This window comes from Rhea pennata, chromosome 12 (assembly GCF_028389875.1).
Source record: "Rhea pennata isolate bPtePen1 chromosome 12, bPtePen1.pri, whole genome shotgun sequence".
In the NCBI taxonomy this organism is placed as follows: Eukaryota; Metazoa; Chordata; class Aves; order Rheiformes; family Rheidae; genus Rhea; species Rhea pennata.
In genome coordinates this window covers 11,428,585-11,500,673 of record NC_084674.1, presented here as the reverse complement: position 1 = coordinate 11,500,673, position 72,089 = coordinate 11,428,585, and positions in this window count along the sequence as shown.

Below are 72,089 nucleotides of genomic sequence, written 5' to 3'. Positions count from 1 at the left end.
ATTCTGAAAGGAGTTTTTGCACTCAGAATGCTGCAGGAACCCAATCCCTCAGCAAGGGGGACTTCAGATACCCACACAACGTCAGGCTTTAGTCTCAAGTCAGGTTCCCAGAGGCAATGGCTGAACCAATCCAGATGACTACTTTCCCTTGAAACTGGGAGAGATGATGCAAGTCTGTCTCCTCCCATCAACTAAATCCAGAATTCACTTAAAAACCCCAAACTTCATAGTTCTGCATAGCCTGGAAGTGCCAAAAAACAACTATCAAAATGTTAGCAGGAGGCAGTATCCCACCGCGACTTTCCACCATCTTCTAGGCAGTATCATGAAAGATACTCTCAAAATGTACCAGCACTAATAGCCTGCTGAGCACCTGCTAGGAAGATGTGTCCATTAGCAATGCCACCTCTTCTAATTTAAATACAAAAAGGACCTGTGATCTGCATTTATGCCACTTGCACGATTTGGAATAGACACTGCATGGAAACCCCAACGGCATGTATCATTAATAGCGCCACTCAAGTCATTGTTCAGCTGCTAATTAAGAATCAACTGATGTTTTCAAGCCTCACATCAATATTAATATGAAACCTTTATTAATGCCAGCAACATCTTTGTAGCCAGAGGCCCACAAGAATAGTAGGGGTGCAGAGCTGACCTTTCAAAGTGACTGGAAAAGGGAACTGTCTTTTATGCATATTTTTAAATATACACATACACACATGTACACCCACATACATATACACACACACCTATATATAAACACAAACATGTTGCTCCTTCTCCCCACCAATGATATTCTGGCTGCAGGCCAGTCAGAGAGAGCCACATTTCTATTAACAACCCAGTGGCTGCCATGGCTGCTGTTGGTGCAAGGGTAAGGCCTGCTTGGCAGGTCCATGGGATGGAGAAGCTCAGGAGCCCTGAGCCAACTCTGCCCTCTTGTGATTACAGTCTGGCTTCAAAAAGTTTCCATCAGACCAGTTGCTTCCCAGCGAGCTGGGAGGTGCCCCAAATGCCAGGGCTAGGGAGCCTCTCAGCCCCAACCTGCTGGGAGCCCTCGGGCGGATGAAAGATCTTCTCCCTCAAAGCCGCATGACCGTCAGTTTTATCCACCCTGCACGAGAGCTGCCTGGCAGCCTGCTGAACAGCTGGGAGGAATAAACCAGCTAATCCTAGCACTTTAGGAGGCAAAAGCAGCCCATCATACGTTTCTACAAACCCAAGATGTCCGGCTGCTAAGAAGGCCAGTGACAGGCCATGCTCTGGCCTTCAGCTGACTAAGCCAGGTCTCATACGTCCTCCAGCCCAAATGCAGGACTCGCCTCCCCCACAATGAGTCACAAGGGAACAGGGCTTTTCTCCAAAAAAGCTGCCTACTTTTGGCAGGTCTCATTGTGGCTGCTAAGGGTAAGGATCACTGCCCGGGGTGGCACCTCCCAGAACAGGTTCACCAAGCCCTTCAGAATCACAAGATGCTGGACAACAACAGCAAGATTTAGCAGACTCTGCAGCCGGGAATCCAGTGCAGGGAGCATTTGAGAGAACTCCCGCTCCTCTTCAAAAACAGCCCAGGCCTCAGGTTTCCTCCATCTCCTGCACCAGAAATTTAGCCCTTCCTGAAGGATAGGCAGGTGCCCTGCTCTTGCCTTAGTGCTGCAGATGCAGGCTACCTGCAGGGAGTGTGGGCAGCAGCCTCTTACGCCCAGGAACACTGGCTGCCTGAACCCCACAACATCGGCTTCTCCAGGCCAATTCATCTCTGGAGAAAGGATGGAGAAACCTCTGCCTCATGCTACGTCCTCATCCTTCCTTACTCATCCACCCTCAAAAGCTAAGCCAGCTCTACAAGTTATTCCCATGTATTACATCCCAAGGCAAGGCAGGAGCTGGCAGAAAAAAACAAAGAGGGGAAAATCCCTCATGTCATCACCTGCAAAATTCCATTTTCCCCTCCATGAAGGGGGCAGCACTTATTTCAGAGGCTGCTCAACCAAGTCCCGTACACACGGCAGTTTGCCCAAGGATGCGAAGCCAGCCAGCACTGCATTCCTCCCCCAAGCCGTGCTTTGCTTGCAGCGCATGATGTTCCACAAGAGAGCAGCATGTACTTTCAGTTGAGAGCTTTAGACTCCACGACTCCTTTTAAAAATGGCTAACGCAGGGCTGGAGGAGGAGGAGAACAGCGACAGAAAGGGAGGCAGTTTAATGCATTTACTCTCATGCACACACAAGTTCACAACATCACCTTGGAACGAGCAGGGCGCTACTGCAACACACAGCAGACTATTTCTTTGCTCTGCTGCCTGTATGGGCTCCCCTACCAGTTCGGATAGCTGCTGGACAATTACACAAAAAAGAGACATAGAAAAAACTCAGATGTCAGGGAGAATCAGGCTTCAGAGCTGATTTCAGCCCAGTTGCTCAGGCTCTTCAGAAGCCACAAGGCAGGCATTGAATCCATGAGCACCTGACTTGATCATCCCGATCAAGTCCAATAAAAACACTGGATACCCCTTGTCTCCTATTTTTTTGACAAGAACCAGGATTAGCCTTTAAAATGTGTTTTTGCAGCCTCACTCATGCAAATTCCGCAAGTCACAGAATTCACATGCTAATTTTAGTCCTAAAAAAAAAAAAAAAAAAAAAAAAAAAAAAAAAGAAAAAAAACACTAAAATTAGTATCCATCAGCCTCTAAAGTCAGGCCTTTATGAAAATACAGAGCAGTCAGGTAAAAAGGGATGGTGAAGGGGGGTGGTTAGGACAGTTTGCACAAGAGTTTCCTGAATCACATTATTGATTATGTTAGCATTGAGATTACACAGCATTACTTCCAACTGAGCCTCACAGCCAGGCCTGCCAGCCCAAATCCCTGCTAGATCACTCTACATTAGCTTTCTGATGGTGGAAATACAAAATGCCCTCAATGCAGTGGCAGCTGCAAAGCTTTTTAGCTGGTGGGGATCTCAACAGAAAATTCTGTAGCAGGCTTGTATACATGGACGCATGCAAACACATAATGCAGCAAGGGGTTAGGAGACCAAGACCGTACACAACAAGAGCACAGGCTATTCATTGTCAAGATAATACTAACAGGACCATTTAGTTGTTATATGATGGAAAATGAAAAATGACCATTGCCTTGTAAAGGACCTTGTAACTCCAGCTAAGCACAGAAAGAAGAATATAGAAGAAAGTTGTGAAGTGCCTCTCGTTGCAAGTTTGGGGAAAGCCCATGAAATCCCCACCACGGGCTACCGAACAGGCATATGAACGCATGAGAAAATGGTAACATCTTTAAGTGTTCGTAAAATATATATATACAGGCAAACACATTTATATATATAAAAATATATACACACACACACACGTATACACACAGATGTATGTATCTTGCTAAGAAGCTTGTTACATACCATCTCCATTGCCTTATGCTACCCAGTGCAGGTTGCTATTCAGACAAAAGTGAAAAAAGTTTTAGCAAGGTTTATCAAGTTTTTCTGGAGAGGGACAATGCGGAATGCCCTCGCCAATGTTGTGAGCACAGAGAAGTAGCAATATAAGGACAGGACAGGACAGGACAGGAAAGGAGCATGCTATCACCTACGGCATGGATTATTCTTCAAGGCATACAGTGATTTCTGGCAGGGCTCTTTTGTGGAAGGACCACTCCAAGGGCTGCACAGTCCCATGTTGCTCAGGGCTTGCCTACAGCCCCGTCAAAGCCATGGGAGTTTGCCACCAAGCTCAGGCAGCGTCAGGCCAGCAGTGACCTGGAGAGGGACTTCAGGCAAGCTCTCCCTTCCCAATTTCGATTTCTACTGTGGTTAAAGTCATTTAGTTATCAGTCAAACACCTTTCCTCTGCTCCACTCTTCTGATACCTAATGCATAGACATTTCCTAGGATGTGGCTAATCTTGTAGAGTTTTGTAAGCTCCCCTTTTCCCCCCTATATATTTGGGGGGAGGGGGGGAGATAGAGCAAGAACTCGAACTGACAGATTATTATTTGCTAACTGCCCTAGCCCTTCAAGGTGCATGCACATGCACACACACACATACATACACTGAGCAGCTTCTTAAATTAAATGGACTCTCAGATCTGTCAAATTCAATGAGCAGTGATTGATGTAGCCTTCTAATTAATAGATTTTGTCAGAAAAAAGGAGGAAAATGATAACGCTGCCCAAACTACCGCAGCAGCTGACACAGCCTGGAGAGCGAGCTTCCTCCTTCCTCCCCTTCCCCAAGCCCGCCTCATCCAAAGCCTCTCTGCTGTTTTGCGGTTTCAAATACTTAACTAAAAACAGAGTAAAACCAGTTGCACTATCCCACTCCATCAAAACCTCTCTTCCGCAGCAATCAGTTGAAAGGCTGGCTGACGCTTACAGGAGAGTCTTGCATATCAAAGCACAGGAAGGCTATTTAGACGTACCTACTTTCCAAAAGACTTGTCTGTATACCTCTCGATTATCTCCTTGCCCAACCCAGATCAATAGCAGATGAAAGCCTGGCATTTAGCAAACAGGCCAAATTTAGCAAACAGACCACAAGACTTCACTTCCAAGCATCCTAAATGGCCCTATACCTATAGCTGCCTTGCCTTGAGTCTTTTACTCTCATCCCAAGAGCTGGAGTGCCAAGTGGTCGAGGTGTCAATGGTGCCAGCATTGTGGTCAGTGCCTCTGGTGGGGACTCTCCCACAGAGACACCCTATAGAGGCTATTACTGAAGCAGCTCTTTGGCATCCATAGGGCACACGCTGGTCACCTTCAGTTGCCAAACACATACAGTGGTGCCAGCACCAATGCTGAGCTCCAAGCAGACAACTTGCTCCTGGTGGCCATGTGGCCTCATCACCAACCTGCTATGGGCACACAAATGAATGCCATGACTGCGCAATAGCTCAGTCCCACTCTGTTCCCTGCCAGCATTCACCTATGCCAATGGAGATATTTTGAGCGCAGTATTTTACGGCCTTTTCAATTTTTCCCTACTAACAGCTTCTGTAGGCAAAACTGTTTAATGGGAAAATCCAATTCTAGCTAGAGTTCTCTTCTACCCACGTACACTGCCTCTGATCTCAAAGCAGAAGCAGGGGAGGAGTAACTCCACCAAAAAAATCTTTTTGCGATTTGCAAAGGACACTGCCCATAGAGATTTTCAAAGTAAGTTCTGCTGGATCCTCACAATCAGAGATTTCAGTGAGGGGATGCGCTCTATTTGCTGTATGTTGTTCCTCTACTGAGGGATGTAGTTCCCTCCTGCCTTGCATCCATGCAGACATTACAAAGTTGTCTCCCAAGGGCCCTAGCTTGTCTCCAGAGAACCTTCCTCTGGGACACTGCTCTCCTTCTTGACAGCACCAACGTCCAACACTTTAACCCCTTTAAAGCAAAGATCAGATCTACAGGCCAGAGACTTCAGACCTGCACAGACAATTTGCACATGGAGTTGAGATACCAAGTGACGTAGGTAAGAAGTTCAAGCACTCATTTACAGCCCTGACACCCCATCAAGAACAAACTCCAGGCCAAGGAAGCAAGCATAGCTAGCAGCACATGGGAACCTTGCTGCATGAGCGTGCAAGGGCATTTAAGGTTCTACAGGAGAGTTATTTAAGATGTGTTTAGGAGATTTAAGGTCCATAAGAAAGTGGTAAGCAGCAGGCAGCAGTTAGCCAGATAATATCCACTTTCATACAGCATAGGAGCAAAACAGCAGATGAGGTGGTAATTGTCAGAAAATACAGAAGGAGGAAAACAAACAGAAGCAAGGCTTTGTCTACAAACCTTAGGAAGTAGCTGGATTTTAATTCCCACAGATTTCAGAGGAAGTAAAAATAAATAAATAAACTAATTAAACTTGCTGTCTTTTGAGGATCCAGATTTGATGCCTCAAACATTTGTGGCCTGCTGGGGGCTTACTGGAGGCTATTTCTATTGCACTCCCTCTCCCCAGCCTGCTCAGACACACTGACAGGCAAGCAGCTAGCAGCTTCAAGGCAGCCACAGGTTCTACCCTTCTGTAAAGGGACAGGAGCTCGCCTAAGGAAACTCATGCTATAGAAGGAACATCAACTATGCGGGGTAAACATAAGGAAAATACTGCAGAACCAGTGAGACTGTACCTGTACCACAGCCAGGCTGGCCAAAGAGCATTTGTAAATCAGACTCCTTACCTTTTTGCAGGTACCTGGTATTCTCACTAAGCATCATGCAAAAGGTTCGAAAGGCTGCAAATAAGCCTTTAGCGCCGGTACCAGCAATGCAATGTATTTTAGAAGAACAATCCAAGTATCTGGCCTCTACAAATTCAGATTTCATTGACATTCACAATAGAACATCTCCTCTGTCCCCCTCCCTGGCTCTCACCCCAGACGCTTGGGAACAACTGCTGTCCCTCAGCTAGCAGTCCCTGGTCCCCCACTTGCTGCACCTGAGCCAGTTTCTCCATCAGGAAGAGGATATGAGTGCAAAAAGCCTGTATAATTTAAGCAAGTAGTAAAACATCCAGACGAAAAGATTATTCAGTATATTAAAACATCATTATGGCAAGTCATTGCAGAGTAAGGAAGTTAAAGCACAAGGGTAATAATTTAAGATCTCTAGAAAAGAGAGCAGTCTGCCTTGGCTGTCAGCACAGCACGTGGATGCCATCCGTAAGGCAGATGGCAGGCAGACCTTATCAAAAGGACAGAGGAGCACTGGAAAGTATTTGGTGCAGGGTGGCTCTTTCCAATTATTTTGTTAACCCTACATATTTCATATCATCTTTAAGTGCAAGCCTTAGGGCTGTTTCTTCTAGTCTAACCATGGCCAGAGGGGCAGAAATCAAAGACTTAAGAGAGAAAACAGAAAAAAAAACAAAAAGAAAAAAAATGCCATAACAGACCACTGACCACACACACACAAAAAAAAAAAAAAAAAAAAAAAAAAAAAAAGCAAGGAGAAAGAAGGAAAAAAAACAGAGAGTTACTTTTCAGGCTTGGTTCAAGCCCCCCAGCAGGCTTGCGCCTCAGCAGCGGTTCAGTCACTCTGGAAGCAGCCGGCGTGGGAGCACGCTCCCTGCACGCCACCGTCCTGGTCTCCATCCCCAGACCGCCCCAGCTACGCCCAACGAGACAGCTTCCCATAGCGCTTGCGAACGAAGCGTTTTCCCACCGATCCCCAGCTTTGGCAGTACACGCAGTTTTACAGCACTGCTGCCTTCGAAACCTCTACTCGGCACCGTCTCACCAGCAAACACCCTCAGCCACTAACAAATAAAGCTTAAATCCACTGCTACTAGCAGGCAAACCCCAGATCGGTTTACAGAAATAAACCTCCACAGGAAATCAGCCTCACTGTCGAGAGCCTGCAAGTAGGAGAGGAAACAGCTAGACCACCTTCTTTTCTCCTTCCCAACTCACTTAAACAACACATCGATACCAAGGCAGTCAGGAGATCACAAAAGTTACTGTTCGGTTAATGAAACAGGAGCCCCCAGATCTGCAGAGTATCCTAGGCTCGTATCTCGGGCAAGCATCTCACAACCCATGCTTGCAGGGAGATTTTAAAAAATAAATAAATAAATAAATAAAAAGCAGAGAAGGTAAAAAGGTTAATTAAGCCACAAAACAAACAAAGACTCCAATCAACGGTACAATTACCTCGGAGTGCCCTCCACCGGAGGAAGGTCTGCAAGAAGTGCATGCTCTTTCTTCTCAGCCCCAGCGGCGGTGGCAGCATTGGCGAGACGTGGTCTGCTCCACTGCTTGCTCACTCACAGCCCGCCATCCCCGGGCTCCTTCCACCCCCGGTGCTACCTCGGTCTGGCCTCAACAAGGTGCACCTGGTCTGCTCCCCTAATCACTGATGTGGAGGCTGGGGCTCCTCTCTCTCATTCTCTCTCCTTCTCCAAATAAGCAATTAGCATGAATAATTACAGCTCTGATGATAATACCCAGCCACCTTTGAGCAAGAGGGAAAAGACTGTAATTAACTCTTTCTTAGGGATCAGAGGAGGTTGAAATAACTCAGGCTTAATTATCTTCTTCTGGGATGCCTCCTGGCTACCAAAGAGCCTTGAAGAAGGCTGGGAAAGGACAAGTAGCATCCTTTTGGAAACCTCTCCAGCTGACTCACTTTTAACCATCCTCTACCCCAGTGGACATTAGATGTACAAATTTACATGCCGGGAAGAAGACCTCTCAGTTCCTCCCTGCAGGGACGTGCCGTGGTGACGTGTGGTTTGTCCCATCTACTACGGCAGGAGGGGACCCGCGAGCCCCGTTCAGGGCTCAGGAGACCCAGTGCCACGTTGGAGAGGGTAATGATGCCCACTACACCAAAGGGCTTACAAAAACCCAGCACAAAGATGCTCCCACCCTTACAACGTTTTTCCCGTCCTGTCCCCAGGCTGCAAAGATAGGAAAAAACCAGAAATAATGCAAGGGAGTGCTCGCGGTTGAATGTGGTGCTCTGGAGGAAGCTGGAGGAGCACGTTAAACACGCTCTGCCTTCGCGCCCAACGGGCCGTGCCCGCTTCCCAAAGCCCCTCGAGGCAGGTGGAGGGGACAGACACACGTCTAGGCCCTGCTCCCCCAGCACGCAGAGAGGCTACTTGCAGCACAAAAAAAAGAGCTAAAGTGAGCTCAGAGCCTACAACAACAGAGGACAATCCTCTGCATTAATTGCCCCAAATTTTCAAAGCACTGGGGGGTTTAGATGTTTTCTATAACACGCTCTCTCTCCGTTATCAAAAAAAAGTGATTAATAGTTATTATACAGTCCTGTCATGCTTTATTGCTATTGCAGCATCAGAAGAAGTTATTGAAGAGTGCTGCAGCACAGCAGTCGGGTACGCTGCCCTCCAAACACCGGAGTCTCTTAATAAAAAAGCACAGATTTTGTTAACATCTCTTGTACTGCATTGACCTGTAATGTATAAGAGCAGAAGAATTAGGGTGCTTATGAACCCTTATCACTAGCCATAGAAAAACTGCTGAAATTTTTACAAGTCTCTAAGCATTTAAGCATTAATTTTCATGTTGCAGACTCTACATAATAATTATTTTATTTATGAAGCCAAGGTGCTCGGTGCACCAGGCAATATAATAAAGCAAATTAAAATGCAATAAAATATTTATTTAGATAATAATTTGAGAGATTTAACAATTTTGTAAGTGGGATTTTACCAACATGTTGTACATAATGTGTATTTTAAGCTTGCTTAATTCATGTACTGTTCTATTACAGAACCATATTTTTTACTAATTTCTTGAAAAATGAGCAGATAGACATATTTGTAGCCTGAATCCTACAAATTATTATGTATTTTAATTTCCTCTTACCAAGAACAGTTCCACAGGCCCGAAGTAGACTAGCAAATGGTATAAATTCAAGCCTGTGCATAGGGACCCAGCCTTTCCAATATTCAACACTGATAAATGCTATGACTGATATGGCATAGAGGTTGTGATATAGGGGTCTTAAAAAGCTGTTTTGCAGTGAAAAACAAATGTGCAGCACATATTTGCCACACTTATGCCGTAGTCCAAAATAGATTCAAGAGTGGGTCAAATTTGAAAAGAAAAAGAGTATTTTAGGCTTGAACTTTATTTCTTTACTACGATCTAATCACCAGGGCAGCAAAGTCAGCCTCTGCTCTGGATTCTTTCCAGCTTACGTATCACGCTCAGCACCTCTGCCCAAGGGAAGTAGTTTTTTAGATTTTCTACATGGATACTGGAGATGGACACACCCGCATCCGACCAGCAACGAGATGCTGTTCCTGCAAGGTTGCCCGCCTCGCCGGAGGTGGTCCTGAGGACCTCCGGGCTCCGTGTCCCCGTAGGTGTCCCAGAGCTGAAGGTTTTGCAGGGCTTTACACCAAAGCACGGCCCTGGAGGCCAACCAGAAGATCCCCCACGGACCCGGCAGGGATGAGCCATTCAAAAAATCACAACGGACAGGGAAACCACAGCACGCACGAGATTTGGAGAGAGAAACCGACCCGAGGGCAGGGGGCTAAGCTGGAGAAACAAAGACGCAGGACATGGGGAGGATTCAGGCTCCAGTAATCTGGCTCAAAGGCTTCAGGATGCCGTTCGATTAACACCTTTTGGTGACTGCTGAACTTCCTAGGCGGCGAGTTTAGGAGTGATGAGACTTTAGTATTCTGCTCTCTCTACGCAGTACCTGGTGCCCTCGGGTGTCACCTCGCTAAAACTCCCACCGCTTTCAATTAAAACGTAGCAAAACCACTAGTGACCGCGTCTTCACGACAAGCAATTGCTCTCCCTGGCTCCTTTCTTCGCCGTTGCGAGCTTCCGCACAATTTATGACCCCAGCGAGTTACGCAGAGAAAACCCAGGCTCAGACCCGATCAGCTTCCGACGCCTAAAGGGATCAGTTTTCCGACATTGGCGCTTTTCTACTCGAGGGGTGCAAAGAAGCGGGGACGTGCCCGGAGGCGGACGGGGGCTTGCAGCAGGGCGCAGGACGGACGCAGCCCCTCGGAGCCGCGGCGGACCTCCGCGCTCCGGCGCGGCACGCAGCGCCGCCAGGGAAAAGCGAGGAACCGCGAACCTCAGCAGAAACGGGGGTTGCACTACTATACCCCCGGTGCCGAGGGAGAGGATTAAATAATTAATCACAACAGCAACCGAGCGTTAACATAAATGGGTCCCTGCCCTCGCCCTTCTCGCCACCTCCCTTCCCACCAGACGCGGTGGGAATCGGTCCGGAGCGGGGTTTCGCCGAGGGGAGAAGCGGGTTCATGTGGCGAATACGCCAGCCGAGATTTCCACCGCGCCGGTTGTGCCCGGCGTTTTCCCCCTGCCCTGCCCCGCGGGGTCGGGGCCCAGCGCCGTGCCCCACACCGCGCCAGCCTTAAACGCAGCGCCCGCGGGCTCACCGCGCCACAGCCAGCCGGCCCGGCCGCCGTCTCACGCCGGCGTGTCAGGAGCTCTTAAACACCCGCGCTTGCATCACGGTCCCTGGACCTATTTTCATCAGGCTTTTTTGCAATGCTGGGTGAGAAAGGGTTGTGTCAGCTAGTGCAAGGCCATTTGGGCTCCATTGTGCCAGCAGAAACAGCAAAAAAGCCTCTAAATAATTATATCTTCTGCTTATGCAGCGCTGTGGCTTCCAAAAGGGCTTCGCAAAGTTAAACTCATAGTCCACAGGCAGAGATATCTTCAACCCATCTCCCACATGCAGCCACAGCTGGAAGTGAAATAAGGATCCTGCATAAGGGCACACAGGAATACATAAGATTCAGGGGGGGTTTTTTACACTCGCGATGGGAGACCTGCACATATACTACCCCCAGGGATCCTCTCCAGTTTGCTTTGGTTGTAGTATGCTCAGCCCTGAAAAGCTGACCGGGCCATTTCCCATGCAGCCGAGTGGGAAGCTGCGGTCACACACGACCATGAGATGGGCTTTTCAGAAAGGGCTGAGTGCCTGCGGGGCACCAGTTTCACAAAGAGACCTGTGTGCTGAAGTCAGCATGATGCTTCTGAAAATTCCCCGTACAAAACCCAAAGCTCCTATGTAGCGTATTATAGCAGGAAAAAAAAAAAAAAATCAGACTACAAATCACCTCCTCTGTCTGCATCTCTTTAAGATGGAAAGAAAAAAATACAAAATGATTTTTGCAGGCTTCCCCATCAAGGGGTGACCCACAAGACAACAGCAAGATGAAGATTTTCTTGAGACAAGAACTGTGGCAAACAGGCACATGCTGCAGGATGGACCTGCAATTGCCTAAGACAGCATCATAGGGCAGATACGGTCACCAATTCAGAATTTCCTCAGGCACTTGCTGGTTTGGAGAGGCTTTGCTGCAACACTTTAATGATATATAAGCTGAATATTTTGCATTTCTGTACATAAAACCCTATTCAGCCAGAATGAGGTTGTGTCCCTTGTGGCGCATCATTTACATTAAAAATTCCCCTGCTTCTCAGCATTACTTTCATGTCTCCCCACCATTTAGATAGCAGAGGCATATGTATATGTGAGGATAGACAGGAGGGAGAAGCATCTTTTTTAAACATTCATTGAGCTGGAAGCATGGAAGATACCAGCATAGAAAGGGTTTAACTGATGTGGAAATGCAGCTCTTTGAAAAGAAGGAACTGAACACCAAAACTGGTTTAGTGTAGCTAAATTGGTCCCCTATGGGCCAGCGGTAACAGAAACCTTCAGTCCAAATAAGAACAAGTGAAATATTTAGCAAACAGCACTTGATACTTACATGCAGGGGGAAGGAGTGGTGAAACAGTTGGAAAATGAAAATATCACATTACCCAAGCTAATGTAAAAATGCCAGATGAAGTGGTTGCTGATAAGTACTCTGGGTGCAGAGAGCTTCTGGTGACACCACCACTGATATCTCCAATGTCTCCTAAGAACACAGCCAAAATTAGTGACAGACATTGTTCTACACTATAACAACCCACAGATCAAACTGGTTATGCTGGACTTCCTCCAAGATCCATAGCTCTGAGCAACATTCCTCATAGTAGTGGTGGGGAGCTGGGGGGAAGATGCCCAGCACGCACCCAAGATTGCTCCCTACCCACCCTGACGGGGCCCGGGATAGGAACGATTAGCAGGTGATCCAGGCTCCAGCTCCGAGCTCTCATTGGGTACCTACCTAGTGTAGCCGTCACCACCCCAAGACTGCACCCAAGCCTTTTATCAGTGGCAAAACAGACATGCTGCTGGGTCAGGGACTATGTGAGGTTCAGCTGAACCCCTCAATTCCCCAAAATCAGGGTGAATCTGGCCACCAAGGCTTTAGCTACCAGTGCCTCCTCCACACTGCTTATGACCTGAAACCAGCAATGCTCCACTGAACCAAATGATATCACATTAGCTAGACAGACACATGGATAAAGCCTGAACGTACTCCATGTGCCAAAAGCTCAGATCCTGACTGCTTTCTAAGAAAAATATATCAGAACACTAGCTTCATTTTAATTTACTCTACAGGGGACAACAGAAGTGCATTTTCTTATTCAGCCTGTTTGGTCCCCTTTCTAGACTTCTTCAGTTTTTGTTCTTTCCAGAAAGGAATGTATAAATGCGTGTGCTCTAGTACCTGGATTTCTTAAGTCCCTTTAGTATCTACTATTAAGATCATTGCTTGAGGACAAAATTGTAAGCAGTAGCTGTTTCCAGGGTACAAAGAGAGTTCAGCAGAAAACATGAGAATGCATTTTCTTTCTTTGAATCTTAATTCTTTGTTCTGGAAAGAACTGCTTGCTTTACAGGAGGAACACAATATCTAACTATTTAAATTCCTAGCTTCTGAAAACATCTCATTTTTATGCACGCTCAGCTATACATCATAACAAATAGATAGGAGTTATTTCTCCCTGCTTTACTGATCTGGGATGAGTTTGTCAAAGAAAAGACCTTGCTGGTATCTCTAGGATATAAGAACCCAAGTGTTGCTACTATATAAGGACAGTAGCTGATAAGTTAGCTAACTGAACAGTATTTTATTTTCCAGCTTGGATCACAGAACAGATATTGGATAAACTCAGCCTTGGGGCCCTCGCTTACAGGCAGAGGAAGAACAACTTCATGAAGAAAGACCCACACTATTGGATCCATATCTCTATGTGCATTTCTGGTTGCACTGGCAGCAGATCTGAGTGGAGAAGTATTTCTTTGTCCTGCAAAAATTGAACCTTTGGTTTTTTGTGATGATACAGAGGCTGTTCATAGTGCAGCTAATAACCTAAAAAGATTCCAGTCCAGCTCCTGGTCTATGTTGGGCTCAACAAGATCTGAACTGGGATGTTTCCATTTCAAGTGAATGTCCCGAGCCCTCAGTTACTGCCTATTTCTCAGGGAAACCTCCCTCACTCTTAGGCTGACTTTGGTTAGAAGGCTCATCCTGGACTCAAGGAGGAGTTTCCAGTGACAGTTACACCAGAGATCTATAGATCCCATGGATCTAGGAAGACTTCCCCTTTCAACTAGAAAATTCCCAACTGCCGCCATTTATTGGACTGCTCACACAGGCTGCGGTAGACCGAGGCAGAAATTAGAAAGACTGGGAGAAGAACATTGCCATCCTCGATTCCAGACATAGCAGTTGTGTTTCTATTTTCCCCAAAACCTTTAAAGGCATGTAAACATGCTTTACACAAAACAAGATAAAAGAAAGCAGAGAAAAAAGTAGAGTCATCTGCAAACCTTTGACTGAATATTTCCTCTTGGTTACATCATGCCAGTTAGCAGAAAAAAAGATTGTAAGAAAAAGAAAAGACAAGAAAAAAAGAAAAGACAAGTATATAACACATGGAGTCTCTACTAAGTTCATGGTTAGGCTAAGGTACCACTGTGAAACATGTTCACACAAAAATATTTTGTCAAGTGTGAATTTTAATTGCATTTACGCTCTTGCAACACACTTGTCTGGGGTGCAGCAGATGTTGATCTACCAAGGGCAGCAGAGTCAGAGCAGCAGCCATAGCACAGACTAAACCACCAGAGGCCAGCCAAATGCGGGACAAATGTCCAAAGCACTCAACTCCTCCTCAGGCATGTTTTCTTGGTGGAAAAAGGAGAATGTGCATGAGAAAAAAGCATTATCTGATGACTCTCCCTGAACAGCCCAGTCCCCTCGGATGCGAAGGCACATTGGTCATGAACATACACCATTTATTTGAAAAAGCAAATCAGTTTCCTTTCAGTTTTGAGCTGCCTGAAATAGCTTGCAAAACTAGAAATTTAGACAGATGTCCTGAGGATTGGTAGGTCTGTTGCCACATGAGTTATCACTGCTCTCTCCTATCATCAGTTATCGAGTCCCACATTATACACTGCCGTTGGTTTCCATGGCCTCGTGCAAGTTACCTAGCTATAGCCTGTAAAGCAGAGAGAGGGACAGAGAGAAGGAAATTGCTCATAAAAATAAAAAATAATAATAATAATAAAAAAAATGCACTAGGTTACAATAATCCTCAGGGTCTGAGTGAAACCAAGAGGAGGAGACAAGTTCAGCTCTAGGCTGCACGCAGCCCCGCGGCCAGCGCGTTTTGCCTGCCCGGGCTGCCTCCAAGGGCCAAGCGCGGCACGTTAACACGGGCGACAACCACAAAAACCAGGGCAGACCTCGCCGGGGAAAACGGAGCGCTGCACAGGGGTGGCACCAGCCCAGCTGAGGGCTCACACAGGGTGTCTGTTAGGAGAAAAGTTTTTATAAAACCATATTCAAAGACAACAACCGTCATTGGGCTTGTTTCAGGACATCAACCTGAGGAGGAGCAAGTTGCTCCCCACATGCTGTTTCCTTTTTCGGCACGTGGTGGGACGGGACCAGCTCGCACAACAGGCCCTGTGGGTAACCAAGCTGCCTCCGGCCCCGGGGGATCCCTGACACCGGCTCTGCACGCTCTGCCAGGGCACAGAGGACTCCTCTCACCCGAGAGCGAAAAGCCAGTGCAAGGTGTCAGCAGGAAGGTGCCGAAAGCTGGAGGAGCATCTCTGGCCATCAGCTAGCTGCTGCGACAGCCGGCACCCGGGCACCAGCAGATTCCTTGGAGCTAAATGGAAAATAATCCCAATTTTAGCCCACAACAAAAGCCAATCTTCACTTTTTGTTTGTGCCTGCAACATATTTTTGGCTAAATTACAAAACGATTAAAAACAAACCCCAAAAAATCCCAGACTTTTCTGCCTTGCTAATGTGTAGCCTCATTATAATCTCAGGGCTTCACCACGCTGAAACCGCACTCCACACTATTTCTTTGTCCTGTCTCCTATGCAACACGCTGTTAAGATATTTTGTTGGTTAATAAAAGCATTTCATTTCATCCACCAGCAACTCTGTCAAAACATGAATGGAAACCTGGTTTCATCCCAGATATTTACACTGAGGCTAGCAAGCCTAAATATGCCAGCAAGAAAATAAAACATATTAGTAGTATCAGTCTACGTAAAACTAGAACTCCTGCCTTCTTAGCTCCTACCCTTGGATTTAAGGGGGGAAGACAAAAACAAAACAAAAACTTTTTCATAGGTGAACGTTGCAGAAAGAGGCAGTGGATGAAATTTCATTTTTATTGAGCTGGGGTTATAATTTTGTTTAGTTGCTGGAGCTGTCAGTCACCCCGGAGGCACAGAGGTGCAGGCACTCTAGTAGCACTCCCGACCTCAGCAAACTTCGCCAGGAGGTAGAACAGCATCATTCTGCATAGTCCTTCTCCAAAATAAAACAAGTGTGATCTGGCATATCCCCACGAGCATGCAAAGTCAGGGAAACCTTGCTAGGAGGTCAAGGTTTTTCCTCATCTATTTTATGAGGATGGCTTCCAGCCTGCTCCATATTATTTACAGACCTAGAAGAAACAGGCAAGAATCTCACATAGCGACATATTACAAATGGAGTTAGAAACAAAGTATCTCACTTACTAACCAGTGAAACTTCTTCAGAGCCCTGGTTTTACATCCAACCCCTTTTTGACAGCCTGCATACAACCGAGATGGAGAAACCTTGGATGCAGCTTGTAAGCACAAAGACGCTGATTCGGAATATCCAAGAAGGATTGTTTGTACTGACCCTGGATTCATGGCATCCTATAAACTTTGGGGTACTACATCTTATTTAAAGAATAGTTAAATAACAATACTGTCAAAACTGTATTATCACCTGAACGTGCGTTTCTTCCTGTCATTCACTCTGAGCATCAGCCAGTCGTGACCTTGCTGGCTTTCTGCAGCTTCACAGGTTCAAGGGTTGATTTTTCTGTATGCAATAAAGCATGAGGAAAATCATCTGAACCATGGAGGCTTCTTTTTTTTTTTTTTTTTTTTCTTCCCTTTCCATTCTCCAAAAATGCCTGGCTGAGCCTGTAAGCCACAGATGCAAATCAGTAGCGGCAGCACCACACTGCCTTGTGCTATTTTCTGCACGCTGTGCCTGGTTTATATTTCTAAAATCAGCAAACAAGAACCACAAGAACAAATTTATGGCCAGAGCTACTATCAGTAATATTAAAATGACTCTTCAAGTCTCCTTTTGAAGCTCTCAAGGCCACCATGCCAGGCTCAGCATTCATCCACGATGGCACATCCCTCCACAGGGAGTCTATTGACCTGGCAAGCCAGAGCATTTCCACTGGCAGGAGCAGCTCCCCCTTTCCCCATAGGGAACATCACCGACAGCGTCAGCATGGTCTCTTTGCCCTCCTAAAAAAGCATCCTCAAGTTCTGCCTTTAATTTGAAAGGCTGCCAATAGAGCATGTTACAGGATCAATAAACACATTGCATGAGGCAGGGAGGATTTGTCTGAAGGTGAGTTAGAAAGAGAGCTGAAAAGGTAACGCCGGGTCTGGAGGATAGATGAAGTAACAGCTGTTACTTGCTCCAGGAAGAGATGCTCCATAGCACTTTTGACTCCAGCACTTGAATCACAGAATCATAGAATCAGTAAGGTTGGAAGGGACCTCTGGAGATCATCTAGTCCAGCCTCCCTGCTCAGCAGGGTCACCTAGAGCATGGTAGACAGGGTTGCGTCCAGATAGGCCTTGAAGATCTCCAGAGAAGGAGACATGGCTGCGCCTTGGAACGGTACCGTGCCGCAAAATGAAACCAGTGTTCATCCAGTGTGGTTTTTCGTTCCTTGTCAAAGACAGTTCCCAAATATTTCTGCCTTTCCTGCAGGGAGCAAACACTGGTCACAGGAATGCTCCCTGCTATGAAACCCTGCCAGGGTACTTTATGGCACAGTGACACTTCATGGCAAATAAGGCAACACGTTACAAGAGCCTGTTTTTGCATAGATATTTTCTCAGTTCCTATTCTAGCACAAGAAGAGGAAGAACAAAAGCTAAAAGGAAGCACTTAGTAGTAAGCGTGATTTAGTGAAGCTTAAAAGGCCAAAAAACCCAAAGGTAAATCAAAGGAAAGCAGAATGCGTATTTTCTTTTACAAATTTTGATGCCTGACATGTTCTCAAAATGACAGGTTTTGACAAAATAACAGTGAAACAGCTTTTTTTCACTCTAGCATCATTCCCACCACACACCGGGAGGAATTAAGTGTGGACAAAAATAAACACATTTCGAGCTCAGGTATCTCGAACCAAATTTCTCCTTTTGCCCTGGGATTCGTGTCCAGGCCTCCAGGTTCGCACCATGGTGGCACAGGCACCGTAGCCCCTGGAGCAGAAGGAGCACAGCCCGCGGGCTCACCAGCTCTCGCAGGGCAGCTCAGATCAGGCGCTGCGGGTTGTGGGAAGCAGAGCCATGAGTACCCCTTTAGATTGCTCTCATTTGCTAGTTTTCAGGCCTACGCATGTATCTAGTTAATGATGTAGGATCTCAACCACTTCCATTTACTTTTTTATAAAATACAGCTGATTTGCTTCAGTAACTGGGAGCCACTAGGGAAGCCAGCCACAACCCACAACCCTTCTCAACAAATAGTCCGATTTAAGCCAGACCTGGAGCTCAGCCGCACGTCCAGCAAGGCCACAAGGAAGGGTCCCCCAGCAAGGGGACAACCTGCCATAGCATGGTTATAGAAGGAACAGCCCCTCAGACATGTTCCTTGCCTGGCAGCTGGGGCACTTGCTACTGTCATTTGGCATTTTAATTGCAACGAGAAAGCCCACTAACATCAAGGGAAGTTTAATTACTGTATCTGACAAGTGCTTGTTTGTTCCTTGGGGCTTGTTCTTCTCAAAAGAAGTGTCTGCAGGGGTCGGGGTGCTGTGGAGGACACGGGAGCCCCGACACTGTGCTGGTCAGGTTGGCTGAAAGCGCCTGTAGCGCTGAAAAAGATGCAGCACCGCCTGCTCCTTCGCCTGTAACTGCCTGGCTACAGCCAGCCGAATGCCTGCCGGATTAAGCACGAATGTCTCCCGTGCCAGGAAAAAGCTCAAGGGCTCAGCGAGAGAAGGAAAACAGGAATCCAGGAAGAGCAACAGCAAGAATGTCTCTCCAAAGGGGGAAGATTAGCTGCAGAGGAACACGCAGAGTCTGAGCAGTAGGAACACTGTGGACAGCAGGGAGCTCGGAGAAAGCTCCGGGGAGAGGAGCCAGCTGAAAAAAGGGCCCATCACGAGGCAGGAAATGGCAACTAGTGCACCAGACTTGGGGCAACCTATCAATCCTCACTTCATCACAGATGTTTTAACTTAAAATGCTTAATCTCAACACCAGACATCATTGCTAAGGTTTTAATTCATTAAATTACTATTAATTATGATCTTGCACCCCTGAGCAGGAGTAACTCCACTCAAGTTACCCACCTGCCCAGGGCAGGCAGAACACAACATGCTCTTGAGACACAGCATTACCCACCTTCCCAGGTTACAGGACAGATGGACCTCTGGGCTGGGCTATCTGCCACTTTCATCTACACATCCCTCTCTGGATCCTTTTGCTATGTCTTCCTTTCTCTTTGAAACACAGACCGACCAAATCATTGATTTAAGGTGGTTGGGTTGTTCAGGGCCAAATAACAAATGCTTTTCCCAGGCTTGGCCATCCCCTGGGTTGCAACAGACAGCTAGGAAGTTAGCTTTTGAGCATTTACAGATGGGAAATGCAGCAAAGTTCATTTCAGGCTGGCATAATTCACACCAGTTCCTGTCCTTGGTTGCTCCCCAGTCATGATGGGTTCATTCCAGTAGGAACAATGCCAAGGCATCATTTATTTTTGCTCAGTCTTTTGAGGATGTACTTTAAACATCAGCTGTCCCAAAATACAGAAGACAAGTAACAGCATCTCTCTCTGGCTGTTCATTTCAAAGCTCTAGTCCCAAAAGCCAGTTTCAGCTTAGTTTAATTCTTGATCAAAGCAGTACAATTTAGCATTGGATTAGTGATTCTCATGTTTAAATCTGTCACTAAGAAATGCAGGTGATCTAAGCCAACTCTAAATATTTCAACCAAAGCCACTGAAACTTTATGAGGTAGTGCAGGAGTAACGCTCCTTACTGTCTCAGGCTATGTTTTCAGTGTTTTGAACCTAGGGTACCTGTGTCCTGAGTCAGACAGAACAGTCTTTCCCAACTTTCCTTGAAAGCTGCATAACAAAAAAATGCTCATCTTACAACACCATTGCCAATTACTTCAGGATGCTTGAGCAAAAGAGCATGCCAAAGGAAAAGAACTGGAAAAACTAACACGGCACCAAACATTCTCCTTGTGTCTCACCGCTAAAGAGAACTTTGGGGTTGTGTTTGATCCAAAAACTTCTGGGCCTCACCATAAAGCTTGAAATCCTGCCTGTGACATCCCATCTGAGAAGATGGACCTAATTCCAATGCAGAGACACACTCACAAAGTCAGTTACCCTGCTCCAAACGAGGGAAGAGAAGAAACAAAGAAGCATCAGCATAAATTATCAAAGGCAAGCGACACTAAATAAAAATTCATACGTTAGCAACAAGCCCAGATCCAGGGCTGCCGTGGTAGGAAGGTAACCCCAGGCTGAACGTGCCCTTGTGTGCAAAAGGCAGACAACATCGTCTCACTGAAGTCCTAAGTCATTTCCTGGGTGTCCTAGCAGTGCCTGCATAGCAAATGGGGAAGGCGCAGTGCAAGGCAAGCACAACCCCATGCGCTTCCTGGCGCTCTTAGGGCCCCAGGAACCAATTTAAAACACTGCAGTTGTTGGGCTGTTGCTCTGTGCTGGGGTGAGCCTCTGAGAACTGCAACCTTTATCTGAGCAAATACTTCTTTACTAACTACAAAAGTCATGCTCCAGAATTGCACCCCGGACCAGCAGTCCGATCCGTCTCTGGACATCCGCGTTGTGTTTTACGCCCTTTCCTCTGCTACCAAAGTTTAGGACCTGCCCATGTGCTGACAGAGTTGCAGTGCGTCAATGCACACATCTCTGCGCCAGCAAGCAACTCTCTCCCCCTTTCGGCAAGCAAAACAGCTGAGTTTGTCTCTTCAGTGAAGCCTGAAATCAATAATATCCCAGTTACCCTGAGCCCTTAAAAGCCGTCATTCTTTAGAGGTGCCTGTAAAAATGCAGGTCATCCTCTTTTATACAGAAGGACTTTGATCTGCTGCGAGAGTGCCCAGGAGCCAGCTGCTGAAGAGCTCCCGGGCTCCGGTACAGCTCCCACTGGTTACGAAAGGCTCCAGGCCCCATTAATATGCAAACTTTCCCGAAATCAAAGGCAACAGCGAAGCACATCGAGTGCCAGCTTCAGAGTACTGCGCGACGAAGGCGCTTTGCAGCACGAGGAACCTCCACCGTGGAAGTTCGGAAAACCAATTTAACACTATCAAAACTAAACCACGGGCGAGGGGCACAGGCACCCGCAGCCCAGCACAAGAAACTTCTTTAATTTCCATCACGTGTGTTGTTGCAGGATTGCAAGATGAGAAACTCTGGTTTCAGATTAACTTAGTCTGAGATCTGCTTAAAATATTGCTGCTTCTCATTTCCCAAATCTTCTTGAAGTTGATTTCTCCCTGGGGGCTACTGACACATTTCTGCCCCACTTTTCTCTTACTTTTCTCCCCACACTCATCCTTCAAGCTCCTCCTTCCCCCTGTCCCTCCCCCCCCCCCCCCCCCCGAGAAGGGACGCATGGTTGGGACGGACATCAGGACTGATGGACAATATCCCTCTGTCCAGCAAACACCAACCTGCCTCTCCCTGCAAAATAACAGCTTCCCCATGGGAGGAGGGAAACCTTGTAAGACTCAGAGGCATATCTAAATCTACTTTACTGCAGTAACAACCGTGGCAGCTGGATAAAATAAAAATCCAGCAAGTCAAAGGAAAATACCTCTGAAAAATATATGACATGCATGAAAGTAAAATAATCCTACTCCCCCCCATCCGCACACCAATGGTGAAAATCAATCACAGACCACACATAATTTTTCTTCCTGTCCAGCTATGGAAAAGTAAAAACTCCAGCTGGTCCCCTCCAGGTCCCTCGTGCAGGCAGCAGCAAGCGGCTCTGCTCCTCACCGTACCTTTATTCCTGCGTCTCACCACCCCTAGCCGGCACTTGAGTGAAACGGCAAACATCTTCTCCCACCGCAGCCGCCAGCGCTTCGCTCATATGGCTCTGTGCAGCTTCTCCCTCTGCACCTCTGCCTGGCTCTGCTGCCTCTAAATTCACGTATGGTTACTGTGAAACGGAGTTGTGCTTCATGCAGTGGCACAGGGAGCGAGAGCAAAGGGGGTCGGGGGAGGAGGGCGAAGACGGAGGTAGAGGCTTGGACCCTTCCCAACAATACTTTCAGTGCTGGGCTGTTTTGTTATCTCATCCAGATGAATAAAATCACCAATTCATATTTATGAAACTGATCTCCAGCCACCCACTGCTAAGGGCTGGGAAACTGGTAGTACATTAGCATATTAATTTGCAAAGAAATGTTATTCTTTAGCATGTATGTGTGCATGTTTGCACTTCACCAGAAAATTAATCCTGCAAGGCTTACCAGGGCAAAAGAGACACAGAGCCCTCAACTTGACGGGACCAGCCCTCTAGAAACCAAGCTGTAGCTTGTGTGCAGCCTGGGCCATGTGCTGGCAAACACCCCAGCAACAGAGGTCTTGCTAAAGACACTTCTCTGCTAAAAAATACTTTTTGTGTCAGCAAAAAGCACAGATAAGGTCCCATCGACCAGGGGCCAGTACAGCTTAGCAGGCTCCCACCTTACCCCAGCTGCCCAGAAGATGCTTGGTGGGCAATGGCTAGCAGCCAAGTCCTGCTCCCAGGGTGAAGGGCAAAGAAGTGGCAGAAGAGCAATGTGCCATCACCCACCTTCCCTCTAAAGGTCCTACCCATGGGGAAAGGTCTCCAGGAGATACAGGAGACGTGGGTGCTCCTCCTTTACTCTTGGGGTGCACCCAATCCACGAAAGAAGCTGACAACATCCTGTTAAAAGGGCAGCCTGAAATCACTGCTGAGGATTCTGCCGAGGTTGAGGGATCAAAGGATATCACATCAACTCAAGAAACCTTCATCCTTTCTTCTTGGATTGAGGCCACCACCTTGGGGGGGGGGGGGGGCAAGCAGGTATCCCGTATGAATACCAGTCCACTGAACAATGTTCCTGGTGCACCCTCGGTTGGGCCAGCCACTTGCAGAAAGGAGAAGATAAATAATCTTGCAGATTTGGTGGAATATTTCTTGAGGCAGTTGAGAGCTGCACCTTCAAACTACCAAAGAGCCTCTTGTTTTTAAAGGCAGTTGCCTACAGCAGCAGTCTGCGAGCAGCCCCAGGCAAGCTCCCTGTGTTTGGCTGGTCCTCAGCAGGCGTTACTGAGTAATAGCAAATACCAGGCTTGTTTTGGGCAGAATTACCAGGGAACTTATGGGAAGGCAAAACGGATGCCTCACTCTTGGCAGGATCACTTTGTGTCCCTGAGAGAAGTCAGCCCACTAGAAAGCTTGGGCCTCACAAGGAGCTTGTACTGTGGGAGGCAGCAAGGGTCTCTTTCCAGACACATTCCTGAGAAGGTCTTTGTGGACTGGGCTGTCAGCGAGAACCAATTCAGCCAGGCAAACGAACCAGCCATGTTCAGGAGGTTCTACTTTGCAGGAGGAGGCATTTGAAAGACTCGTACATGGGCTCGAAGCCTTACGTGACAGGACAGATTTGGCACACAGAAAATACAAAGCAGCTACAAGAAAAACAGTCCCTTTGTCCATCTAGTTCTGGTGAACAACGGACGTGAAAACCGAGCCTATGGGTCACGTGGTGACAAGACACCACCCGCAGTACCCAAGTGACATCCCTGCCAGACACAAGCAACACAGCGGGGAGAAATAAACATACAACACATAAGATATATTGCAAGAAATCTATCTAGGGAGAAGTTATTTGAGAAGCAGAGACCCCCTAGCTGAGAAGCTATACTGCTACTCGTTCTTTTATTCAACTCACTATTCTTCTGATATCAGTCTCACTTTCAAACCTTCACATTTGAATGCCTGAGCAAGAACAACAGGGGAGGTTTACTCCTAAGCCCTTACAAAGCATGGTCATATTCATTCATCTTTTCAAGCCTGGGGTAAACACAGGTTCACATAACCTGACAGTGCCTCAAATCGGGAAACTGCAGATCTTCAAGGGGTACAATTTTCTTCTTGTTCAACAAAAATTAGGACCGTGGTTTGCATGGCCCTGGTTTACAGGAACCAGTCTGTCACTGTGCAGTTTCCCACCTCACACCCCCATGCCAGAGAGGTACCAGTGGTAACTGGAGGTACTCTGCCTATCCAAATTTTAGGTCTGAACTGGACGCATTGGTGTCACGTACCTGCCCACTGCGACCTTGGCTGGCCTTTTCTACTGAGCAGAGCCTAAGCCAATGCTTCTTTGCTGTTGAACAAACACCGTATTTCTTGTCGCTTGTGCAACGATGGAAGCAGTTCTGGTTTTTGCTTCTTACAGTGTTCCCAGGGAGCCCCAAGGGACAGCCCTGGAGCCCGTGGGGAAACCTTCCAAACTTTGGATTTGCAGAAGAAATCTCCATTACCAAATTAGTATCTGAGAGCTAGAAGGTGCCCACAGTACATGGTCCATTTGGGATTTGCTAATACAAAACATCTGAGCATCTTCTTCAAAGATTTCTGCTGATCCCACAGATGACTTAAGGAGGTCACAGCTTGTTTTCACAGAGCAGGTGCAGCAGGAAACAACACACTGCATTTTTTAAAGAGGCTCCTTAAAGACATGACACAGAATATTTCACCTCTGATGCCTGATCTTAGCTATGCTCTATGGCTGAGACTTTGCACTTACTTACCAGAGTCACTGTGCCATTTGGCAGGGCGGAAGGACACGTGCGCAATTTGATAAATTGAAACTCAGAGGCCAACACAACGACAGGTTTAAATTTGGAACCAAGGAAAAGCCTAACGCAGAGTGACCCAGAAAGCTTCCCGGGAAGGGAAGGGCTTCCCTTGTTTTGAAGCAGGGCAGAGTCAGCGGCTCAGCATGCACGCCATTCCCAGAGGAGTTCACACTGAACTGCAGACTCAAGAACTCCAATTACAGACCCTAAAACTCAATAAACTCTCAGTGCTTTGGAGATCAATCTGTATGTAACAGCACCAGAGATTTTCTTGGCTCAATCTTGCTCTTTAAAATATAAAGCTGAAAGCACCGGCTGCCATGTATATATATATATATGTATATATAGATACAGATATAGATATGTTTAAGATATAACGTATACATTTGAAGCCTTACACAACAGATTAAAAGCTTGCTAAAAGCCCACGCATGCTTGCAGTGAGCATGAGAAGCACTGCAGCTGGGCACTCGCACTGCGACCGTTTCTAAGTGAGGGACATGGTGGTGGGGTACCAGGCAAGAGGACAGCTTCTTCTGCCCCCACCTCTGGTGCGAGAGCCCATAGGAGCAGCTTTCTCTTCCTCCTCCTCTCCATCCTGTCCATCTTGTCTACTTGGACTAGAAGGGTTTTGCGCCAAAGACTGTTTTCTCTCCATCAGAATATGCAAAACCTGGCACAACAAGGTGGTGTATCTTAGCCACGTCCTTCGCTCAGCTCATTACAAATCAGCCTTACGCAGTGCCGCAGTCACTTCCATCAGACCAGTGGTGGTCTGGCCCTGGGGTACCTCAGAGCTGCCATACAGCCCTCAAAGCCAGCACAAGTCCGACAGTTAGCTTAAATTCCCCTTTTCTTAAGCCCATTCCTTTCCTCCTACTTATCCTCCTCCATGCAGGCTCTTATGGCTTTTCCTTTCTCCAAGTACCACTTCATAGCACTGAAGCAGTGCTTGCAAGCTGCAAAGAGCTGTGGGTAGTCCTCCTCCCCACCACAATACACACACAATTATTTCCTCTCCAGCCCTCTCAGCCTTTTATTGCCTCTTTTCCCCCTTGTTAGCATCTCTGGGGATATAAAAGCACTGCTCCAAGGACGTGCATTCCTTTCCCTCCCCAAGATAACAGACCAGTAATAAGATACATGGTGAGATTTCCTACCTCTCTCCACAGTATTTCCTGTATTTGAAGGCTGCTTCCTTCCTGCTGCCACCGAGGTCCATGCGTAGGTCCCTGCCAAGGGCTTACATCTGAATAACCCCACACAAGCTGAGCAGCTCTCAGCGCATGAAAACTCAAACATTACAGCAAGTCTCACCTGCATTTGGTCCCTATACGGCATAGAGAGGCAGTCAGTGTACACAAGGGGCAACCTCACCCCAAATTCAAGCTCAGTCACCCCAGCCAACAGGCTCCTGAGAGCTTCTCTACCAAAGCTGCCACTTCCCAGCTGAGCAGACACCAGGTGAGATGCATAATGTAGCCAAATGAGGGGTGCAATCACCACAGGTGTGGCCAACAGCTCATCACCACCATCATGGGTAACACGCACCAGACCTCCTCTCTGCTCTCTGGGTCAACTCACAGAGTTTCCTGGTCAGTGTAATAAACCACCAATTTCCCTCTTGACCTTCTCTGCAGAGTGGTTGAATTGCTTTGGCTGACTGAAAAAGAGACAGAGAGAAGGCACTTGCAATGGATATTTCAGCCATACTGTTAACATTTGGTGAGCAAATGAGACTTCAAGCCTTGCTAGGATTATTTTTGCAGGCACCTGGCCTGCATGCTGGGTGTTACCAGATAACGTGTGTCCTCACAGAGTCCCCAGCTCTGTGCCTGGTAGAGAGCTCATCCTCACCTCCCTTCCCACAGTCACTTTTAAGTCTTGCCCTTTACAGGTTGCTTTTTCTTCTCCCACTTGCACTGACCAGATGTGTCTCATTAATTTCTCTGGAGTTTTAAGTAGAGGAATTTTTACATTTTTCCTAAACAAAATACCACTTTGCATCAGGTTTTTGCCTGCTTTAATGATGCCAAAGGCTGAAGCACCATTCTCCACAAATAAGACTAGGGGAACAATGCCATTTCTTACTCCCCAGGTTCATCTCTGGGATTTAAGCACATTCAGACACAGACCCTGAATATTAATATCCTATTACCCTCCCTTCAGAGGTTCAGAAAACTTCTTTAGCTTTGGGAATTGCCTGGCTGTCCCTAGACAATTGGTTTTACCTCAGAGGAAATCCCAGCTGCAAAAAACCACAGCTGTTTCTCTTTGATACCAAAACAAGCATGTTTGCTGCTCTCCCATATATAAATCTAATCCTTATTTTGGCTAGGGGAATGACTGTGGGAACACTGGTCATCACAAGTGCACAATAGAAAGAGTGAGAAATGCAGCAATTAAACTAAGCGGATAAAATCATTTGTATAATGGGAAATCTATTACCATTTATCACGTCTGGTATTTGAAGTGGCTCTGCCAAGCCATCAAATCCATTGCACATGATGTAAGAAAACAGATACTCACTCAGTATCACAAAAATAAAGCAAAATGCAGTATGATTAATGAATATAAAATATTCAGAATATATGAATGTACTGCTGCATTTATCTACCTGGCCATGATTATACTTTTTCCATAACTGTAAAAAAATTGAAAGGAAGAAAAGAGTTCCCCTATTCATGTAAACCATTAAAAGATATACGTGAGAACAAAATTAAAGGAAGAGAGACTATTCTAAGTAGAACTGACATTAAATTAGTTCATTCTTTTCTTGAAATTGCAACACAGTTTGTTTCCTTCCTCGGGAATAACAATGTGAAATCCCATATGTTTAATATATACCTCGAAAATTATACACTGTAGCAAAAGTAATTTAAAAGGTACTATTTCTCCTACAAAAAGGTATAGTTATGGATGAATACACTGTTACAAATACTGAAAACATCTCCTTTGTGAATATGTTCATATTATTTTCATCTACTCTTCACTAGCTTAAAAGATGCTCCAACTTTACTTCATATATGCTTCAATTCTGTGTGATTGCAGATACTGTTGTTGGGTAGACCTGAAAAAAACGGGTTTTGGGGGTGAAAATGCACATTTCTAGGGAAAGTCGGTCTCTTTTTCTTTGTGTTACGCATTTGCACAGTGTCTGGAAAAAGTAAAAACAGGTATGACTAGCTACTAGGCCAACAGGCATTTTATAATCACTGTAGACCAATCTAAGTGAAACTGGTTAAACAGTATTTGTCTTGCAGTTAAAGAGACAACAAAATGAACCAAGTTCACTACAAACAGCTGCACTCAATAACCAGCACATGAGTAACTCCTAATTTGGAGAAACTTGGGATGTCACTAACAAAAGGTATGAAGCAGCCTGCTTTCTTTGAAGACAGAACTTTGTTAAGATACTGCCCTTGTTAAACAGATTTTATTGTATAACTCTGTTCATTAAAAATACGTCAAGATGACCTCCAAACCACTGAATGAAGATCTCTCTCAAGAACATTCATTCAACTGTGCGTGTTAAGATAAGCTGCTGCAATTAGCAGACAACCGTTCCCCCCCCCCCAAGAGTTTGGTAGCTCTTGGAGAGCTACAGAAGCAAGTAATATTGGCCAGAATTGGCATTAAAGCTTTTGAAGACAGCCTGCCTGAGATAAACAAGTCGGATCAATGCTGAAAGAACAAATCCGATACAGCAATGCCTTGAACCATGCTCAGGATGAGCCGATCTATAAAAATCAGGTACCGCATAGACTCGCGGAGGTGACTACACTGTACGTTAGCACTGAAGTGATCCTTCCTGAAGCATAAACTTCCTCAGAAATATTCGTATCGGGTGTTTAAAACACTGCAACGCTGGGGTAGCCCTTAGGCAACCCCCGGCAAGGGGCTGAAGAGGTCCCAGGCTCCATATTTAGTGCCCCTTCGTGCCTGTTAAATCAAGTGAGCTGATACCAAATGCAGTTAGTTGGCGGGTTCACACTGACAGCTCAGCAAAGCCAGGCTGGGCTCCGTCCCATCCTCCTTGCGTGGTGCTGTTACCAACAACAAAGATTTGGGATAAGATGCTTTGCCCATGCCTATATGGCTTAACTGATTACCCTTAATAAATGATCCCAGTGACAGTGCGAATGATGAACGGCTTCATTGAAACCATGCTCCATTAGTAGACAATTCCCACAAGGAAGGGTCTAAATTAGGCTTTGCGAGTACCTTGCCTGGTCCTAATTAGCACAGCCACAGCCTTCCCCATGCTGCACCACAGCCTCTGAGGGAGGAACAACGGGGGAAGTTGGATGCAGCACTATTAATTACCCTGACAATCTGTCACACAACTGTGTTAAGTGATGTAGCCAAAGAGGTTTTAATCATTAACCTTCACCCCTGCTATTTTGAAAGCCCTTCTTATTTTGCACATCCACAGGTGACTTTTTTCATGCTCTTGGCACCCTGTGCAACTTTTCTACAAATTCACCTGCTTCACAAAAGGTTTTGCAGTGAGAAAAGCCATGTTCAGCTTTTGGCTATATGCAATCATTTCCCTAAACAAGAACTTTTGCAGACCTTCAATCCTCTGTAGTATGAGCTGCAAGAAAGAAGCAAGAAGCTCTTTGGGAGGATGCCCAGCCCTGACCATTGCACTTGCTCAGACTATGAACACAGCTCTGCATAAGCACCAAACTCTCAGTTCCAAAAGTGGCACTCGTGGGGACTGCATCTCCAGTCCAAACTACTGAGATGCCAGCGGTTGCCATCTAGATTAGACTGGGACTAGAATTCCAGGAAGATGATTTAAAGATGAGTAAGGGCTAGGGGTGAAGGCCATGTGCTGATGAGTTGTTCTCTCTATAATTCACACCCTAGAACGGCAGGAAGGCTGAATTTGTAGGATTTTATGGGCACTATTTCACAAGTCAAGTGGGAGAATTGCATTTGGATTGGGCCTCAAAGCTACAGAAGAGGGCTCATTTAGGCATTTGCACCTGTGTGCCTTTTTGGAGCATCTAACTTGAGCCTTATCAGTATCACTTAGACCTCTCTTCCTACTATCATTTTATCAGCTGGCAAGAACATCAGGACAATTCATCTATACACTTATTCCTATATTCTTCCCTCATATTGGTTCAGGGGTGAAGCTGCAGTCTTTGCAGCACCAACAGCCCACCAAAAGCTCGGGTGCTTGGTGCTCAGCTCATCTTTTTTTTTTTCTGTTTCTGCACAATACAGAGTAAAAGAGAAGCCTGGTCCCTACCTGGAAATGCTACTGCAATCATAATAAAACCAGCTATTTAATTTCAGGAAAATATTGTGTACATTTGGAAATGGGGTTACGAGAGTTGTAATATATCAGTGAGCAGTGATTGACGTGGTTCTGCCTATCTCCCATTGTGAGAGATGTGGCCTTGCGGGTGGGATGCTGCTGCCTAGATTCAGCCTAAGACCATATTTTATTTTGCCAGGAAATGCTGAAGCCGTTCTTCTTCAATAAATAAATGGTACAGTATGCTCAATCTGCAAATCCATGGACAAGGCATCAGTCTTTCCAAGGAGACAGCTGAGTTTCCTGAAGCAAGAAATTAAAACAGTCTTATCTCTGTGCGCTGTATTGCCACTTGCTCTGACTGCCAATTTACTTAGAAGAATGAAAGCCTCTCCTGCAAACGCTGATGCTGGATACCAGCCTAAACTGAGGTCCCACTACACCTTCCCATACGTATTCCCAACAGCCTTCTCACTGTGTTCTACATTGCTGCTGTGCTAATGAAGCAATTAGTAACAGCCCAAGACAAGTTAGTATGCCAAAGGCCAAAAGTCATTTCCCTTTTAAGCAGGTTCTTGTTACCCAGAATAAGCGCCAGCTGCAGTCTTTTACCGTGAGTGCAGTTAAAAGATAATACACAAATCTGACAGTTCCTTCCACTGCATCAGTGGTCTGCCCAGCCCCAGAGAGGATTATAGGAAAGTTGTGCTCACTGCAGCACGCAGCTTACCTTCTAAATTAAACTGCATCGCTTCAGACATGCTATACGGGGAAATTCAAAATAACCATGCAGAATCAGTACTGCTTCTGTTAGGAAATACATGTATCTATTTAATTAATAAGTTTGTGCTGGTAGACTTGCTTTTATTGACATTGAGTGCATTGTAAATAACTACTTCTGCTTTTGAGCAAAAGATTGAAAGTGCCAAGCTACACTACTGTTAACCAATAGCGGTGTGGTTCAGGAGGTCATCAGGACCCACAAAATTAAAACATAATGTTTCTTTAAAACACTGAACCAATATTACAGTTGCTTACAGAGACCTCATTTGAGTGCTCATTTTGCCTGACGCACACATGGTTTGAGCAGAGAAAGCAGAGAAAGCATGGGACAAAAGTAGTACAATTCTCCCAAGTGAAGCTGTTATATACAGATTTCTTCCAAAATGTTAGCACTAAAGGTGTTTTACTTACTAAAACAAATTACTTAGGGAAGAGCACATTATCCATGTTCTGGTCTCTTTAAATCAAAACCAGATGCCTTTCTTCAGAAAACCAACTGGAAGATTTGCTTTAGTCTTGTCCAAGTTACTAGGCATACATGGGTAAAGTTTCTGGCCTGTGTTTTTACAGGACATCAAGCTAAATTATCCTTATCCACCATCAGACCTAATGGCCACATCTAACTGTCATTGCTTTCTCATCTGCAAAATAGCCACTCTAGTTTACTCTGGCAAAAAGCTTGCCCATCAAGTGGCTTGCCCAGCATTCACATTGGGAGCCAACAGCAGGCTAAGGAACTGAGCCCAGTCCTAATTAAATGCCTACATGACAGGCTCCTCCTCTCCATCTGAAATGCAAGAATTAATTTTTCCTGCTTTAAGTATTTTCCCACTCATGCAAGGCTTGATTTACTTACCCTACAGGCAGCAAGTGCAGTTCTGAGGCCCAGCTCACCAACCCTTACAGTTCTCAGACCCAGGGCTGCATCATTACAGAGGTGACCCAGGACTTGCTCTTCCAGGAATTGCGTGTGCCCATAATTAACTAGAGACTCATTCAGAAATGCCTGAATGGTAGTAATTATCATCATGACGGTGTAATTAACAATGGATGAAATCTCACTGACAGGTGGTATTTTGGAAAGCACTTACCGTTAATTCAGTACTTTCCGCTGAGGGAGATACGTTACTTTTGCTATCCACGGGAGAGTTTGAGACCTCCAGCCCCTACATCTACTGACTTGAGATCACATTTATTACTGCTATTTCAGAAGTACTTTCTCTCCCCAAATACCCTATGTCTCCTCATCCAGGAACTGCTACACTTGTTTCTGTAACTAGCAATGTTAAACTCAAGCCCAGTCCTTCACAGGGGCCAGGATTTCAGTCTGTACCATATTTTATATTGACCTCTAAACAACAATATCAGAGATGCATTTTACAGCCAGGAAGTCTGAAACTCTCACTCTGTGTTTGCCCTTCCTTACTAACAGGTCCCATCACTAGGGGAATGAGAAGGAAAACACTATGCTCCAAAGTCAACATTAAGGCATAATACAAATAGGGCTCTGTACTGATCAGAGGAAGGACAGTGCTTGGAGCTTTATAAAACTTTTTGTGCCTGGCTCTATTTACTTATTTTTATTCCTCAACTGCAAAAAGTTAAGGAGAGATGAGTTCCCTCTTGCACACCAAATGGCTATGTCACCCCAAAACATTCCACGCCAAATGGCTATGTCACCTGCCCTGAACTATCAGATGCAATGGGCTCGCGGTGCTCAGACACGAGCACACTGCATGTAAGACAGGATAGGTATTCTGAGTGCTTGTTTTAGCACTGATCTCTGTTTTCCTAGGAAATCACACTTTTGGCCTCCACATTCACCTATCCTTGTCTCCTTCATAGAGCCTAGCTCAAGACCTAAATATGCTCCAGCTGTGAAGGGGATTGAACTAACCAGGTTCTAGTACTTCTGTTGATAAGCAAGTAAGGTTGGGGCATCACTTCTAAGCCCATACACATACTATTGAAGGAAAAGGCTGACTGCCCAGTTACAGATTTTCATTATTATCTACTTCCATGGTATTTCCTACAGATGGCTCTGAAATGGAAGGACTGGATTGAATCTAATGACTCCAGTCATCTGACAGCTCATACCCATAGCTTGGATTTAACCTATCCTTAGCTTTTAGCATTATACAAAAGGTGAGAAAGAAGTACTCAGAAATTTATGGAAATTTTAACAGTAAGGAAGGATATTTATCAAGACAAAGCTACTGAGATTAAAGGAATTCATCTGCTTTTCTTTTTTCTTTTTGCAAATATTAGCTGTCAGCAAAGACATAAAAACATTTGTCTTTATTCTAAGGAGGATATTACCAGCTAATTATTTTCTAACACCAAACAGAGTCCAGATGAAGAAGGGTTTAATTGCTGGAAATGTTGAAACAGAATATTTTCATAGCAAAAATTATGTTTGGTTACAATGGATTGATTCTGTTTGATCAAAAGCTTTCTCTGTACAATTATATTTGCTGGAAGTTAGAGATCCCATAATCAGCCAAGAGCTTTTAGTCACCTTTGACTCTCCAGTGTATGCTAGTAATCCCCTTTCTGCAGCCACTGCAGGACGTGCAAGCAGGGTTCCCAGGACGAGCTATAAATAATGCAGCTCCACAACCCCGTTGGCAAAGAGGGAGACGGGAAATGCTGGGGCTTTGAAAAGGCACCCCGCTCCACGTACGAATATAGTTTTTTCCTTCTACTTGTCACCACTAGGGAAATCACTTAGAAAGGTTGAAAAAGGGCAGCTCTTTCTAGCTTAACGAACTGGTTTATATCTTGTGACTTGAGCACAACTGTTAGTAATCACTTTGCTCACAACATGCTCACTACTGTTGGGCATACACGTAGACAGGACATCAGGGTTTCCAGCACATTCTCTTTCAGGATCCTCTGCGCATAACTTTGCCTTGATAGCAACTCTGGCTTCATAAGAGCCACACATTAATTCCTGCTCTTAGGTTTTCTCCTTTCCACCAGCAACAGTACTGCTCCTATTAGCAGGATGTGCCTTGCTGCTGGGTCTTAGCTTTGCTACAGCTCCTACAGCAGGTTAAATCTCAGCTGGTGACTGCTACTTATAGGATTCCAGTACCATCTTCACCCTACCAAGGACCTCTTCCCTTTCCAGTGTGCTCACAGCAACACATTCAGCACCACCACTACACACGTACACTGCAACCTTCTGCGTAAGAGAAGTGCCTGTCCCGCGTCCCAGGACAAAAGCAGCTCTTGGAGCAGACCAATGGATGCATTATCCCCCAGCAGACCCTCATCTGCTTTGGAAGAAAATTGATGCAGGTGGGTAGGGGGAGATGCTGGGCACTCTAGTGTGTCCCCTCATCTAGAAGATCAGGAGACCCGACAGGACAGAACAGCGCACAGGCACAGCCAGCCCCATGCCAATGCACAGCCAAAAGGATCTTCTCCCCTTTCCTATCTCTGCCCCTTCCTTAATGTACAACCCTGACCAAATCGCTTAACTTCCTGAATTCCTGTATGAAAATGACATTTATCTAGAGCTTCCACAGTGAAAAGACACCATTGTAGCTACCACTGCTTTACCAAACAACATCTTTACATTTGAGGGTACCGGGAGCTCTACATCCAGCCACATTTGAGAAAGAGTGGTGTAAGAATGCACAAATTTCTTTTTCCAACATCTGAGCTTATTGTTGGAAATGAAACTATCAGCTTTGCAATGGTTTATTGCTGTACAACGAGACCCATGAGATATAAATAGAGGAGACAACCCAGCAGGACAATAAATTGCCACAAACCAAACTGTCATCACATAACACATAAAAGTTATGTTAACGCAACCCTGCTGATGGGATACAGAGGGCCTCTTGGCAGCTGCTCTTCTGCTGCCAGAAGGGGCTGATCCCTCTTCCAAAACAAGCTAGAGTGGAGACTCATGTCTCCTGGCTTCCACCGGCACTAACTGCAGCTCTTCCCATTTCCTGGGACCTACCTGGGGAGCCCTGTCTATGCAGCTATCTAGCATCAGCAGCAAATATGTTTGTCCTCTTCTGTTGATGAAGGTGGGGGAGAAGATGGAGGATCTCAAGTCTCATTTTGCCCTCACTCCACAGGAAGTATCACTGCATGCACAAAGATAGCGGTGCATTAAGACTATTTGGAAATTTCTGTCAGGTAGAGAGGTGGCAGCTTCCTTGTGGACAGTCTGTGACACCACGCTGGCTTCCAGCTAGTTTTGAGGGACTAGTTTTGATCCATAGCATCCAGAGCTCCTGCCCCAAGCTCCTGATGATAGGACACTTCTGAAAGGCCATCAGGCCTAAAGGCATGTAAAGCGGCCAAACCCTTTGGACAGCTCAGTCATGTAGCTTTGGAGTCCTTTGATGGTGCTGCCCTGCTCTAGGCAGAGCACACTTTCGAAGATGCTTGCCCTGGCCCCAGGTGAGACAAGACTGGCTCTGATAGGAGCCTGTCAGCAACTACCACAGCCCTTGATCTCCGCTGCCTGCCATGAATGTGCCTCTGTGGGTCCTCGTGCCCCACCTCAAGCCCTAACCCTCCCCAACTTCAAAGCCAAAAGAAATGCTGGAACAATTCTGGGGAGCTAAGTCAGTGGCTTTATGAGGACAGCTCAGTTTTAATTACATGCCTAGGGGATTTCTTGTGGGAAGATGAAGCAACTACGTTTGGCATCACTTTGCAATGGAAGGGTGGGGATTTAACACAGATGATCTGAAAGACTGTGCAATATCCCTTTCAATGCATTTATTTAGCATGGAGGTTGAGTAGCTCTGTATTTCTTAGACATATGATACTGAGTGGGAAAATAGAAGAAAAAAATGTATCTCAGTTTTCAGAAGTGCCAGAGCAAAATACTGATCTCCAATATAGATTTAAGCTTCCCCTAGCATCACACATTACTCTGATGTGGGTTCACATTCAGAGCCCAAGTTTAGTGCAAAGAGAGCTATGACAGATGGCACACAGGTCCAGGTTACTGGCACTTCCCCCTCCCATACCAAATTCCTCCTTCTGTTGAAGATACCACAAGATTTTCCAAGTGGCCCCTTTGCTGAATCTGCCTTTCTGCTCACCGACACCACAAAGCCAGGCAACTCAGTGATTCCTTTAAATGGGGTGGGGGAAAAAGGAAACAAAACAAAGAAATCTGCTGAAAATGTCAGTGGGGAAATCCACGGAGCTACAAGTAGATAAAACGAGAGGCAAAGAAAGGAATCCTTATGAAAATGCATGAGATGTGCAAAACTGACAGGCCAATTAAACAAGCCTAAACACTATCAAAGATTATCCCAGTGCCACTGCCATGTCTTATTGTTCTCCACCCTCCCTTTGTTTCTCCTTCTCAGTCGGTGGAGGAGCAGCTCGCCAGCATCCCCAAATCCCTCCTTCTCTTCCCTCGGACCAGAGACAACTGCACAAATTACCGGCTTATCGCTACTTGCCTTTTATCTTTGCACAAACTGTTTTCTTACCAGTCTTAAGCCAGCGGATGACATTTCTGCTTTCTGTGCACTGCTCCTAAAGAATGAGCACAAATGCCAAGAGCCTGCGGGGAGCAGGGGCTGGCTGACGGTTATGTAAACACCACGCTAATCTGTTTAAGATATTAGACTCCCATATATGTGTTTTTAATAACAAAGGCAACATTTAGACACTGCCAAAGTATCAGAGAGATAGTGGAAGATGCAGAAGAGCCACCTTGACCATATTAACAATGGAAAATGCTCTCTAATCTTTTCATATCACCAGGCCTCCAGGCTGCAAAATAAATGATTGCCTTCATTTACATTTTATTGTGGAGATATAAGCGGCTGGAATATCTGCCAGCCAAGAACCTGACTGCAGGATTGCATTATTTTTCTCCTCATTTGCCTTAACAGATGGGGTTTTTTTTCTGGCAATTCATCTCCATCATAGTTGTCTAGATGGTGAAAGGGGCATTAACCCATCACCTATTTTCCATTTACAGAAAAATGCCACCAATTCAGCCTCTTTCATGACCTCATGCTAGCCAGCCAGGACAGAAGAGTAGAGACTGTAGAGGCTCTCCCTAAGCATCTGAAGCATATCTGTGTGCTAAAGCTAAGTCTTCCTTTGATGCTCACACATTCACAGTGATGCTCATAGACCCTACAAACTGCCTATGGGATAGGAATCCGCCCACCTAAGAACCTTCATCAGTCATCTACACATCCCTTACAGTCAATAGAGGAACAGGCTTTTGGGAAATCACTCGTCCATACAGTTTGAGACATCTATCTCCAAATGAGAAGCACCAGCTTCTCTCTGCTCCCTATTAAGCAGACTAGAAACATAGAGATGCCCACACCGGATGCCTTGCTGAGACAGACCCATGCCACCTATTTAGTCTATTCCATATAGGTTAGTTATTAACTGCAAGTTCAGAAGATCAGTGTCAGGTCTTCCGTTTCTGAAAAACAAAAAAATAACCAAAGACTCATGGAAGTAAGATGTTCCAGATCAGCACTCAAAAGATAAGATGACGTTTGGAAGGATGTGAATTGAATGTAAATCTCAACCCTGATGAGACCACATTTGCAGGCAACAGAAAACTTGGGATTAGATATGAACAGCTGAAAAGTGCCTATTAAAAAATTAAAGTAAAATATGCACTATAGGTTAACAATAGTAATTACTGTCAATTTAGCACTAGCTAATGTTTTCCACTGTCTTCTTGCCCTTACCTATAGATTTTCATTTCTTAATCTACAGTCTTAGCTTATCTGTTGATCAATTTCTAACTAAAGATTATTTAAGAAATACCATGAAAAATCTGAGCAAAAACACTTGAGCTGTATTTCACTGAAGAAAAGGTGGCAGAAACAAATCTCGGTCTCTTGAGCAGCCTGAAAGCTTAGATGTGGCAGAATCTAGGCCTCAAGAAGCGAAATGAATGAAATCGAATTCAATCACCTCCTAGTCCATGTGAAGAAGACACCGTTAAGGAAAGATGTCCTGTTCTCACAAGGGTGACTAGTGAGTGACAGAATCAGGGAGACCTCAGAGCAACCAAAGGAGGAAGCTGCCAAGGAGTCCTCTGGTGGCTCAGTCCCACTGGGGGTAGGCGAAGGTGAGGAAAGACGCTCTGGGCTGGCTTTGCGCCCCAGAGAAAGAGGAGATGTGCTAGAGTACGCCTTGCAAATCGCTGTGTTAGAATTAAAAAAGGCATTGCGTTCCAAAGCCCAAAGGGACAGGCTGAGCTGTGCATGCCACCTTTACTTTGGCGTCTGCTTTCCACCTCTCATCCATTTGATCGGAATTTCCTTTACAATGCAGATTTTAGCATGAAGAGATTTGAGCAGTAGAGTCACCAGTAGTGCTTATTACGGCCCTGGCTTAGGACCAAGCTCTGCCCCAACTTGTGTAAACCCAGCCAAGTCATATAACCTTTCTGTGCCCCAGATCTCCATCTGAAGATGAATCCATCCAGCCTCCTAGGATGCAGTAAGAATAGGGCCATCAGGCACTCCAGTGCAGGATCATAAAAGCAGCTGAACAGTTAGGTGGACAAGAAAGAAAGAAAAAAAACAAGTCTATAAAATGTCCAAAAGCTACAACAATACTATTGCAAACAAACTATCAACTGTGACAGTGAAAAGAACGGTGACCTACATTATGCAGGAGCGTAGTTTCACATGGAGTGTAGTTTCAGAAGTACTCAGTATCCCTTTGACACTTGCAGCGCAGCATAAAGGAAGCTGAGCCTCACAACTAAGCACACAGCCCTTCAGATCTTCCTCTGCTAGGTCACTGCCACATGCAGAGTTCAAGCATGATGGGGACATGGCAGTGAATGCTGCAAGTGCCCCTTTCCCAAGCTCTGGGCTTGCCCTGTTTGGCTTTTTTACAGATAGGCTAAAAACAGAACCATTTTCAGTGGTGTTTCAGCAGCAGTGCAGTTTGCTTGGAATTTAAGAGCAGGTACAAGAGGACCAGGATCCAGACCGACTTGGACTGCAGCACACTTCTGCAGACGAAACCAACCCTCAGAACAACGGCAACCTAAATGTACCCACTTCCCACTGTCTCTCTGCTGCACAAATACACGCGGTAAACATCCTGGCTTAAATGTCACAACACGTTTCAGCTAACAATCTTAACGGGCTGCACACCCTCACTGCACTCCTGGGAACACTGTCCTGCTGGAAAGACGGCTCTTCACCACACCTGCTCCGCAGATACGCAAAACGCCATCCTCGCGGACAAGGTAGGGTTCAGGAAGGGGATGCAGGACTCCCAGCTCCCTTCCCTTATCCCACCGATATTTGCAAGCCCTTGAAAACCAGGACAGCAATGGGTGGCTTTAGGAAGCTCTCCTGTCACTAAGCAATGGACATCAAACACAGGCAGGTTATCTGCAGAGGAGCAGGAGCGTTCCTGTTTCCTTACCCCCGGCGCAGAGGTGCAGGCTGCACAGACCGCCTGGGTCACAGAGCTCCCGGCTTTCCACCTCCTCCTCCACCCTCAGCTCCTTCTCCATCGCCTCCTCCTCGACGACTTTTTAATGATCTTCAAAACCTTGTTCACTTTATTCATTTAGTCTCACGGCCGCAGAGAGGGGTCAGGATCTTCCCCGCTCCTGTGTCTCAGCAGCTGCAGCTTCTCAGGCAGGAGGGACAGCCACAAAGCAGGCAGGTCACTCGGAGGCATGAAAGCACTCGTGTGTGTATGCGCGTGCACGCGTGCCTGCGTGTCAAAAGCTTCTTTCCACCCGAAGAGAGAGTTTTGGGGGTTGGGGGGAGGAGGGAAAAGGATTTCTTTTGCCTCTGTCCATCCACAGCTCCTGCAGACAGCGAGCGCAGGCATTTCTTCTCCCTGATGACTTGGAAAAGCTAACGACTCACAAGGGCAGCAGATCTTGTATAAGGTTTTCAGTTTCTGTTTTTGACAATACATGCATTCTGGCAGATTTCAAACGCTCCTCAGGCAAAAGAGTCAGCATCAGCTCAGAAGAAGCAGCGACTCTTAAAAAAAAAAAAAAAAAAAAAAAAAGGAGAGAGAGAGAAGAAAAGAATAATTCTGGCTTCATTTCAAAGATTTGAAATAGCTAATGCAGATAGCAAGTCATATCTGCATTTATGGAAAATGCTAAATATCTGTCCACTCCATAGGAAAGAGCCTTGACTTTCTCAGATGTGAATAATTACTCCCACTTACACAGCACCTTTCAGCAATCGCTTTCTCACCCACATCTTTGGGAGCAGGCAAATAATTGCCCTTGAATTCAGCAGCAGAAACTGAGACACTGAGAGCTGAAGTGGCTACACAAGACATTATTAGCACAACTGCTAAACGCACCCCTGCAGATAACCTCTCTCCTGTTTTCAAAAGTTTAGGCAACCCTAAGAGGGCAGCTTCTGCAGCTCAAGCCTCTGATGTTTTAAGCTGACTGCAAAGGAAAATAATGTGCTGACTGCAGTGGTCCATCTAGGCCCATCGTTGGCCTTGGACATCAACCAAACAATTAAGAGAAGGATGCAGGAAGTCCATCCGGGAAGCTCTGAAACAATCTCCTTTCCATGGAAATCTCCAAATACGGTTTTAAGCCCTGAAGCCTAGAGCTCAAGAGTCTCATCCACTACTGCCATTCTAGATGATTTACAGAGGTCCCTTCCAACCTTACTGATTCTATGATTCTGACACTTCAAACCAAGGCAGCATGGGAGGAAAGTAAAAAGAGTGGTCTCCTTAAAAGAAACATTTTCCATTCTGCTTGTTTTGTAAATGGCAGTTTTCACTGTTAGGAGATTAAGTAGAAAATAAACCTCTGTGCTTGGGAAAGGCTGCAGGGGCATGAGCAGAACAGGACAGATCACAAAACAAATCCAGGAACCTTTGCTGATGCTGCTAGCCCATAAGCTGAAAATCAAGCCATAAGACATGACTTCAGGTGGATGCCAATTAATCCATCCCTACCCATGGAAACCACAGTGGAGGCAAGTACTCAACATCACTGATAACCACGTCAACACTGGGCCAACCTGCAAGGGCATTTGGTTGCCTGGTTCCTCTTTGCAGGACAGGCCTTGGTCCACAGGACCTAAGATAGCTCCCAGCCCTGGGGCTACAGGGTCCCAGAGGGCCCTCCGGCCCAGCAGAGAAAGTGAACATCACCCGATTGCCCAAACTGATGCCAAAGCCCTTTTCATCATTACTGTCTCCCAGCAATTTCTAAGAGGAAAAGAGGTTTCTCAGAAGAAAAAGTGCAGTTCTTCTGGGCAATGATCCGGCAGCTCAGGAGAAGCACTCTGCAGCTGGGGAAAGAGAGGTTAAGTGAACAGAAAAGTCCTTCTCCAAGAATAAACACATGTGGGATGGAGCTGGCTGTGCCAGGAAACAGGCTTGGGAGCCCATTAACATGCCTAAAACTCCATTTATAATGATATAATTACAAATAAACCCTGCGGTAGATAATATTAATGGACATACAAATTAAATTATCACGCACTTTGTTTAAGGCATTATAAATAGAGCTGTTACTCTCACTGCTGAGCAAGCCACATCCTGCCCCCACCTCCACCGCACAAAGGCCAGCGCAGGGCAGAGTGTGGCCCGCCAGTGACGGCCACCACCAGCCTCGGATTAACCCCGTCAGACCCCAATTCGCGGCCCGGCACGGCCGAGAGCACAGTGCCGCGGAGCAGAACTGAACAGCAAGCTTTGGCTGACACGATCTTCTCAGCTGCCTGCTCATCAAGGCCTAGATTTTAACGAGACCTGGCCCCCAAATAAGCAGCGCTGTGCAAATTGCACTGCTCCAAAAAGCAGTGTCACTCCCAGACATCCCCGTGGGGCACTGCTCCTCCGCTTCCGCCGTTCGCCAGCGGAGGAGGCAACTGGCAGTGCTGAGTTTGCAGCTGCCCGGCCGGTACCAAGGCCTCAGTCCTCCCGGCCTGTTTTGCCTGGCGAGGGCTTCCCTGCAGAAGCAGGGCATCCCACGCGGAGCGGATGAGCATCGCACAACGGAGAAACCGGAGGAACCCCCGGTCTGTCCCAGGTTAGAGGCTGAGCCGCTGGCGGTGCCGAAAGCGGAGCATTACCCCGCCGGTAGGGTGGCTACGCAGAGCAGCGGAGATCAAGGGCTACAAGTTCTGCGATTTCTGCGAACGTACGGGTCCTACACGCACCGGAGAGCAGAGGCTCACCCGCCCAAGGCAGAGATGGACTTCACATCTAGTCCTGCTACCCTGCTACTCAGGCTCCTTCTTCGCACAAGTTGCAGCATACTAGGAGAGGTTTCCTCTAAATCCTGCCAGGGAATAAGCAAACTCTACTCCACACAAAATGATACTCATTTCCAAAGAAACTCGTGAGAGGCTCAGCTGAGAGCAGCTGGTTCAAGCAACAGCACTTCAGCCTCCAGGGCTCTGGCATGATGACTAAGTACGATCATTCTCCAAACCTCTCCCTCCTTTCTGTCTTGCTCCCACCCTAAACTCATTCCATTTCCTCTCCTTTCCTTTGGAGGATGGCTGTAATCCTTCACATATTCCTCATCACTGAGATTTATGAGTACAATTCCATTTTATTTTGATGGTTAATACTAACACTAATACTGCTGTCATGTCTACATAATTAATAATGAGACTAATAACACCAAACCAATCTAAGAGTCACTTTATTGGTCTTCAGTGTCATTAGTTAGAGCTGACATAATCAATTCAAGTTGCCTCTCCATACTGAGCCATCGTTAGCACTTTTTCCTCTAAAATAAGCTGTGGATTTGGGGGCTGTGCAGCAGCCCAGACTCTCAATCCAGTAAGCAACGGTATAGAGGATTACTTGCGGGGTGAGCCTCTTCTGAAGCTGTAATTAATATTTTAGAGAACTGCAGCAAAGCACTGAGTAGCAGGAAAGCAAGGCAGTGTGGAACATCATACAGCATTTTACCGGGATGAGCTTTAAAGGAGCAACGAGACCTCCGAGCTACAGCTTGCACTTGCCTCGTGGCTGCAAATGCTACTTGTACATGGTTCGTTCTGCACTTTCCCGCCTGCCATAGCATCATGCAGCGCATCATACAAATGGGCTAGGAAAAATTTTCTTTGATGCAGTATCACTGTCGTCTTCAGCGTGCAAACGCCTGCCTGCACAGCTGGTACCATCTGCAGCAGAGGTCAGCCCACAATCTTAAAACAGGCTCTAGCTGGGCACTATAATCAAGCAGCAAATAGATTGTGAGTATAAAAAAAAAAACCCAGCTCTGGGGCTCTCTGAACTAACAGAGCCATCATAGTCCAGAAGGAACTGAAAAGGAGAGACCTGGAGGATTGTGCTGTCCTCCCATGTAACCATGGGGAGGTTAAACGTCCTCAGGGCTTCCAAGCCCAACGTGCGTTTCCAGCTAAGAACGGCACACGCAAAAGGGTGAGGCAGGTGAAGAAGCAACTTACCACGGAGCTGTTACCGCGTACAAAGTATGCATCGTGTGCTATTCAATGTACCTACACACATACACAGCACAGACTGAACTGGGTTAGGTTCTGCCGGAGCTGAGAGCACACAAAGCAGCTGGGGAAGCAGGGCAGAGTCCACAAAACACCACCTAGGAAATCACTACTTTCTGTCGCAGCAGGATTGCGGTCCAGCACTTCCCATCTTCAGGCTTCTCTCTCAGGCTATGAGGGGTTGGGTCGGTACTGAACGCCTGGAGGATGATGGGTTTAGAAAGACAACAACTCACCATGAACCACACAGGCCAATGTCCTTACAAGTACTGGTCCTCATGGCAAGGACCACCTGCACAGGCTTTCATTTCTGACCCTCCAATTTCTCTTCTAAGGCTGCTCCTGGAAACTTTCGTGTCCAAGAAGTGACATTTAGAGAACTGATTACAGAGATTGTTCTGAGATGCATCTCCCACCACTCCTTACGCAACGCCAAGCCTCTTCTCTCCTAATGCTCTGTTGGCATTGACTTCCAGTGGTGCTGTTCTGCAAGACATGAACACTCAGCACACATTAGCCTTCCTGGATGCTTTCCGGAGGCTTGTCTGGCTTCTCCAAGATGACTGCCTTGATAAGATGAGCTACTGCAGCTCTCCTCAGAGTTAATTCCAGCACTAGAAAGACAATCTTGTCACAAAGCCAGGATGGCAGCCTCACCAGAAGGAGGGATGAGGGCATGGGCAGCACTTTGGCCCCAGCACAGGCTTGGACATGGACCCCGGAATGATCAGAGAGAAGGAACATTTCTGGCTAAACAGATTTCACTTTGCTCTACACTCCTAATGATGAAAGGCCAGGAAACCCCAAAGAAACAAGGAGTCCAGACTTTGAGCTCACATACACCACATTCTCATGATTAACAGATCATGAGATCTCCGTTTTGGAAAGATTTCTGCTTTACGGCCAGCCTAGCTGCTAATCCTGTAGAGTGCACTCACAGCGGTTTCAAGTTTTATTCTATAGTCAAAGCAGCAAGTCACTTTCTTTTCATCTAAAGACTGGAATCACTGCCTCAAAGAGCTAAGAATTTAAGGGGTGAAAATCTTCCAAAGAAACTCACTAAATACTGTGAGAACTGGAAACACTTTGGTTTGCATTCAGGTAATCTGACATTCTTTCATGTCCCATTCCCACTTAGCTTCACATTCTCCTTCTTGCACCTAGCTGAAACTATTCCATTTGAGCCAACATTCAGGTAGAACTTAGGCAAGCTCAATAATAACAGTTTAGTATTGGTAAATTCATCTGAACTACTTATTTCTCCCACCTCTTCCAATTGTAGTTCTAGAGTTAAAGTAGAGCAGCTATTAAGTTTTTTCCAAAGCAAACCACACACGTTCCAAATTGGTCTCCATTTAGCAGTTTTATTTTTGTGTTAAATGACAGGGAATAGCATTAACACCAGGGTCATTACATGAGTCAGCAGCACGCAGCAGTTGCCTCTCGCCCGACAATACAGACCGCTCATGACTGTCACTTTGTGGAGACCAGCTTTGCTCTGCTTGAACCTGGGCAATTCTTCTCTCCTCAAGCTCCTGTTTAATCATACCCCGACAGTCGAGCCATCGTACATGCCACGGAAGAGGCTGCGCTTAAACTAGCAGTGTTATTACATGCTTCTCAGCACTGGAGCGTCCTCTGCTCCTCCATGATTTCAAACAGGAAAGTAGACAATGCCATTATCTTTGATTTGTATCGATCATAGTTGTAGCACAGCTACCACTTACCCAAGAAGGTTGGTTAGGTTTTCAGAAGAAAGACCCCCAAAGAGAAAGGGCCACAGAAACAAATCCATTTCTGCCTCTGTGTGGTTCCCACAGTCACAGCTGTCAGATACAAGTACATGTCAAACCCCTGTTTTGTTTTTGCTGGCCAACCTTAGTCAAAACTGTAGATGTCTTCCTCCAGAGGTAGTGCCTGGTAGCAAGATCTCAGAGCCAGCAGGTCAACCCAAGTATCACCCACCGCGGTGCTGTTCTTGGCACACGCCTGCACCCAACACATTGGTCTGCTGCAGCATAGATACACACTGTAGAGACACTGTGCCCCCTTTGAAGAGTGAATTCTTCTAAAGTAAGGGCAAGCACCCTGCCATAAGCACCACTTCATGCACAGCCGCAAGCCTGTGCTTGAATTCTGCTCTGCCAGAAGACATTTTGCCAGACATTTTGTTTGCTGAATTAAGTCCAGGTTTCTGCTAAGCATAGCAAGGGTAGAGGCAGCATAAAATGCAATCTTGCTTGCTGCAGTTATTAATCACACCACGTGAGAATGCAGTAGTGACATTTTCAGCTATTTTAACAGCAATTTGTGGCACTGACCCCTTTGCAAGTTTCTGCTGGCTCCCTGTCCTTTAACCCAGTACCCTGGATATTTTCTAGCTATTTCAAAGACCATGAGAACCTGGGAAGACAATTGCTTAGGGTCTTGTCGCTGCTGCATTTGAAAAGAGAATTAGTCCAGGTTTTGACATTATTACAAAATAATTAAATATGACAATAAATTAAAGCCAACAAAGAAAGCAGACATTTCAAATTTCCCACCTCTGTGCACAGGATTTAGGCAGCTAGTTCCAACCACTCACACTAAGCTAAGGGGATCTGATCTCAGAAGTAAAACTTCCAACAAAAGAAAAAAAGACAAGCAGCTTTTAAAATCTCCTCAATTTTTAAAGCATCAGGTGCAGATTTGGTCTTCTGGGGGCAGGAAAACACATACTTGTGTATCTATGGATAAATAAAAGGCTGTAACTGCTGTAGTGTCAATAAATGCTATACCAGCTCTATAAATAAATTTCAGTGCCTTACAGTGCCAAAGTACTTTCACTGTAATAATAAGAGCAATGCTGAGACCAGGGAACAGACAGTGCCTATTTATCATGGGTGACCACTAAACATGTCTCGGTAAGATACAAACTTATCCAACTCGCACATTTTCTTTCCCAGGTCTTTTCCTGCAATTATCTTCATTTCCTTCACTTGTTTGGGATTAGCTAACAAGCTCCTTCAGCACTTGCAGCGCCCTTTTGGCCTCTGAAGATTGCTGTGCTATCATAAGGACACTACATAAATAGTCTCAGTCAAGCCTCAGTAGGTTGGGTGAGAGCTGCAGCCCTGAAAAAGCAGGGTGAAAACATCTCCTAGGCACGTCCCTGGGACTGGCAGCGACCCACGCATGGGCTGCAGCCAAGCCCAGGGAATAGAAAGGTATCAGCCATGTCCTATGGTAAGGGAAATGAAGAGACAAACACAAAACTGTCAAAGTAAAATCTGCACATTGTTTTGTGAGGGTTTAAACATTGCATGTCAAAAGGTAAGATGCTGGTCATTTAATTTCAATGCCACAGTGCACAACTTCATGCTTTCAGGTAGTATTTCTCAACATTTCCATTCTACGACCTTTCCGAAAGTTTGTTTAGAGTCACTGGAGTAAGTTTGGAAAGCGAAGAGTTCAGGTCCTGCCCCAAACGCTGGTTGAAGGATGGTTGCAGAAGAAAACAAGTTTAAAAAAGCATTGCTTTTTTCAGCACTTATCTAAAGGAAAACACAGTTTTGCCCAGCATAGCAGCATTAAGTATCACGATGCAGGACAGCAGTATCAAGTTTGAAGGGGAACGATTCTATAGTGATGATTTCTATTTAGATATCTTGGTAGAATCTGATCTCCAGCTCTTACAGAGGCAAAACATATACAAACAACATGGGTCAAGTCCTGATTTCATTTGAACTCCTGAGGCTCAAAAGCAAAGGGCCAGGAAAAAAAAGAATAGTAGTGTGCGATATTACTCGGTGACAAAGAAAGAATGGCAAAGAGAGGGGAGTCAGACACTTGGCTTTTAAGACAGGATGGCTGGAAAGCAGTTAGTGGAGTGAATCAACTGGATAACTTCCATGGAAACCCAGGGCAGATACTTACTTTACAGCAGACCAAACACATATTGACAAAGTGGTGTGTTCCAGTGGGACAGGATAGGAGAAGCTTGCTCTGCCACCTCCCAAATTACACCTGTTCTGCAGACAAACAGAACACCACTGCATCTTGCATGCAAGGGCTCAGAGCTCATTGCCTCCTAAGGGATTCACAGTGACAAAGAAACGTTATTCTTGCAGATCAGAAAGCCGGAGAAGAGCAAACCCTACATTCTCCAACAGTTTCAGGCATGACTGTGAATAATCAGCCTCTCAAAGCCTGCTCCTAAGAATTTCAACTTGAACTAGGTTTCAGTACCTTGCTGAAAGCAAGAAAAAGCAGCCAGAGGCAGACTCATGTAAGCAGCATACATTTCAGGCTTCAAGGACCTCTGGCTGGATTAAGAGGAGACCTTGGGGCTACCAGCTGGCCCCAGAACACTCTTCCCTTTTTCAGCAGGAAGGTCCAATGAATAAGGGAGAACGGCTTACCCATGGAGAAGTGAACTAGCCTCTCTTCCCAACCTGTGCAAGGTGATGACTTAGCAATCATGGCACAAGGCATGTCCTTCCAAAAGCCCCAGCTGTGATTTCTGATGCTAGCTAAAGAGCGAGGAAGGATAGCTCATGAAGGGTTATGTTTGTACTAGTCTATCTGCATCACACGGCAAAAACATTTCTAGAACTACTGAGGCAGAAACCAAGACAGACACCACTCAGTTACACAGAGAATTAGCAGAAACAGCTCGGATCCTGTTGAGTTGGCCAAGGGTTAAAACCGTGGAAGCCGGGAGTCCCATTGCCTCCTGCTCCACAAGCTCATTACATGACTCAGAGCAAACCACTTGCAGCCAGATGGACTTCTGCCTCAACTACCCAGCTTAAAATGGGGATAAGAGTACATCCCCTCACCAAGACACTACTGAGAGCAAATACCCTCACAACTGCAAAGTGCTCAAACAGCACAACAATCAGGGCTTCAATACAAGGATCTAAGCTTATTTAGGAGGAAAACAATTGCATTTGCTCCTTCAAGTTAAGGATTATTCCAGTGAGCCAGGACTCAGCTCTGAGGAGGGTCACAAGAAAGAAAAAAAAAAAAAAAAAAGGCAAGTTTCTTGCTGCCATCACTCTTTCCCTCTAGCTTCTATATAGGATCTTAGCTTGAGTGCCAAAGTTTCCCAGATGGCTCATCCCTCCCACTAATTACAGTGCCTCCTGACCCCTAAAATCTCCCTCCCCAGTGAGATGAAGCCAGCTCAGTGCTGTTAAACACCATCTCGTTCTTAATGTTCTCAAGAGATATCATTTGGAAATGATATCATGGACTTATTACAGCTGCTCAGAGGCTCTACTCTCCTGGTCTGGTACTGACGGGGTTGAAACAAAATCTGAAAAAAAAAAAAGATGCTATTGCAAAGCGAAGCAATACACAGTAATGTTGCTGGCTGAAGAAGCTGAGTTACCTCACCAGCATGTTGGACAGTTAAGAAATGGTAAAAAATGACATTTCCAGACCGAATTTCCCTTCTCCCACAACTACTTTCTCCAGTCTCTACCCTTGGGTCAAGCCCAGACCTCAGTGTGATTTCTAATTGCTCTCAGCCATCAGTCTGCCTTTGCTTCCATATCAAAGCCATGTGTCAGAAGAATTGGAAAGAAAGGACGTTTCCATACCATACACTGTCAGCACAGATTATTTCACTCCCTTAAGCTCCTTGGGGATGTAATTTGAAGATAGCCCAAATAAAGTAGATGCCTAAACCCTTAGGCTTGAGGAGGTAAGTATTATTGAGTCCTGTCACAAAAGGCAGTAAAGCTTAGCATATTCTCCCCAGATATTTGGGTTTACTCCTGTAATCACTAGATGTAAATCCAGGTAAACTTGAAGCTCTCATTGAAAACGTAATCACTGCACTGCAGCCCCAAATAAATGACAGTTCTTGTAGAAGAACTTTATTATGGTAACACTCCACTGATTTAACAGAAGTAGGTTTTAGCTCAGTGGCTTCCTGTATGCCCCAAGAGAAGTGTTCACATTTCCAGGTTGTTTCAGCAGGCTTGTGTCTTCCAAAACCATGCCAGCTCTGGATGCCTGCACGGAGATGGCAGCCCAATACCAGCACTTGATATCAGAACGTCAGGGAGGAAGTAAAGAAAGAGGCAAAGAGAAGAGTGGGAATGAGAATGTGTCCTCACTCCTTATACTGCGAGCACGAATGAACACATGCCGCAGTGACCAAGTTAATTGTGGGGCTACACAGTCTGCTCAGTCCTACCTGAGGTTCACAAATTCACTCCTGCCATGGAAGCACAGGGATCCTTGGAGCTGCAGAGGCTGGAAGCCCTGACAAGCACAAATTAGACTCGACGTGAATTTTCTCAGTTTCCTACTGCCTCCCACTGACAAGTTAGCACAAAGCTGCCAAGACTAATGCCAAGTTCAGCCAACAGTCCCATGTAAATGCCAGACAGCAATATACTTCTCTGGAAACATATTTCAGTGTTTCCATCAGGAATACTGTGAAATTTCACTCCTGAGGGAAATTTCTCAGTTTAGATCTGTTCTGATTCAGAATTCACTTTCTTTCCCAAACCTCAAAAATGATTATGGAAATCAACTTTTCAGTAAGCTTTAATGCAAATAAATTTCTCTCCAAACATTTTCTAAATCTCTTGTTTCCTTCAAGAATATCCAAAGCAATGACTGCTGTAGGAGAACAGATAGTACTGCATCCATTACAAGAGGATCTGAAGTATGCCCTTGTCCTGATGGAGGAGAAAGCTTTAAACTTTTGAAAAAAAGAATAAAGCCTGTAGCAGTTCAGACTCATTATCACCGACCAACAGCCCCAAATGGCATATTTCAAGGGCTCTGGCTGACTCAGCTGTCAAAACCTGCTGTCCTAATCAAGGCTTATAAGAGCATTTTCACACAGTGGAGCTTCATCCAAGTCAACTGTCCAGCTCTTGATAATTAGAGCCACCCATAATGTAAAAAACACCAGCATCATCTTATTTAAAGGAAAGACTGGGTGAGTCAGACTTATACATGAAAATATTGTTCCCCAGAACTTCATCCATTTGAAATTTTTCTGGAAAAGGAGGGGGAGAAGAGAGGTAAGTGAAGAGGGACAAAGAAATATTCACAAGTTTGGGCTGAATCCAAAAATTAATCACAGACTAGGAAAACTTAGCAATTGAGAGATTCTAACGGAGAAAAGAAAACAAGAACTGTATTTAAAATTTTCGTTTTCTTTCTTAAAGGGCTCCAAACAAATTAAATATACTGATTTACCAGAGGTGCTTACTTTCTTTGTTGGAGAAAAATATCCAAGACTTTTTCAGCCTCCAGGTGGCCAAAAGACAAACAGTTTTAGATCTACAAAACTCATCTATAACAGAAAGAGAAGGAAGTTTTTGCACCTCTCCGTTACACATCCTACCAACACAGGTCAGGAAATAAAAGAGGGCTCCTGTGACTCGGTGGCCAGAGGGGCAAACCTCTTCGCAGCTGCCATGCAGAGCAGCTTTGCCTTGGCCTTGACACCTCCAGCTGCAGAGGGGCCTACTCAAGCCACATTTATTAAACACTAAGCGGCCAAAGAATTCAAAAACCTCTGTTGTCCTGGGCTGAAAACTAATCTGTGGGTCACAGAGAATGGCCACACTCCCTACCCTTGCCATCGGTCAATGGATGGAGCCTGGGAACATTACGGATCTTCCTGCAGAGAAGGCAATAACGGACTAGGCAGGCTCCCTCAGACCAGCCCTTCTCCTTCTAGGGTATCTCAGATCAGGGAAGTCTTGTGGGTCCTGCACAGAGTTAGGGCAGCCCCAGGCCACCAACAAGCCATTAATTTCTAATGGCAAAAGCAGCCCATCAAGCAGCTGTGACAAAAAGCACGAACAGCATTACCTTGTCTCACGGAAAGGCATACTTAACGCATTCAACCACTCTGAGTGCTCTACATGGTTATTTGCCAGCAAGAACACCCCAATCAAGTGAATATCACTGTTATTCCAGAACTTTTGACAGCATCCCATTATGTCAGATTGCATTGGCCAAGGTCACATAATCCATCATAACTTGACTTAATAAGGCAATTAAAAACAAATGCATTTCATGGACAGACTGCTTGGTATATGTCCCTTCCCTGATTCCACTTCACTTCACATTTTCTTAAGGGTGAAGAACTTGAGACAGATTAAGAGGAGTTGTTTATTTAATTTCCTTTCAAGTAAATGAAGTGGAAATCCAAAAGGGCTGATTGTATAGTGCTACTCTCCCCCGAACTACAGGTAAACAGCTATATGCCTTAGTGAGGCTGATAACAGAACAATTTCTTCAGCACTGAACAGACAAAAACAGGCAAGAAAACAAGAGGTCTTTTGACCCCTTATTTCTTTTTCTTTCTTTTTTTAAAAAAAAAAACTAACAAAAGAGCAGGATAACAATCAGTCTTGGTAGAAAAACTGGAATAAAACAACAAAATCCAAAAGAGTCACTACAGTCTGGTACTGCGAAGCCACACATGGCTCCCAGCTACAGCAGATGAATGGCCTCAACCTGCAACCATGGCACATCTAGAAACACAACGCCTCGTTTTTCCTTCCAATAGGACCACACAGGAGGTGGTTCTTAACTTGAAGGATCCTCTTACACTTGTACAGGAGCCCCAGCTCCAGGCTAGAAGCCTTTGACTGCTTAGGATGCAGAGAAGCTCTCCTCCCTACGTAAACACTTGTCTGAGTAGGTGTATCAGGGAGGCAATTTATTTTTCTGAAAGCAGGGTTTATGAATCACTCCAACAGACAAGACACTGAACTATCTGGGCTGGCCACCTGGCATTTACTCTACCTTTTTCTCTTAAAATAAATACAATAAAATAAAATCCTGTTGGATCTAGCTCCTTTGCTTCACTGGTATTTGGTACACACTTCGCACTGCCGTGGGCCATTTGGAAAAGCGCAAGCTGCAATGCATCTGCTCAGCCTGACGTCCAAAACACCAGAAATGACGTTTAAGGCAATTACTAAGGGAAGATTTAATTTGTCACTGAGGAACATGCAGCCTCTGGGTTTATGCATCACTTCAGTGGAGCACTGAACCAGGGGAACACCCAGGGATACAAGCACCTCTCGCAGCTTCACTGACAATTCCTGCATTGCCAGACCATCACTGATGAGAGCTCCTAGCTCTCCCTGACTTTCCAAGACCATATACCAATATCAGAGGTGACACTAATGCACTGCTCTTCCTGGTGAAACTCAGCTGCAATATCCCCAATTCCTTCCTCATCCTAAGCAGTTTAAAAGGAGCAATCTGGCACATTCAAAAGCCAGAGTGACACAGATACAAGAACTAAATACAGGCACCAGAGAGAAGCAGACCACAAAGCACATAAAATGTCCATACATATACAGCATGGACAACACGAGCTCATACGTCTACGTTCGATAGCCATAAATAACGCTCGCTGTTTGAAATAAGAGCCAGATAATTCCATGCTGACAGAAACCTGAAACAAACTGTTTTGCCTTTTTAAGGCTGAGGTATCTTCCAACATTTGCTGCTAACATTGTTCTTTTTTCCTGTCTGAAATTGAGGTCACTCAAACACCAGCCTGCCACGTACAGGTTCATTGCAAGTGGTTGCTACAGCAAAAAGTGACCATGAAGGTCGAGTCGAGCATATTGCTTCATCACAAATAAAGGCAGCTTTTGGTGAAGGAGTGGCAAATTTGTTAATCTTTTGGAAAATACAAACACTTTGTAGCAATTCAAAATACAAATTTTTGCTCACAAAGCTCAGCTCCCCTCCTGCAGCACAATCAATACTTCCAGCCTCCCCGCCACAAATTATGAGGCACGAGGGTGAGGGAAGGTCAGTCCATGCCTTACAAAAGCTGGAAGAAGCTGGTGTTTTCCCATGGAATGCCATACGCGTATACAGATAAATGCGAAATAGAGTGTGGCAGCCACACCTGCAGTGCCAGGGACTATTAGCAAAACAAGCTGTGAACAACAGCGAGTATCCAGCCCGTTTCCTAGTTAAGTAGCTGCTGCATCTATTTTGCCCAGGAAGAAGAAAAGTACAGAACTTCAAATGAGCAAGAATCCTTGAGTTCTCAAATATCTTCCCAGCTATTGAAATGGCTGACCTGAATACTATCGCTTACTCAATAGAGAAATGAGATTTTTATAAATAAGTGTATCAGCAAATGAATATTTAATGCTTTCGGTACATATCAGTGTTCAGGGTTTGCAATATTTAAGCAATAAGACTCATCAGCAAGTGTAGTAGCCATCATATAATTACATCCCTGGGGTATTTGGATGCGCAAGGAGCAGACAAGTGCTTGTAACATCTCAAGAGTGTGATTATGTCATGATTATAACAGCATACAAAAATAGGTTATTGCCAGTAAAATAAATAAATAAATTCCCTATATGATGACCACTCCATGGCTTTCTTGGCTCAAAATGAGATAATAGCATGTTCTTTCATTAGCAAAATAATAATTACACTGTATTAGCAATGCTGTTGTCACGACTGACAGGACATTCTCATTAGATGCTGTTTTCTGAAATCAAATATACTGTTTAACATACAAGAAATTCCTTATCTAAAAGTGTTCTCATGCTTGCCCCAAATCTACAGTCAGTTATACTTCTAGTCAGAAAGAAACCATTACAGAAGCATTTTTAGTCCTTTCTGTTATTTCTGAATAAATGTCCCATGTCAGCAAAATGCTAACACACGGGCTTAAACAAGAATTCAGCTACACTTAAGTACTTTGATGAATCAGGACCTAAGCCATTTCTTAGATCCCGTAAGCCTAATTCAGCCCTCCTTTTATACCCATGTCAATCTAGACTAACCTCATTGCCTTCAATGGAGCTAAATCCCGACCAACACCAGCACTGTCAGACCCAGCCTTCTGCCTCGGAGACAGCTCCAGCTTGTTAACTTTTAAAGGCTTTGTCATGGCAAAACCTAACCAGCATTTGTTGCTAGGGCAAACAGCTCCTGGGTCACACAGTTGCACCTTGCAGGAGTCAAATCTGGCTTGGGATGCACACAGGGAAACGCTGGCGAAAGCAGGGACCGGCTGGGACCCTATGGCAGAGCCCTGTCTGCATCCCCCTGTGCGGTGGGCAAAGGGACTCCCCTGCTCTCCGGGATGATCTGGCCCCCATCTCAGGTCCCGCTCGGCTGCGGGGCACGGCAGAAACCCAGGTGACACAGCTGGGTGACCTCTGAGGAAAGGAGAAGCCAACTGCTCAACATCGTGGTCCTTGTGGCTGGAGAGTCCCTGTGCTCCTGCAGCACACAGCAAAGTCGAGCTAAAATTGGACTACTGGAAGAGTTACAGTCGTTAGGACCATCATCCAGCCTGACCCAGCCACCAGTGAGGTTTATTTTACGCAAGGGGAAAGCACCGACACCAGTGCTGATCCACCACTTTACTAAGCCTGTTTTTGTGACCGATACCAAGGTGCAAGGTGGCGAGAGAGATGGAGGGATGATTTGCTCAGGTTGAGAGGGAAAGGGTCCGTACAGGGCTGCCACGTGCCCTCCAGCCACGAGCCCGGGTCTCCACAGGTACACGATTGGCCACCCCACGCCAAGAGGAGGAATACGGCCAGCGCTGTCGCGCTGCTGAGAGCAGCAGGGAGGAGGAGCGGAGCTGTGATCTCCAGCAGTGTTTCTCACCGCTGTTAGAAATAAATGACTTAGTGACTGTTTGGCCAGCAAATTGGTAATTCCCATCCCTTTCAGGGTGATTTTCACCAACCCTCTGAGGAGTCATAAGTCACATCCTGAGCAGAGGAGGAAAGATTTACAGGAGCTGTGTAGAAAAAAGCAAACAAACAAACCATTTACAGCTTCCTCCAGCAGCAGAACAGATTGCATGTAGCAAAAGAGAAGGCGGAGTGTCACCCCGAGATGGCTTTGAGACTACTGTTTTTCAGAACTGAGGGGGTGGGACAAGTCATCCTAGAAGAGGCAACTCTAAGCTCAGTGGGTTTCTACCCAAGTAAATAAAGCCAACGCAAGGGACCGGAGAATGCAGAAAATGTTGCATTGAACAATACAACTCAGTGCTTTGCCCCTCTCGGTCTGCCCTATTCCTTTACCATCAGTTCAGCCTCAGTTCCCAAGAGCATTTTCTGCAGAAAGGAATAAAAACCAAAAATACTCTGCCCAAAACAATCAGCAGGAACTGGCAGCAACTCTTTTTTCTTTCTTTCTTAACCCATAAAGCAAGAAAACACCATGGAAAAAGAATTGCCCCCTCCCCTGCTTGCAGTTTTGTCACTGCTGAAGTTAGGCAAACAAGTTCGGGGCTGCTGCTGAGCAGTTCGTGTGATGCATTACGCACTGCACGTTAAGGCCTTGCACCCCTAATTAATGATTAAATAGGACAGTGAAGAGCTCTGCCCTCTCCAATGAAGTGAAGAAAGTCCAGCTGAGTTTCGGCTGAACTGATATGCTCAGCTCACCGGAAAAACGTGCTGTGTGTGTAGTGGGCCCACATGATAATTTAGCAAGGCACTGTCGTGCCAGGACACTGGGAATTTGATACGCAAGCAGAAACCCTGACCCCCAGGAGCAAGGAGAGAAATCCCTTGTGCACCTCCCAGCTACTGCTTCTCTGCCCTGAGAAAACCACGGGTAAATGCTGCTGCTGCCGGCGCCCGTGCCCAGACCGCACGCACCAAACACGTGGGAAGACACAACCCCATGCAAGAACATGAAAACTAGGAACCGTGCGATGAAAACCTTCAGAAGGGCAGATTTAAGAGTGTTTGCACCATCTCGATTCAGCCACCTTAGCGTACAGACAGGAAGATGCAGGTTTGAATCATACAGTCACATTCTGTTTTTAATGCAGGTTTTCATCTTCATTCGCTTCACCGGCTTAACGGCAGTAACCGAGCAGGCAGCCCTTCGCTGCGCTGCTGAACCCATGCAGCTCTCCCCACGCCCAGCTCCCTTCGCCCTGTTCAAAGCCTGCTCTAAATATAGAAACACTTGTTTCTCGTGGGCTTGCTTTTTCTATAGGATTAATTACCAAAGCATCCAAGTGCTTCACAAATATTAAGGCATTTATCTTCACAGTACTCCTCCGAAGGGAGGAGGGCATTTCCGCTATCCTCCCACAGGGTCCCACCACACAGGGCCATGAAAGGCCAGAGGAGATGCTTTCAAGCGCTCCATTTCTAGTTGCACCTATGCTGCTTCTTTCCTTCTGCAGGGGCTAATTGCCCCAGGGTAGCTGGGGCTCCTTTGCTCTTTCTGCCCCAGCAGTGGCAGAACTGCTCTGCTCCTGTGCCTAATGCCCCGGATTTTGATGTCTAAAAATAGAAATAAAAGGCAAAGTCTAACCCAGCCCCTGCAGCCCTAGGAGAAAAAGCTTTCCTGTTCTGGTCAGCAGCCCACGAGCATCTAGCCAGCATAAAGCGGCCGCATAGGGAACGGAGCGGGTTCAGAGACCCTGCATTTGGGGAATGCAGAGACCGTGCTCTAAAGAAGTCTTGGCTTGGTGTGTACAACTAAACAAATTTTTTCCTCTCATGAAATATAGGCCAACATGTTCCCCTTGCTCTCTTCCCCAAGAGGCACAAAGCATTAATTCAGTCATTTCATTAATTCAGACTTTACACATCAAAGTGAATTGCTCTGGGTTTGTTTTTGGATGAGGCTGAAGATGCTCCAAACATCAGGGCCCAGTGGGAGAGAACATCTGAGCCATGATGCAAGTCTGAACACCCTGTTGTGAGTACTGAGTTGCTCAGGTACAGGTCAGCATGTCGAGGATCCTGAACGAGGGGAACACTGAGGGAACTACCCATTAAAAAAGCAAATGCAAATTCATTTCATTCTCTTGCCTCTTTTATGTTTCACTTTTTTTTTGATGATGTCAAGAAATGAAGCGCTACAGGCTGCTTGAGCACTGCCATACAGTAGAAGAGTATCTGTCAGGTCCTGTAAATGTCCACCATGCTGTTCTGTTTCCCACGTCTGCAGAAATACTGCATGAACACATGAAGACATCACGATCGCTTCCTCTCCTCCCAGATCGTGCTCCCAGTGTGCTGGGATGCTGGGAGATCCTGCCTGAGGAAGAGCTCTAGCGTTGTTGGGCTGGCCCTGTGGGATGGGGGGAGACCTTGCAAATGGAAACATTAGCAAAGGAAAGGAAGGCAGATCTGGAAAACAGTGATATCAGAGGAGACTCATCTATCACAGGAAGGATTTCAAAAAAAAATGAAAAAAAAAAGCAGCAACTCATCCATCATCCTTGTATACCATCAACAGGCTCCTTCTCTATGCTGTACATCCTTGTCCCTGCTCAGCAGGCAGGGTGCCGCTCAGTGCTCAGATGGGATGAGGAACAGGAATGAGTGAAAAAACGCTTTCCCCCATGAGGGATTCTGCTGGCGGTGCAGCTCGCACCCTCTTTGAGCACACAGCTCTCAAGCAGCTAAACACAGCTCTGGAAAACAGCACCAGCCTAAGAATAAAGGCTGTATGTCCAAAACCTCACTCCTGTCCTCCTGAATGTTTATTTAACCAACTGCTGTGCCCAGGGGAGGAATTTTATATCCTGAAAGTGCAACTAGGACTTCATAAATATATCTTATCATACCTAGGGACAAATCCATCAGAATTTATTGTTGAATCAACAGCAAAAAAACAGTGGGAAATAAAATAGGGGTCTTCTCAGAATAGCCTCGTGGACAAGGCGTCTCTCTAGGCTGTGGAAAGTCGGTTTTAAACCCATGCCCTGACCACATTAGTACAGTGAATTGAACCTGGATTTCACACACGTAGCACAGACTTCTTCCAACAAGCTCTCAGGCTCTACCCTTCTCATTTTGATCAGGAATTTCACTGAGGATCTGAGAAAGACCCCTGAACAGCTCTGCTGCTCCCAGGTTTTATCACATCATCGCTGCACACTCTGCTGTTCACTCCCACGGAACGTAGTGATGGGTAAGACACAACCAGAGACACGTGGCGCAAACCCACCAGAACAAAGAGCCACGGGACAGCAAGCTGAAAGAAAACGTCCCAAAAAGGACGTCAGAGGGGAAAGCTGCTCATGAAAACAGGAGTAAAAATAAGACAGAAAAATATTGTCCCAGTCTTCCACCAAGCCCCCTCATCAATGTTTCCTACCTTCCTGCAGGGAACAAGAAGCTCTATATCGGAATGCTAAATGGATGCTTTAAAGAGAGGCCATTTTACACTGTGAGGGAGGTAATTTCAAAAAAAAGTAGGTTGGAGAGAAGTAATTAAGCATTTCCCATCAAATTTGACATTTGGCATCTGCTCAGGCGTCTGCTGAGACTTGCTTTATTTCCAGTTAATGTGTACAATATAACATGATTTAGCCTTTAACCGAGTAACTCACAGAGCCCAAAGCTGGGGGGAAGAGGCAGGTTGGGTTTTTTTTCCAGGGTAAAGGAGGACAGAATGCCATTTACTTCGCTTTTTAAAGTGATGCAGGTATTCTGGCTACACAGTACTATGTGCCATAGAGAGAAGGGGTATAGCTGTATTTGAACTGGATTAGGCCCTGGCTAAACAGCACAGTTACAGGTGGACTGCATTCACAGGGCAGTAGGTAGCAACAGATGTGGTTATTCTGCATGCAAGACTCAAAGGGGCTCTTCTCTTCCTAAGGAGCTTAGTGCTCCTATGAGCTGCTGAAGTGAAAGAATTAGCAGCACAGTCCATTATATATATACAAATATGATGAGCAAAGTTCTCCTGCTGCTGTGGAAAGTCCAACCTTTTATAGCTTATTGCACAAGGTTTACAAATTCAAGGAAACACAGAATAAAGGCTCCTCCAGCATCACGGCACAAAGGCAGCTACAGGACGAGAACTGTAGGACAGATGTAGCTACTTCTTCAGAAGATTGTGGCTTTTCATAGGGAGATCAATGGGTGTTTTAGTGCAAAACCAGTGATACGACGTTATGACTCATGAGGTGCTCAGATGAAGACTACCTACCAGTCAAGAAAAAGACGGCAATTAAGAGTCTTGGTTTGAGAGAGAAGAGAGGAAAGAGCCCTAGGAAGTCACCTTCCTCTGCAAGTTCACAGATGTGTCCAGAGCAGAGTCTGCAGATACGAGCTCACCAAGCGGAGTTATAAATTAGCTGTCATTCCTTATGCCATGGCACATGGCATGTGGCACATGCACACCTCACCCACATGGTGGCTGGGCTCTTGCTTTAGACCTCAACTGCACCTGCTGCCCTGCTCCATCCTTTACAGCACATCTCTTTTCTACACAAGCCTCCAGCAGGTCATCCACCGAGCAAAGGGGGAAAAAAAAATCTCCCTTCCGTGGTCACATCCTCCTGGAAATCGGGTAGGAGTTGGTGCAAAGTCAGGCCAACCCTTTCCCACCTCTGCCCTACAGGGTTTGAGCTGGGGGCTGAGCGCTGCGCTGGACCTGCTCCTGGCCTCGCATGGCTCCTTGGACCAGCCCCGTGGCAGCCCATGGCCTCCCATCCGCCACCTCCAGGCCCACCAGCTTCGCAAGCAGCTATGTCCCGTCATCATGGCAGGGAGGTACTGAAGCCTCCCACACCTTCCCAACGCGTGGGGTGTGTGTCCCCCAAGACAGGCAGAGACAGCTAATTAAAGCATTTTTCCTCAATCTTCACCCTCCCCCCCCAGCTCACGTTGACAAATTGCGCCATCCATATTTATGACTCCCATTATCCACAAATGGGAGGGCTTTGGGACCGGTACAAAAGCATCATTTTTTGTGGCCGACTACTACATAAAAGGGCCTAGCCACAGACCAGAGGTAGATCAGAGGGACAAATACCCAAAACAAAGAAGTATCTCACTACAACAGTATTCACTACTGAAATACGAGAAAAAAGGGAATAAACTGATAAAAGGGAGAAGTGCACTTCAGGTTTTGCACTGAGGTGCTTGCTGCAGGCTAACTCCTAACGTCTGCCCGGAGCCCTCCTGAAAGTGTCTTTCATCTGCATTTCTGTTAAATGTGTGATTCTATTTACATACATCCAGCTAATTCAATCAAAACTACACTCCAAATTGGTCCTCAAGGGAATCCTTGAAAAGATTTTTCATCTTCATGCAGAAATGAATGTTAGAGGGGAAAACTGGGTTGGAGAACTGTCTCCTAACAGCTCAAAAAAAAAAATCACATAAATTACATGCAGCAAAACATACCTCGGGCTCCAGGTAGGGATAGAGCTCAGAACTGCTGTGCTCCCAGGAAGGAAAGCCCAGGGCTCTGCTTTCTTAGTAGATCCACTGAGGTGGCAAGCAGGAATGGCCATCTTATCACTAGGGAGCTGTTTCTGCAGAGGTGGCCAGGAAGGACCCTTCTCCTGGCTTTCAAGACAACCTCCTACCTCTAGTGTGGCAGGGAGCGTCATAGAATCATAGAATAGACTCAGTAAGGTTGGAAGGGACCTCTGGAGATCATCTAGTCCAACCTCCCTGCTCAGCAGGGTCACCTAGAGCATGGTAGACAGGGTTGCTTCCAGGCGGGCCTTAAATATCTCCAGAGAAGGAGACACCACGACCTCTCTGGGCAACCTGTCCCAGTGCTCTGTCACTCTCGCAGTGAAGAGATTCCCCCTCACATTCAAGGATTTGAACTTCCTGTGGTTCAATTTCTGCCCATTGCCTCTTGTCCTGACACACAGGACAACTGAAAAGAGTTTGTCCCCGTCCCCCTGACACCCTCCCTTCAGGTACTTATCCACATTGATCAGATCCCCCCTCAGTCTTCTTCCCCAGGCTGAAGAGGCCCAGCTCTCGCAGCTGTTCCTCGCAGGGCAGATGCTCCAGCTCTGATCATCTTTGCAGCCCTACACTGGACTTTCTGCAGTAGCTCCATGTCTCTCTTGTACTGGGGAGCCCAGAACTGGGCACAGTAAAGCTAAAGGATTTGAAAGGCCAAAAACCAACTGAAGGAGGAGAGCAGCTGGTGAGTTAAAGCCCTCTCTTCATTCTCTAAATGGCATTAAACATTGCTGTTCTCACATAGTGCCAAGCTCAGCCTTGCTCTTCTGAAAGCTGAAGTATAAAGCTGGTATTTCCCTTAATCCAGGTCATGTTCAGCTCACCCAAGAATCAACTGTCTTTCTTCCTTTTGACATTGAACCCGGTTACAGCATGTGAAAAAGCTACTGGGCTGGCAACCTGGAAAGATAAATCTCACCCTGACAGAACATGCTGAACAGGCAACAGCCGGGCAAACCCTTGGTGCCTCACTTGCTGTCACCAGTGCTGGTCTCCAGCACCAAAATCCTGCTCTCATTTATTCCTTTCCCCTCTCTGATCATTCTATCAGCATGGGGCCACTTATGATTTATGTATTTGCCCATAATGGAGCAAATGGAAACCACCAAGTCATTTCACACAAACCACCAAGAGCCATGTTATGATAATGACTTTCTTCCTGGAAATGAGATAGTAACCTAGAGTGAAAAGGCATCGATTCAGCTATGAATCCCTTGAGATGGTAATTACAGTATTTAATTATTTTCACATGTTAGAACATTGCCTATTATGATGCAGATTTCCCCTCCTTGCATAGATGTATCCTTAGCATTTCAGTTCGCCTTCACAAAGGGCAACCTTTGAGCCACAGGATATTTTGTAGAGCAATTTTGTATAGCAACAGCAGCATTTCCAATTAAAAGACTATAGAGGAATTAATGTTAGATAGGCCTCAGATTAAAAGAGGCCTGTCTACTGAGTGCTGCTGTATTTGGGCCAGCTGGAAAACATAACAGAAAGGAAGGTTCATAACAGAACAGAAATACAACACTGGATGAACTGATCTCATAGTGGGGAAAAAACATATCTACTTTTTTCAGGTCATTCTCGTGTAGGTTCCTCTCTCTAAGGTGCTGATGAGCACTGCGACTGACTCCAACACAAATTCTCCCTTTCTCTCAGTTCCTCCAAGGAATAGCCGCAGCTACAGTGCTCCCAACTAAGACCAACTTGACATGCAAACAGTGGCTTTACACTAACTTTAATCCTCTGCTGAGTGATGCAGAGAATCTCAAACACCCTGAGATTAAACTTCCCCATTGCCTCTCCTCACCTGCCAGTGAGAGGGACGTGTGGCTGCAGCCACGCAGGCAGGCTGAGGTGGAGGAAAGGCACTGGTGTTCAGTGGCAAAAACCACAGGAATCAAGAAATCCTGAACTCCATCAACTGTTCCAGAAACGGCTCATGCTTCACAATAGCTAACAGAGGTAACATAAGAGCAGCCACACTGGCCCAGACCAAAGGTCCATCTGGTGGCCACAAGTGGACATCCAGTGCAGATCACGAACAGAGAAAGAGCATGACACTTCCCAAGGAGTATCCCAAGCTCCAAATATTTTCTGCTCTGTGTTCTTCTGAGTCTGACCTAAATCAATGCATCTCTTCAAAGCACTTCATTCCCCCATGAGTCCACATAAACCTTCTGCATTTACAACTTCATTTGGAAAGGAAATTCCACTTACTACAAGCTACCTCCTCCTTTTCATAGAATTTGGCCTGTTAGCATCAAAATACGTATGAGTTGATGCGGGATATTTTGAAATGATCCTAAGCAAGACTGGTTATGAAACTGCAGTCAGAATTAAGTAAAAATTTGCAATGCTGAAATTCTAAAGGAAAAGACGACTTCATTTAATGAATACAACTGTTTTATCATTACCATTTCTTTTGAAGTTCGGTTGACACAAAGCAACCAAGTCTGCTGATGAAGAAAGAACCAGACGATGGAATTTGGGGACCAAAACCTTATAATGCACAATTTCTGTTATTAGCTAAATGGAAGCATGTCAAACTCTTTAATCGGTAAGCATAAGTGTGACAAAGAGAACAAAATGAAAAATAATCTGTTAGTTGCATACAAACAAAAAATAAAATAAATCAAAACCAGCAAGTTCACAGTGGCAGCTGCTATGGGGGCCTAAGCAAATAACACTAGGATGGCAAAAGGCTTAGAGCCACAGATTATCCTGAGAATTTCCATGTGCTTTAATAGGAATAGAAATCAACTGTAAAAAAAGCATACTCAAAATGTCCTTACAGTATTTTTACTCTAACATTAACCAATTATTAACCATCTAGTATGCCAAACAGAGCAGCTCTCCAGATGTACCTAGATCTTCTTGGTACACTGTTTGTACCAAAGAACATTCAAATCACATTTTAACTTTCCCCTGAATTACCTTTGGATTCAAATGGAAACCAGCAACTTATCAGGATGAGGGAGAGAGTAAAGCCCTTCACTGCTTCAGCCAGGGCTGAATCACCCCTAACATCTAAACTGCTTAGAACTACAATTTTTCAAATCAATGCAAAGCAAAAGTATCATTCCCTTCCTTTTTTATGTATGTATGCAGAGCTCCAGCAGAGTGAATGAGGTTAACACGGATGTCTTCAGTAGCAACAGCCTACTGGGCAATTGTGCACGTCAACATCTCCAGATGGGAAGTACTGCCAGAGCGCATCAGTGAGAGTGCACTCTTTTCATGCTGCAAAAACAGAGGAGCACTCACCCCATTGGGGCCAGAACCTGTGGAAGGCAAGCAACTGCTAATCTATTTTTTATCTGTGCTCAAGAATAGCTGACAAATCTGTCTATTGACTGCAAGATCACAGACAGTGCCAGCATAATTTCCCCAGCAGTCAACCATCCTGCTTGCCTTTGCATCTCTACCTGCCCTAGAGGAACTTTACTCAGATGCAAGAAAGGAGCTGATGCTCCTTGCAGAGTCCCTCTTTACTCTGCAAGGACCGTCAATAGGAGCAGCTATCCAAATCTACGTGGAACTGAGCTGAGAGTTTCACATAGGCTTCCAAGAAGTCACCATTTGCCAGAAACCAGTGAACCACAGGCAAAGACACACATCCCAGCGCAAGTCATGAGGAACAGCCCTGCCAACGCAAATGTGTTGCGTATGGCTGTTTCAAAACTGGAAACAAGAACACCAGTAAGGAGACCTTTAGGTTGTCAACGACCCAATGACACTACCACGTACATCAGAGAATGGGATGTGTTTCGTTTGTAACAAGAGGTTCTAAGGCCTACCAAGGTTTAATTATACAAGCTAACTTGCCAAAAGAAATATTTGTCCAGTACTTGTTCTCCTTTTGTGTTCCCACTTTCTTCAGCTTCAATTCTTCTGTGTTCATTATGGACCAATTCTCCCGTGCTTTCACCAGTGAACAAGGGAAGAATAACGCAGGAAGGGGCAGGGGGTTCAAAACACCACAACTAGGCATTTTGCTGACATGCCTTAAATCACTCTCCAAAATACCATACTCCATTCCATTAGCCTGAGAGCAATTCCCAGGCACCTGAATTGCTTGAATGAGCAACAGAGGTTGGATAGTGTGAACACTACCCATCCTGAGACACGCTCCAAGAGGATGGTAATTATGGCTGTATTTATCAGGAAAACTAGCTTGTTTTCTTAAATGTCTGGCTCTTTTTTGCTATTCCAGCAGAGATTTGGAGTAATTATTATTTTTTCAAAATATCTCCTTAATTATCATTTCATTTAACAATGCAAGAACTAGGTAGAGATACCTTCATGAGGAAGGGCTAAAGATAAGCATAAGATCAAAGTGTCTGCATCACCAGCTGAGGAAGATGACCACTAAAAGTCCTTGGTTATCTCTTACAACAGATGTGTCCTCCAGTCTGCTTCATTTCTACAGCTACTGACCTGTTTAGGACTGATTAGGACTGGACCCAACCAGATCACACAACCAGTACATAAACACTCTGCATCATTCAAAAAACCTTGGTTTCAATCAGTATAAACTGTTATCATGGGGGCCTGTCAGATGTTGCTACTCATGTCTGATACCATCTGGTAAATCTATCCATTGGCGCTGTTAAATCAGCTGGGGGATTGCACAGAATATTCACAGCGGTGATTTCTGCATGCAGCAGCGCAGAATGGGACTCCTGCAGCTGCCCTGAAGGAAACTGGTGAATAATGTAGCTGACATCTCTCCAAGTTCAGCACCACTTCCCCCTCCCTCCCCTTCTTAGTGGCCTTTTGTTCTACCTGTAGGCCTCTTGCTCTCCAGGCCCAGCTCCCCAGTATGCTGCCACATCGCTTTCCAGTCACTTTGGATCAGGAAAAGCTCCTGTATTGAACTTTAGAAAGGGGAACACACAATGCTAATGAGATGTCCTCCCAAGGAAGCTTCCTTTGGCGAATAACACACATCCTTCCTCTCCCAAGTGGAAAGCTTCAAGCAGAAAATCTAGCCCTTACCTCACTTGGTCTTTGCACTTGCTGTCTATATCCACGCACCTTGTAGGAATTTAATACTGAGCCTCAAGGGTTTCCTGATTATCTTGCTTGCGGATTAAAGGATATTCTTGGCACATTAAGGTAAAGTGGCCAGACAGTTCAGTTCACCTCGGTAGTGGAAGTTATTCTCAGATTTTCAATGAGTCGTTCACAAATTCGGATCTAGAGGCAAGGAGGAAGGGTTGGGGGTATTTAATTCTGGGTTTTGATGATCAACACCTTCCAAACAAGTCATGAATAAATTAGTCAAAAGAACAACAACAAAAAAACCCCAAACCCAAGCCCCTGTCTCAAACAAACCGCACTCATGGAAGCTTTAAACTGTTTCTATTTTAATGCTAAGTCATTCCCCCTCCACTGTCAAACACACAGCTTATGAAACACAAAGCCCCTGTGAAGGTCTAAAGGAGACAGCAGTCATACTATTTTACTCAATCCAATTTCGATCTGAACACAGCTCCAAGAACGCAGCACTAGACTCGATGTAAAATGGCAGGCACTGGGGCGGGCGATTGCGGATGCTGTCTCTTCAGACAGGTTCGTTGCTGTAGAGCTGTCTACAAATAAAAGGTAATTGGCAATGATTTTTATTTCTCTTCTCATTCTTAAGAGGCACAGGAATAAAAAAAAATAAAGCCTTCTATATTTAGAGGGTCACTTAGACCAACTTGAGAAAAAGAGATAAAGAAAAATTTGAGGCATCATTTTTCAACGGTTTTCCTATATGTGAACTAACTTCCACTCAGCACAGGCTGTGGGTTAGGAGTCTCTCTGCTTTCCCATTCCCCATTTCAGGGGGGAGTCACTGACCCCAGACCTAGCACACGCCACAGTCGCTCCACCCGATGCTCCCCCTCTGGATAGGCCTGTTGCCATTTTATACATTACGGAAACCTTTTCTCTTGGTGAGGTCTATGTTCCACATTGAAGCCATGTTCTCAGTCTGACTTCTTGGGGAAGTGACCAGAAAAGCAGCAGCTTCCATGCCTTACTCCACACCTCCTCTCCTACGAGGCAGCCCAGCCCCAGGGGCATGGTGCAGACCTGCTCCTCAGTTAATTGCTCATCAAGAAGTCTGGACTTGATAAAGTCTTAGACTCAAACACTGCCCTGGCCCACACACAAGTAACCTCCTGCAGTAATGATTACTCAGCACGTCAACACAGCTACACAAGAGCAGAGCAGATCAAAGGCCCACCTAGCTCAGCACCCCTTTTCAGATAGCAGCCATGAGTCTATGACCTCACGAGACAGAACAGGAAAACTGAGCAGAAACCTGTACAGAAAGTCCCAGAATACTCTCATGGCTCCCATCCACTGGCAGGATAGGGAGGCCTTGAACAGGAGGTGGTGTTCTTGCCTTTAACAGCCCTCTATTGCCTCCTCCATTAAATCATCTAGTTACTAAGAGAATATATCTACCCAGACTGGCATCCACTCTGCAAGGCTGTAAGAGAGACTGTGCTCATGTGCACATCTGGGGCAGGAGGACAGAGCTGGACTCTGCCAGCTAGCATGATGTGATCATGTTCTGCAGGCACCAAGCTCTTCTTGACTTCCACAGGAAAGATTATATTGAGCAACACCTGCTGCACTGTCAGAAGCATTTTCCACTAATACATATCACTGTCCTTTCTGAAGATATTTAGATCCTCATGTACATCAAAGAGTTGGCAGAAGAGATTACTACAGCAAGCAAAGCCAGTATTTCTGTGGAGATTTGATTGCCCAACAGAGAAGTTCCTGAAAAGAACATCCCAAGGGAAAAACACAGTAGTTCAATGCAATGGGTCTCAGGAGAGAGAGAGTTTAATGTTCTGCTTAAAAATTATGTGTGAAATAGTTTGAGAGTTGGCTCCTAAGGGCAGAAGTGGCATGAGACACTTCACCAGCCCATGACAGAGCTCATCTCCACCTCAACGACACCACCAGTGAGCTACCTGCCATGCCACACCATGCAAAAGGGACCTTCTTCAAAGGGTAGTGGGACAAACGAGGTGCGAGTCTGTTGAGAAACCCCCCACATGAAGTATCCGTTTAAAATGAGACATCAGCATAAGTGATTAGTCCAGGATCAGCTGGGTTAATTCACAGCCCAGGTGATGTCTAGCTTGAGTGCTTAATTTTAAGCGCTGAATGAGGATTTTACCATATTATCAGCAGAACAGATATATCTGAATTTTAATTCTTTCGCACTATCCATCATACTGCACCTCCAAAATTTGACTAAGGGCTTAGAGCCAGAAGAAGCAAAAAGCTGAATGAAAATTCAATCCAGACCTTTTAAAAAAAATTATTAAATGAAACTGTTCCCCTCTGAGCTAGTTTCTGCCTATACTTTTGGCCCATAAAGAAATTCTGGAAAGATTACAAGAAAGTGCCTTTCACATTCAATCGAACTGCAGCTACCACATATCAACTTCTCAAATGCTTCAATTCGTAACTGCTAAGGCCAGAAGGCATAAGATAACTAGTGACAACTCTCTTCTAACATAAACCATTATCTTTTGCCCAGTTATCTTTACACTTTTCTTTCAGAAAGGCATTCAATCGTGATTTAAAAGTATCACGAGATACCTTCAACTCTATCCTTTACCTGCTTCGTCTCAATGATTACTTAAAACTACTCTTTAAAACATTTACCTCCCTTTTACTTTAAATTCATCCGGCCTCATCTTCCAGCTTCCTGTTATGCATTTTTCTGCTAGATACAAGAGCTTTTTAATCTCCAGTACATTCCCACAGTAGAAGTACTTATTTATATACTGTAACTAAGTCACTGCAAAATCTTTCTGATAAGCAACCCAAAAATACTCAGATAAGTATCCAAGCATCTAGATGGTTTTCTGCCCTTGGTAAGACAAAGTCTGAAGCCCATCTATCACTAGAAAAAGAAAGGACTTTTCTTTGTACATCTGCTGCAGGCTAAGCCCCTAGCTAAGAAAAAACATCTAAAATCTAAAACAGAAAATCTCTCCCTCTCTAAATCTCTCTTACATGTTCATGACAAATAGCCAGATGAGAGATTTATCTCTGTATGAAAGAAGTTGGAAAGTCCTGACTCCTTCACTCTAAGTGACCTTGTCTTCTTTCGCAAAGGCACATAAGACATTCTCTTCTGTCATGAGGCCCTGTTAGACCAATGCCCTTGGATGCAAACTGGATGCTGCCTGAATATGTTAAGTCATATCCGCCTTGCAAAATCAGAGAAATATCTTTTATGCCTATAAATCTTGTGATGCTTATGTAAACAGCCGGATCAGCCTCTCTTTATAGCGTATAAAAATCAAAAGACTTTAATATGAAAAAATGCAGTTTTTCAGAAAACAACAACAACAACCTTATACCTAAAAGATGTGATAACAATCCAGAGAAACTATTCTCCCAGGCGTCTACCCTTTACAATGCAATGCAACTCATAGGGGCAGTCATTTAGACAGCTTGATGAATCTCTAAACCATGACCTTCAGGCCAAAATATATTCACTGTATACTTGAGGCATGATGAATACAGTGGTTGACCAGAATTTAGCCTTTAAATGCTAGTCTGATTTTTGATGCACAGAATTTATTGATGGGCTTTTCAGAAAGAACTTGTTCAACAGCCTTTGTAAAATCACATATGCTACAAGTTTCTTTCCTATCTGACATACTTGGCTTAAAGCTACACTTCAAAATTAAGCCCTGATGCCCAAAACATTTGAATACAGGTACCAAATTTTATGCATATGTTCATAGTTATGCATGTGTTTGTAGGACTGGAGATTTAAAAAACCTTACATAGCCTTAATTATTAGAAGCTCTTGTCCAAGCCTTTAGATTACCTCAGATGGTACTACAAAGACACACTGAAGAACCAAAAACTACTTTCTCAATTTTCTAACTTTATTCAGGAAAAAAATGTGAATCCAGAACATCCATCAAGAAAAACCATTTGCATTTTTGGATGCAATTTGAAGAGGTACATGATAATGCAACCTAATAAACTGATTCTGACCGTAAAAATTTGCTATAAAATATTGCTAAAGGCATCCACTTAAAAGTAGAAAAAAGTAGCGGCTTGCTACAGGTCACTTTTGCCCTCTAGGACAGAGTGGCAAGGTGAATAGCTCTGTAAAATGGGTTGGCTTGCACAGGTTTCTGAGATTTGCATGCTCTCTGAGCATGCATGCTCTCAGCTTCAGCCCAAATCAGGCTTCTCTCATCAGGACCGCACACACAAGAAACATTAGACGTAACATATATGCAAGACATTAACATTATTCTTTCCATCCCTGTGTTCTTCACATTTCCATAGCCACTTTTTATTTTTCCCGCTGTTCTTTAGCATTGTCCTTCCAGTTCAGCTAAATTTAAGTCTTCTCTACAACCATATACCAAGACAGAGCCACCTCATCATGAAGCTAACACAGCAAAAAAAAAAAAAAAAAAAGCTAATCCTCATAAATGGCAATTCTTACAGCAATTTTATTCCATCATACATGTGCTATCGGCTGTTTCTTTCTCTTGCACAATCTGGCTTATACTCAGATACTACCAAGAAACATTAGCTGCCTTTTCTCTCTTGTAAATACTAGAAATGGGCTACAGTTAATCATTCATTTCAGAGTTTTCCTGGAACATCCAGGAGATTTCACTTGCAAATTTCCAGACCCAAACTCTACCAAATAGTGAACTATTTTTCCTGGTCAGTTCATATCTGAACATCATTAAAAAGATGCAGGAATGATTATTGCCACCGAAATTTGACTTAAGATGGCAAAAATCTCTCGAGAGCAACCCACAAAAACAACTTGCATGTGTGTGTCATACAGCCAGCTAAATTTGTTTTGGGAACAAGGGAAATGCTTATACACACACAGTTACATTTGGAAAAGGAACCAAATCTTTCCTTGAAAACTGATTTTGGCACTTTGGGTCTGCAAAACTGAAGTTCCTTTTGAAATCGGATTTTAGGTCTCATCTACAGAGAACTTTGCTGGCTAAACTAAGCCAGTACCAGAACACAAGGAAACCTTCCTAAAACAGGTGCAGTATTGCTCTAACAGCACAGGCAATACCCGTATCAGCAATTGCACACCATGCTAACAGCACGCTTCTGAACAACACAGCAACAGCTCCGACCTGCCCTGCTCTGGTGTAGCTAGAGAGAGACAGAGAGAGACACACATGTGCACACACACATTCATACTATTTGTAGCACAGTTCACAATGACACCTTGTTTGTGTGCTCATTACCACCTCCACTAACTCTTAAGGATGTTTCCTTACCGTAAATGAGTTTTGCTTTCATTGCATCCAAAGTCAGGTAAGGACCTCCAGCTCACCACACCCACAAACAGGTTTCCCATTTCTACCTTAAGGGAAGTTTTACATTTCTGTGTCTTTAGAAATGACCAAACGGGCTTGTGCACAGCATGGCTCAATGCTTCAGGCCACAGGGCTAGTGCTCTTAAACATAACACGATATGATTTATTTCCTACAGACCATCTTTCATAAAACAGACAGGAATGCTGTAAAGATTAAGAAAGTGAGTTTCGACAAAAGCATCTTAAACCTAGAAGAAAAAACATATGGTTCATGTGAAATGAAGCTCCATTAGGGTCTTCCAAAGGCCCAGATGTACGATCAAAACCCAGGACAGGTCAAGCTCTGCAACATGACGTCCTTTACTTAGGACATGATAGAAGTAGTCCTGGACAAATCAAAACATACAAATCTCCCAGAGGTATCTAAGAGTTCCTCACCGGAACCACAGCGGTTCAGTCGCACACAAAACATTCAGTTCAAATGCACCAAGGCTGTTGATCTGCTCTTAGCACAGCCATTGCCACCTCTGATAGTACATGACAGTGCGAGAAACATGATGCCACATGTGATAAAGGTAGCAGAAGTTGACAAATAACCTCATATCAGGCAACGAAAAATAAACATGCGTAGGGGAAGCTATAAATATAGCTGCAGTATTTCAATTTCACCTATTTTCAAACTTTGTGATTTTCTTGGATCTAGTTCTGACAGCTAATTATTTGGGAGAAAAAAGAATAGAATCTTGCAAATTCTTTATCTGAGGGGTCTTCATCTGAATTTTGTACAATCCTGAGAAAAATGGTTCCCAACTACAGACCTAAGCATTCTTACATAAGGAATGCACGCGCCGCAGACACTGTCGACATCTGCGCTCTGTTGATCCCCAAAGGGATTTTGACACTAAGATGGAACGAATATTTCCCCAAGACATAAAAATGATTTCAAGCAACTTCTTTTGAATATTCAAACTGTGCTGGCTGGCTTGGAAAAATTCACAGGTTGCTTCTTGGCCTCGCTTTGTTCCTCTTTCTGATGGTGACCGGACAATTCAGTCGTGTGTTTCCCATGTGCAAGTTTATATTTGTAAGCCTCCACACTCATTTTTGTAAAATATTCCCTGCAAGTCTCTTAAAAATTTATGCCTTTTAGATGAAACATAGCACGGAAAAGTGTCAGTGCTTAAC